Source organism: Chenopodium album, chromosome 22 (assembly GCF_948465745.1).
Source record: "Chenopodium album chromosome 22, dcCheAlbu1.1, whole genome shotgun sequence".
NCBI lineage: Eukaryota > Viridiplantae > Streptophyta > Magnoliopsida > Caryophyllales > Amaranthaceae > Chenopodium > Chenopodium album.
This window is the reverse complement of record NC_137855.1, coordinates 21,251,876-21,323,964: the sequence shown is the minus strand read 5'-3', so window position 1 is coordinate 21,323,964 and position 72,089 is coordinate 21,251,876. Positions and strand designations below refer to the sequence as shown.

The 72,089-nt window shown below is 39.7% G+C and overlaps 3 protein-coding genes and 1 non-coding gene across 4 annotated transcripts; all 4 read left to right on the top strand.

Moving 5' to 3' along the window:
- The first annotated feature begins 50,232 nt into the window (after positions 1-50,232).
- Positions 50,233-50,338, top strand: LOC145606412 (small nucleolar RNA R71). Its single transcript, XR_014105293.1, has one exon. It is a non-coding gene; the product is annotated as a small nucleolar RNA R71 (small nucleolar RNA).
- Positions 50,339-55,798: 5,460 nt separating this feature from the next.
- Positions 55,799-57,304, top strand: LOC145604089 (uncharacterized). The gene has a single exon (XM_081660036.1). It carries the CDS (start codon positions 55,799-55,801, stop codon positions 57,302-57,304), a length of 1,506 nt encoding a protein of 501 aa, XP_081516162.1.
- Positions 57,305-57,394: 90 nt separating this feature from the next.
- On the top strand, positions 57,395-58,291 carry LOC145604087 (uncharacterized). The gene has a single exon (XM_081660035.1). The coding sequence runs from the start codon at positions 57,395-57,397 to the stop codon at positions 58,289-58,291; it is 897 nt and encodes a 298-aa protein (XP_081516161.1).
- A 193-nt stretch (positions 58,292-58,484) lies between these two features.
- LOC145604086 (serine/threonine-protein phosphatase 7 long form homolog) lies at positions 58,485-60,525 on the top strand. Its single transcript, XM_081660034.1, has 4 exons — positions 58,485-59,374; positions 59,452-59,539; positions 59,631-60,062; positions 60,157-60,525. The coding sequence occupies exons 1-4, from the start codon at positions 58,485-58,487 to the stop codon at positions 60,523-60,525; spliced, it is 1,779 nt and encodes a 592-aa protein (XP_081516160.1).
- Positions 60,526-72,089: the final 11,564 nt, after the last annotated feature.

The following is a 72,089-nucleotide window of genomic DNA, read 5'->3' as shown; positions in this document are numbered from 1 at the left end:
CTAATCGTAGATATTAGCAATTATATTATTTGGTCAAGTCTTGAAGACGGGGTTCTTAGAAGACGAAGCCATGAAGTTGCAAATGAAGACCTTTTGAAGACTTGAAGATCTCAAGGGGTCATGCTAGTTGCCAAATGCATCTCTATTTATGTTTTCGATATATATTTATGTTTATATATTTGAATTATATGTTAGATGCATGGTTAGGATTTCGAATGTTGAGATGATTAATTAAGTTCACTTAAATCAACCAACATAGGAACCCTAGGTCCCTTAAAATTGAGTAAAACTTGCCATTCCAAAACACACTTACCAACCGAACGAGGGTAGTGGTGGGCTACGCCAAAGCGAGGCATCACTACTTCTCCAAGGAACGTAATGCATACTGGGTATGCAAGTGGTTTTGGTTATACTCAACGATATGAGTGATGGAGTCCTAACATGTCGTGGCAAAGTGAATAAATTGTTTAGAGAGCATTGGATGCGACGATTTATTCAACCAAGAATGGCTTGGAGCCATTAGCAAAGCGTTGCTTACCTTAGGAGATTGAGTGTTAAGACAAGCCAAAGCATGCTTAACCACTCTTTGTTTCTTTGGATCTTGGAATCGACTTATTCTCACCAAAATTGGGGACAATCTTTAATGTGTGAATAAGACGTTTTAAATAAGTTTGATTAAAATGCATGATTTCAATCTTATTTAAGTATAATGAATGGTTTTTCATTTCAAATTCTTTCAATTGTAGAATCATGTCTTCAAATAACTCAAACAACCAATTCTCATTACGCTCAATTCTCGACAAGGAGAAACTGAGTGGGCCAAATTTTCTTGATTGGCAAAGGAATTTGCGAATTGTTCTCATGCAAGAGCAAAGGGAATATGTCCTTGATGAGGAAATGCCCGAGACTCCCAATGAAGAGGTAACTCAAGCTGCCCTAAATCGATGGCAAAGTGCCAATCGAGATGTCAAATGTATCATGTTGGCCACAATGTCTCCTGAGCTTCAAAAGACTTTCTTTGAAAAGGAGACGACTTTTGAGATCATTTCTGAATTGCAGAATATGTTCCAAGAGCAGGCCCGAACTGAAAGGTTTGAAACCCACAGGCAGATCCTTGAGAGCAAGCTCAAGAAAGGAGAGCCAGTCAGCCCACAGGTACTCAAAATGATTGGATTGTTTGAAAACATGGGAAGGCTTGATGCGGGGTATTCAACCGAGATGGCAATTGACATCATTCTCCACTCGCTGCACAAAGGCTATGATCAGTTCAAGATGAACTATAATATGCATAGCATGGAGAAAACCCTCACCGAGCTTCATGGTATGTTGAAGCAAGCTGAGCAAACGCTCAAGGATGAGGGAAAGCATGATATGCTCATGATTAAAAAGGGCAAGCCGTTCAAATTTTCGGGCAAGAAGAAGAAAGGCTTTAAGGGGAAAGGTAAGAAGAAAACTTTTCCGCCTAAGTCTAAAGCTACCAAGGATAAGAGGGTAGCGTCTTCTAAATCTGATTCCGAATGTTTCTACTGTAAGAAGAAGGGACATTGGAAGAGAGATTGCCTCAAGTTCAAGGAAGATAAGAAGAACAGAACCGTTGCTTCTGAATCAGGTATATTCGTTATAGACTTTCACTTCACTAGCTTAACATCATGGGTATTAGATACCGGATGTGGCTCACACCTTTGTTCCAATTCTCAGGGACTAAGGAACGCTAGAAAGCTAGAGAAGGGAGAGATTGAACTCCGGGTCGGCAATGGAGCCAGAATTGGTGCCGTATCTGTAGGAACTCTCAGTTTGTCTTTGCCCACCGGGCTAGTTTTGGAACTCGATAATGTTTATTATGTTCCTAAAATTACCAAAAACATTATTTCAATTTCGGCGTTGGACGCCAAAGGTTTTGAATTTCGAGTAAAGAACAAAGAATGTTCATTTTATCTCGATAATGTTTTATATGGTATTGCACATTCTGAAAATGGTCTTTATGTGCTTTCATTAGACAAACAAGTTTATAATGTGAATAATGATACCAAAAGAGCTAAGACCATGGAGTCAAATCAGACTTACTTGTGGCATTGTCGTCTTGGCCACATTAACATCAAACGCATCAAGAAACTTCTACAAGAAGGTGTTCTTGACTCTTTCGATTTAGAATCGTTTGAGAATTGCGAAGGATGTCTATTAGGCAAGATGATTAAACAGCCATTCTCCAAGTTGGGAGAAAGGGCAAGTGACTTATTGGGTATTATACATACCGATGTATGTGGACCAATGAGCTCAACCACAAGAAATGGACATCGATATTTCATCACTTTCACAGACGACTATAGTAGATATGGCTATGTCTACCTCATGTCGCACAAATCTGAATCATTTGAAAAGTTCAAAGAATTTCAGAGTGAAGTTGAAAATCAGCTTGGCAAGAAAATCAAAGCCCTTCGATCGGATCGAGGTGGTGAATACTTGAGCCAAGAATTCGATGACCATCTGAAAGAAAAGGGTATACTTTCAGAATTGACACCTCCAGGAACTCCACAATGGAACGGAGTATCCGAAAGGAGAAATCGGACCTTGTTAGACATGGTACGATCAACAATGGGTCTTAGTGATCCTCCTATCTCTTTCTGGGGACACGCACTTCTAACTGCGGCACTAACACTGAACCGTGCTCCATCAAAAGCTGTAGAAAAGACTCCATATGAATTATAGACGAAGAAACCTCCTAGGTTATCTTTTCTAAAGATATGGGGATGCGAAGCATATGTCAAGAAATTGATCTCTGACAAACTTCATCCCAAATCTGACAAGGTTTACTTTGTGGGCTACCCAAAAGAAACCAAAGGGTATTACTTCTACAACAAATCGGAGAACAAAGTGTTTGTTGCTCGCGATGGTGTCTTTTTGGAGAAGGAGCACCTTTCCAAAATGACAAGTGGGAGGAAAATCGAACTCGACGAAGTTCGTAAGGATGAGCAACAAAATCATAATGACAGTCAAAGTGCTCAAACAGCATCTGTTGACGCAGGTCAAAATGATCAAAATGTGCAAAGTCGAACCGACAATGCAAATGCTCAATCCATTACCCTACGTAGGTCTCTGAGGCCGAGATCTCAACCTGATAGATATCTTGGTTTAGTATTAACCGAGAATCAGGACATCCTAATTATGGATGGAGATGAACCAGCAACCTACAAGCAAGCGATGGCAAGCACCGACTCTTCTAAATGGCAAGAGGCCATGAGATCTGAAATGGATTCCATGTTTGAAAATCAAGTCTGGGACTTGGTTGACTTACCCGAAGGTTATACACCGATCGGATGTAAGTGGATTTTCAAGTTGAAAACCGACAAAGATGGAAATGTATTCATTTACAAAGCTAGATTGGTGGCAAAAGGTTACAGACAAGTTCATGGTATTGATTACGATGAAACCTTTTCACCAGTCGCAATGCTTAAATCCGTTCGGATCCTCCTAGCGATTGCTGCATATTACGACTATGAAATATGGCAGATGGACGTCAAAACCGCCTTCCTTAATGGCTATTTGGAAGAAACTGTGTATATGACACAGCCTGAAGGTTTTGTTGACCAAAACAATGCTAGGAAAGTTTGTAAGCTTAAGAAGTCCATTTATGGATTAAAGCAAGCAAGCAGAAGTTGGAATCTGCGTTTCGATGAAGCCATCAGTAAGTTTGGTTTTATCAAGAATCCAGATGAATCTTGTGTTTACAAGAAGGTCAGTGGGAGTGACATCGCCCTCCTAGTCTTATATGTCGATGACATATTGCTCATTGGAAACAGCATTCCGTTGTTAGAGTCTGTAAAGGCCTGGCTCGGAAAGTGCTTCTCAATGAAAGACTTGGGAGAGGCTCAGTACATACTAGGCATCAAGATCTATAGGGATAGATCGAAAAGGATGATTGGATTGAGTCAAAGTACTTATATTGATAAGGTACTTGCTCGATTTGGCATGGAGGAGGCCAAAAGAGGTCACCTGTCAATGTCACATGGCATAACCCTAAGCAAGAAGAAGTGTCCACAGACACCTGATGAGCGGGTAAGAATGAATCAGATTCCATATGCTTCGCTTATTGGATCTATCATGTATGCCATGATATGTACTAGGCCAGATGTGTCGTATGCCTTGAGTGCTACGAGCCGTTACCAATCAGACCCAGGAGAGGCGCATTGGACTGCGGCCAAAAATATCCTAAAGTACCTGAAAAGGAACAAGGATAAATTCCTGGTGTATGGTGGTACAAAGGATTTAGTTGTGGAAGGTTATACCGACGCAAGCTTCCAGACAGACAGAGACGATTTGAAATCGCAATCTGGATATGTGTTCTGTCTAAATGGAGGGGCGTTTAGTTGGAAGAGCGCAAAGCAGAGTACAACTGCAGATTCTACAACTGAAGCCGAATACTTGCAGCTGCTGAAGCAGCTAAGGAGGCTGTTTGGATTCGTAAGTTCGTTGGCGAACTTGATGTTGTACCCTCTATAAAGGGTCCAATAGCCCTCTATTGTGACAACAATGGAGCTATTGCTCAGGCCAGAGAGCCTAGGGAACATCAGAAGGTCAAACATGTCAAGCGGCGATTTCACATGATTCGAGAATGGAAATCAGAGGGTGAAATCAGAATTTGCAAAGTTGGAACGGATGACAATGTAGCCGATCCACTTACTAAACCTTTGCCTCAAGTGAAGCACAACAAGCACGTTGAGGCAATGGGAATCAAGCATGTAGGAGACTGGCTTTGATTTCCTTGTTTAGTGTTTTAGTTAATTTTGAGAAAAGTTAATGTAAGACACTAAGGAAAACCATTCATGTTTTGGAGTAATATAAAATTTCATGCAACATTTTATTACTCCGTTATGCTATTTAATTGTGGTTTAGGATTAAATAATGAGTCCATTCGATTCTGAGAATATTCAAAATAGGGTATCAAGACCAGTCTTGGTAAGGAAACACCTATTAAGTGAACATTAAATATTATAATCGAAAATTATCCCTAATCAAGGTCATTTAAACGATGGACGATTAATGACCAATTGAGATTAGTGTGTAGTCTGATTTATAGCACCGTTTCATGTGCTACGAGGACATGATTGTCATAAATCATTTGCACAGGTATTGGTTTAGAACCATACTGGATCGACCTATGAGAATACTTTAAGAAATTAAAAATTTGTCATAAGTATACTTCTCATTATGGCTATCGGAACCTATTTCCTCGACCATGAGTAGTGTGAGTTCTCTTGTTTGAGTACTAGTTCGCTTTGATGTTGTCAAACGTCTGCCGTAATAGGGGATTATAACGGCAACACTCGGGCGGCTAGGTCCTCTCAGTAAGAGGAGCTACATTACAAGACTGGGAATGTCCCCCTAGTAAAATAGGGAAGATGTCTTTGTTGTATACAAGGCCTCTCGTAGAGCGAGACTGTAAAATGCATGGCCGTGCTCGGATGGATTTTAGAAATCATCTGTTTATTGACAGTCGGACTCGGAATCGGGAAACACTTCTGGACATAATAAGGATGACAAAATAAATCTTACCTTATAGTTCATGAAGAGACATTAAGCAACATAGGAAAAGGCTGTACATAAAATGAGCACTTGTCCGGAAGGACAAGTGGGAGATCGAAAGGAATGGTGTCCTTCGAACAAGTGTACTATTCCGTTAGCGGGTTCAGAATTATTAGAAAGCTAATATATTCAGTAAGGTCAAGTGATCGAAATGCCTGGGTGGAGGCCGTTTCCGATCAGTAATATTAATGGATAATTAATGTTACAGCTTAATCTTGACTGAACCCTTCGGGTCACACCCAAGCATTCAACAAACCGAAACGACGAATTAATTCGAAAGGAATTAATGAGTCGACCGAGTAATATTTATTTAGACGTCGGAAATTCGAGCTTAGAGCGTCGAAACCGAGCGTCGGAAGTCGAGTCGAAAAATAGTGAAAGACGAGACGAGAAATAGTAATAAATCAACAAAAGACCAAAATACCCCTAGCATCGGAATGCCCAAGCAAACCGAGTGCTAAGGGCGTATAGCCTAGCATGGTGGCAAGCATGTGCACCAAGCCGAGCCTAGGCTGGCTGGTGCGTGCTAGCGCACTCATGCTAGCATCGCAAGGCTAGGCGCTGCCTAGTGCGTGCTAGCATGCTAGGCGCAGCCTTGTGCGCGCAATGGCTAGCAAGCCATGCCGCAACAAGCTGCTGGAGCCAGCACGCTAGGCGCGCCAGCTCGCCACAGCTAGCAGCAGCATGGCTAGGCCATTGCTTGCTGCCTAGCAGCGCTGGCCAAGGCACAAGGCCAGCAGCAGCAGCCCGCACAAGCATGCTGGGCGTGCTGGCCAGCAGCGGCTGACAGCCCGCATGCGAGTGCTGGGCTTGCTGGGCGTGGCTGCCACGGACAGCAGCACATGGCAGCCCACCTTGGCTGCCTTGGTGCCCAAGGGTGGGTGCCATGTGGCTTGTGGTCCTTGAGTGTGTGGGGAGTGAGGTGGCCGGTTATGGGAGAGGGAGTGGGGAGCAAATTTGGTCCCCCCCTTCTCCAAGTGGTCCTCACCTAACCACTCACATGAGCTTGCCACTTGTTAATTTATTACTAGCTTGATTATTGATTTTATTTTAGCTTTAAAATAAAATGGAAAAATCATACTATCCCACATTGATGGGAGAGTAAATTATACTCCTATCATTTCCTATAAATACCCAAGTATGGGCATTGGGAAAGATGCTTGAGTAAGAGTTGGAAAAGGCATCACAATTAGTGAAAACCTTTGAACTCAATATAATTACTCGGGTTTTGTTGGTCGGGTCTTGCTAACCCCAAGACATTGGACCTAGTCGGTTTTGTTGGTGCGGGTGGACTTCGTTGGAGGTCTCCGTGCGAGCGGGACTTGAAGCTTTCAAGTAAGAGCTCATTTGGAGCGAAGCACGCATCAAAGGTAATTAGCTTATCTTAATCTTGTGATTAATTTAATTATGTTTATGGTTTTATTTATTGCGAGTGCGGTCTTGGTTTTGGGTTTGTTTCCGCGGTGAGTCGGACTCACCAAACCCCAACAGGAAAGTGCGTCTGTCGCCAAGCGACAAAACTGTCGCGTGGCGACAGACCCTGTCGCGTGGCGACAGGATGAATTACGTGGCGCTAGTTTATTTCTTTGCAGCGACACCTATTACGCATAGGAAACCGTGTTTTTACGTGCTTGATTTCGACTTTGACTTGACTTATTATTATCTTTCTATTCCTATTCATACACCCTTATGATTATTATTATTATTATTATATTATATTATATTATATTATATTAAGCTTAATTAATTTTAGGCTTATTTTTTTGATAATTATACCTTTTTTCCTTCTTTTTTTTTCATTTCTTTTTTTTGGGGGAGAGAGTCGGTACCCTGTACTAATATTAAAAATGACGGAAATTTTGTGCAAAAATTACACTTTCTCACACACTCACATGCACAATACACTTGTTATAAAATAATAAGTCAGGTAAATAAAATATTAATAAATAATAAAGTGCATATATATACAAGTGTCTAGTACATAAGTCATATGAATAAAATAGACAAAGTCCTACAAAAGTCAAAATTAAATAAACACAGGTACAACTATGGCGCCGGAGGTCTGACGTGGGGAAAACTAGGTCGTTGGGCTAATTCTCCCTAAGCCAAACAAAATTTATAAACACTCAACAAACCTAAATACAAGTATAGAGGTAAGTCAAGGGTCGAACCCAAAGAAACGGTAATGCCTAAGTGCTTCCAATTATATGCCTAAGCTAGGTCGAAGACAAGAGATAAAAGGTGACTCTAACAACTAGTAAAACGAAGAAACCAAACAAATATAAGAGCTAGGGATTAGGATTCACTTATGATAGCAATGAACAATGCAAATTGGAATGGAAAGTCGACTAAGTCAAGCAATGTGATGGAAAATCAATCATGCAACCAAAAGAGCATGTCAAGCTATTCTCCTAGAGGTCTAACTAGCGTCAACTACGATAAACTCTAGCTAGGAAACATCACAAGACACCTCAATCGTGTAAATGCAAGCCACAAATCAATGGTCCGTATCAATGTGAACTTACAATGCAATCTAGTGCAATAATCAAAGTTAGCTACTCTCTAATTAATCACACACATGCACATGATCAATCAACCAAGTTTAATCACATCATCAACTCCATCAATTATCCCCAATTTACATCAATTCATTACATCATAAGCTTCACCAAATCCCTAACCAAACAACTACTCAAACATGATCATCAATTCTACCAATACAAACATGAAAATCCAAAATCAATCATCAAATCATAAAATTCCAATCAAATCAATCAATCAAAACAATGAATATTAAACAAAGCAATAAATGAGGTAGAGTTAGAAATGCTCTTTGATAATAGAGTAGATCTCCAATACAATTATCACCATTGGATCTTCAATCTCTCAATCACCATTGAAATTCCTCACTTTCTCTCTCTAAAATCTACTCCTAAAATTAACCCTAAACTAGAGAGAGAAGCTCTCAACTAAGCTTGGAAAAATGATCTAATTCTCTAATTCTACTTGTTTCTCTCTCTACCCAAAAATGGGTATTTATAAATACAAGGGTTAAAAGAAAATAAAATAGAAAATAAAATAAAAGAAAAAGAATAAAAAAAGGAAAAGGAAAAGAAAAGAAAATAAAATAAAACAATAAAAGAAAAAGAAAGAAAATAGAAAACTAAAACTAAAAGGAAAATAAAGTAAAAAGAAAATGAAAAGAGAAGATCATCAGCCACGCATTTGCTGTTCTTCAATTGGGACGAAATCCCATGCTTCGCACAGCCAACCTCTAATCACGAACAATCAAATTGCCGCTCATCATCATCAAACTTCATCAATCAACCTTCAATTCGAACCCAGCTGAGTGCGGCCGCACTAGATGAGTGTGCGCCCGCACCTACTGAGGTTCGAATGAAGGTGGAGCTGCGGAGGAAACGCTGCTGCTCGGAGTTGCTTCGAGGGAGTTGCGCTACTGCAATTGTGGGTGCGAATGGTAGCTGTGATTGCGGGAAGTTAATTGCGGTTGTTGTTAGTGAATTGGGGGAAATAAGGGGCAGCAGGGGAGGCTGCCAATGGTGGCTGCGATTGGTGGTTAAATGCGGGATTACGGTGGAGCTGCTGCTGGTGGAAATTTCGGTGGTGGAGTTGGTGGTGTTGCGTGAAAAACCGACCCTGTCGCCAAACGACAAGTTTGTCGTGTGGCGACAAAGCCTGTCGCTTGGAGACAAGCAGAAATAGCGGCGACAAACAGTTCCGGCTAGCGCTGGAGCGGCGACAGAGTATAGGACTCCATATTATGATTATGTGAACCTCGTGCAGTAGTTTGGGTTCCTTGGGACGTCAGTTAGCCCCTCTAAGAAATGTGACATGATTTAGTAATCGGCTCGATTATAATCACGTTAAGTGATCGACCTGATAAAAGATCGTCTCACTTAGCTTAAAGCACCTAAGTATTTGCTCATTGCAAAGGTACCGAAGTAATGGTTCATTAACGACAAAGACACCAAAATAATGGTTTATAAACAGCAAAAGCGCCGAAGTAATGGTTAACAAACAACGGAAGCCCCGACATATTGGCACGACAGCAATATCAAGGATCAATAAGTAGAATGATCTTCGACGATGTCCCGAGGTATGGAGGAGATTTTCTATAGCGGTAAGGTACTACCGTGGCGAGGTAATGTCACAACTCTTAAGATGGCGAAGTATGGTCATCTTCAACGATGTCCCGAGGTATGAAGGAGATTGTCTATAGCGGCGAGGTATTGCCGTGGCAAAGTATTTCCACAACCCTGAAGATGACAAGGTACAGTCATTTTTGATGATGTTCCCGAGGTACTGTGGAGGATTGTCACCAAAAATATTGAAGATGGCGAAACAATGTTACCTTCAACGATTTCGTTCACGAGGTACCGTGGAGGTTGTCACAATCGCAAAATACAGCAACAAAAACGGTTACTTCCAGAGACGTGTGCCCGACGGTGCAAGATACGCGTTTCTTTACTCTTTTATCTATTTAAACTAATGTTAGTTTACAGGTATCGGCGTTATAAGAATGATTTGGGATCGCAGAACGTTCTGAATCATTCTCCGTCCCTATCGCTACTTTGACTTTTGTTTTTGAAACCTAAGTTTCTCCAAATTCAGTCAAAGTGGGGGCTTCTGTAGACACCCATTTGTGTCTCCCCAAAACCAAACCAAGTGATGAATATCTTTCGCGTCAAATCATAATCGAATGAAGTGAATGTGTGAAGAGTCTAGTGTTGCGGTTATTTTTATTTAAAAATCTCTTATATCTGTTTTCGAAAACCCACTTTATTTTATGAAAACGTCCAATCTAGTGTAGTTTGGTTCATGATAAGGGTCCAATAATAGTGTAGTTGGTTGGGGCTTGAAAAGACCTTTCCAATGATATATTATAAGCCCAATTCCGATGAATAATGAGGAAGTTATGGCCAAAATACTAAACTAGGCCCAAACCGGATATTACCTACGACCCAATGATCATGTGGAGGGTCCAAATGTTTAATTCTATTCCTAAACTAATTAGGATTGATAGAATCTTCTATAAGGTTCTAAAAGATCTTAATTATCCTTTTTTGAAAAGATAAGATCTAGGAATTTAATTTAAATAAAAACTTTCTTTTTTATAAAAACTTTCCTTTTTTAAGTCCCAATTCTATTCGGATTTAAAGATGTTCGAAGCTAGTCAAATTTTATTTTCGTGCCTCATAATCTTTATCTAAATTTTTTATGGTTGGATAGATCTTGAAATTATCTTAATTTCGAGCTATAACGTAAAAGATATGAAAGGAATACGAAACTCTATCTAAAACTAACATCGTCCTACTATTTTGGATATCTTTTTATCAACAAAAGATTTTAATCTGATTCTAATTAGGTTCGAAAGTAGACTTTAAGAGATTTCCAACTACATATTATATGTCTTATTTGGACTTCTAGATCAAAAGAAATGATAAAAACAAAATCCATAAAAACTGTTGTCTACGAGTTTTATTTCGAGTCGAATTCGGATTCTTTTCTTAATTCTTCGACTCTCTTTTTCCCTAAATAAAGGTCATATCTCCCTCTTTTGCTCTCTTTTCCTTCCCTTTGGACGCCACCATACTTAAATGTATGATCACAGTGGGGTTCAAGCTTGGGGTTATGATGCTTGAAATATTCCCTACAGAACCGTTACTTCGGTGCTTGCGATGAGCCAATGTTTAGGAGCTTTAAGCTAAGTGAGACGATCATTTGTCGGGTCGATCACTTATTGCGATTGTAATCAAGCTGACTACTTAATCACATCAATTTCTTATAAGGCCTAACTGGCGTACTAAAGAACCTAAGATTGATGTACGAGGTCCGCATAATCATTTATGGGGGCCACGCATCTTGCCGCCACACGAAAGCTCGCTGGAAAATACTGTCGCCGCAATTCTGTTATGTCGCCGGGTGACAGATGTTCTCGCCAGGCGATAACCTTGTCGTCAGGCGCTGGAGTTGGGTCTTCTGATGAGTGTCATTTATGGCACTCATTTGATCCTCTTTAGGGTGAAATTCATGCTATTTCATAGCTCTTTTCTTGAATTTTCCTTTAGTTTTACTCTTTATTTCTTTAGTTTGCATTTTATTAGTTGATTCTCTATTTTTATGCATTTCTTGGTTTATTTTTCCATTTTCTCTTTTATTTATTTGTTTTTGTTCATTTTTCAGGTTAAGATCATAATCCGAGGGTTCTTGAGTCTCCTTCCCAAGTTTTACATCATTTGAGATGCCTCGTGTCTACCATTTGAAGTTAAAGTTTGAAGGAGTGCAAGGTCTAAGTCTTCTAGCTCGTGCATTCAAGCGGTGGGGGAACCATTCTTGGTGTTGAATCCACCGTGGAGGCTATTTGAAGACTGCCACCTTCCGTGTTCATCAACATCGTCAAGTAGAGCGGACAAGTAAGAGCAAAGTCGAGGGTGAAGGAGGTTACCCTGCTCCAAGGCGCGGGCACGCGCGACCCTGGCGCGGCCACGCAGCCTGGTGGCGCGGGCGTGCCTCTCTGGGTCTCTATTCCGTACCCTTTTATGCGCGGCCACGGATCCACCTTGGAGATGGTCGCGCCTGTGCGGGTATTTTTGGATGATCAAACTAATTTTCCCTTAGTTAGTTTTACAATTTATAGATTTTCCTTCAAATTTAGAGAGAGAATCATTAGATAAGAATTAGAGTAGAATTTTAGATCAATTTGTAGAGAGAGAAACTCTAGTTTGTAGAGAAAGAAATTCATGGTCGATGATTGGAAATTGATGATTTTAAGCATTTTCTCCATTGATTTGAAGCAAGTTTGTAAGGATTTCTTTTACTTTAATGCATTATTTAGCTTTTCATTTCAATTATTTTGTTGATTGTTCAAGTTTGATTGATTTGTGATTGATTTTAGCTTGATTAATATGATGATGATGAATTTGTTGTTTAGCTTAGTTTTGATCTTGATTTCCATGGATTGTGATTAGTTTACTTGCTAGGGTTATGGTGAAGCATATATGAGTGATGGATTGTTGCTAATTGGGGGAAATTGATGGAGATGATGATGTGATTAAATTGGTTGATTGATTATGTGCATGTGTGTGATTGACTATAGAGTAGCTAACTTTGATTGTTACACTAGATTGCATTGTAATTTCACATTGATACGGACAATTGATTTGTGGCTTGTATTTGTCGATTGAGTTGGTTTGTGAAGTTCCTAGCTAGAGTCTCTCGTAGTTGACGCTAGTTTGACCTCTAGGAGAATAGCTTATCATACTCTCTTGATTGCATTATTGCTTTTCTCTCGCAACACTCGACTTAGTCAATTCCAATCCAGATTAGTCGTATCCATTGCAAGTATATGTGGATCCTAAACCCTAGTGTTTGATAAATTTTGTTTAATCGCGTTTTCTTAGTTGTTTTAGAGTACATACACCTTATTTCACCTCTTCAAAGTAGCTTAACTTTAGCATTAGCATTCACCTCCCATTCCTAGTGGCTTGACCCTTCACTTACTCCTATACTAGTTATAAGGGTGTGTTGATGAGTGATTATAAATTTTTTTTGGCCTAGGGAAGATTATTCCAACAACCTAATCTCCACCCCTAGTCATCTTCCCTGTTTTACCCTTGCTGCTGCTGTTCATTGCTCGGTTTCGCTCTGTGTAGGCGGCATTCGAAGCGCGCCTACGTAACAGCATGTTGTGAATATGCTTGGCACTCATAGGAAGTGGGAATTGACATGCGATTAGGAACAATGCATAGGGACAAGGAAAGTAGGGAGCCGCCAACAAGTTTTTAAGGAACTTGTAAACCGTTCACAGATCATTTATGGCAACCACGATTAAGGGATAACGAAGGAAACAACGATTGACCCCGTGAAGGTTACTCCCCATTCATAATCCATGAGATTACTAACTCCATATGGTTTGGAACCACAAAAGGAGGATCAGGGATGATGGTACGAAGTGAGTTATGGAGTCACATTCGGCTGTATTAGCCTCTACTCGTGTAACACCACAATAATTCTCTCTTAAAAACCTGTGAGAAACCTGTATATAACCTGAACAAATTCAAGAGAATTACTGGTGTGCTACCGCCACGTGTTCAAACGTTAAGGCTATCTCAGAAATTAGCAGCGGAAAACCAAAACAGTTATAGATAAACCTCAAAACAAAGGATTTAAATCAAATTAAGTATTACAAGTTTGAACCATTAAGGCCCTTATTCAAAACCCAAAAGAAAGAGTAAGTGATTAAATTCAGTGTTTAAACAAACTTAAACCAATAGAAATTGTGTCAAATAAAATCAAGTTAAAATAAAATCAAACTTGCAAAGGAAATGAAATGCAAGCAACTAACCCTCTACTCAAGATCCAACAACCCTGATGAATGCTACATGTGTAAGAACCTGTGGTTATTCTGCTCCCCAATATTACAAGGGTAAAAATTGGATCGTCACAGGGTCATTGAAAGGCGAAGGCAATGACCAAAGAAGGACACACACAAAAGGCAATCAGCAAAGCTGAGTACATACAAGCTGCGAAGTAAATTAAGAAATACTTAACATGCTACTAATAATCAACCATACGCATCATTATACATAACAAACTCAACACACGTTTCAATTATCCAATTTATTAAGACTTCACTAGTTAATAGTAGCTAACTCATTTCAATTTATTCAATGGATTCAGCAATAGACATGGTTGTCCAACCCATGTCCCATTTGGAACATCAATAAAGAAAAACCCCATGCCTCCTTTCGGAAACATCAATAAACATCCAACGACCACGGGCGCGACTCTGTGACCATAGTTAGTATGAGATCTCACCTAACTCCTAGTTTTAAGAAAAATATTTGAAATAAGAGACTCGTAGATCAGACGGCCTCGAGAAAAGTACACGGCTAATACCCCATGTATTCCAACCCCTGATTGTCATTACTCCAGATGTGCACAAATCCAAAGTTTTATTGCTCATACATCTTGCACTTTACGTGATTTACAGATTTAAACTTGGTGATGACTCATGTGCATAATAATACAAACATTCCAAACACAATTAAATCAAACAAGGCAAGTTTTCGATTTCAATTCTTGATTTATTAGTGACAAAACAACATTTACTATTTATTCCTTTACTACCTCGGTGTATAAACACCTTGAGTGCATAAGGCACCCTAAACTCTTAACCTTGTCTTATAAGACATGAATCATTCCTTTATTCATCCTATTTCATTAACTCATGAATGAGTAATAATTAAGTCATTTCACCAATCACATACCTTTGCCTCCAAGCGCACCTTGCATAATTAGAACATAACCATTAATTGCAATAATGACTAGTGCACGTCAAATGAAATTCACAATGTATAACCAAACAATTTAACCCAGTCATCCCTAGACATGATACTAAGTTCTCGATTCGTCCTTAAACATGCACCTAAAAGCACGGTTTTGTAACTAGTACGTACCTTGAGTAAACAATTCGATTGGCCACTTTAGAAACTAGAAATCACCTTCTACAAAGTCCTCTCCTAAACCAAACAATAAGAAATAAATCAATACCAAAGCAATTAAAATTACAGCAATACTAAAGCATTTTAAAACCTCTCAAACCATTAAAATAAAGCCTTTAAATTACTCCCATTAGCCAAAACTAGTAGTACAACATCCCAACTACAAGTTTATGTGTTAAAATCATGAAAATATAGTGTTTTATATCAAATTACAGCAACTTTAAAGTGGTTAAATAAATCTGAAAATTTGTTTTAAGCATATAAAATAACCCCATAAGCATAATTATTTGAAATAGTCATTATATAGCAAGTTAATGAGTTAAAAACCCAAGAATGTATCAATTCAATGCAAGTAGAGGCTTCAAACTAAACGGTATGAAATCTGAAAATTATTTTTAAAGTTAGAATATAAAGTTCAAAGCTTTTTCAATCACAAAATACCCACAATAATTATTTTATAGGTTTAGAAGCATAAAAACATGAAATTAACACTACTTGTCCATAAAAATTGAAACTTTAATAAATCTTAAAATTAATATACAACCAAAATAATCATACTTTGACATACTTTGAACATAGAATAATTAAGTAACTTGTTTAGTACGCTATTAAGCCTTAAAACATGAAAAATCAACACTTTAAACCCAAAATTCATACATAACCAAATCTGAAAATTAATATAATAATTTAAAGGAAAATTTGTTCAAAAGGACCAAGGAAAGTGTCTCTTTTGTTCAGAAGGACCAATTAAGACAAAAGTTGTTTAAAAGGACCACAAAAGAGATTTTGGGTTGTTCAATGGGACCAAGTTACGTTTTCAGGCGAGTCAACGCCGGAGCCCGGCGTTGACTATCTCGTGCATATCACGTGCTGGTTTAAGTTGGGCCTTTTTTTTCTTTTTCTTTTTTCCTTTTGTTTCACAATTTTCCCCAAAATTCTTTTTTTTCCCCAATTTTTCTAATTGTTCTTCTTTCTCTCTCCTCGAATGACGACTGTTCATGGCATTTAGTATGTTCTGCCATTGTTGGTGAGGTTAGAGCAGCCATGTCCGAAGTTAACCTTGAGCAAATTCATGTCCGAAGTTAATCTTAGTGACATCTTTTTGCCACTCCACCATGTCTTCTTCAACCCATTCAAAAAAATCACAACCCCTCTGCCCAATTTCAAAGTTGTAAAATTTACAACTTCTAAATCGTCTACCTGAGTTGTCGATCATGGGTCCACGATGTCCTTTGCGCCACTGGAATCCCACAATTGCACTTAGTCCTCTTCAATTTTCCCATATTCATGTTCCTGCAATTTCAATTTTGAAGTACAAAAACGAACAACATCAAGCAAAATCCCCTACATTCGACAAATTGCAACCAAATTCACAGTACTAACCTTGTTCCTCGTCTCCTCAATTGTAATCCCGAATAATTTGTCACCAAAAAGAGCCGCAATTGCAGACTTGCTTTGATTCTAGGGTTCGTCACTTCGAGGAAAGAGAAAGAAGAAGATCTAAAAAATTTGGGTGAAATCTGATTTTGGGGGGGAATTAGTTAGGAATAATGGGAAAAAAAGAAAAAAAAATTATCAAGTTAATGACCCACGTGACTAGCACGTGATGGTCAACGCCGAAGTCCGGCGTTGACTTGCCTGAAATTGTGACGTGGTCTCCCTCAACAACCCAAAGTGCGATTTGTGGTCCTTCTGAACAACTTTTGGCTTAATTGGTCCTTTTGAACAAAAGAGTCAGCTTACTTGGTCTTTTTGAACAAATTTTCCTAATTTAAACATACAAAACCCATAAATTTATAATCTTTTGTAATTTATACATACTATTAAAGCCTAATAACAATAATTTTATAATTGAAAACAAATAAAAATTGAAGCTTTAATCACAATAACAAGAGATAAGAGGAAGAGAATTAAGGGGAAGGAGAAGGGAGGCGAACTGCAGGTGGTCGGCTGTGCTGGGCGGCGCGGCGGTCAGGGGCGGCGGTGCTGGTGGCTGGGCAGCGGCAGCAGCTTTGAAGATTTTTTTTTTTTTTTTTTTTTTGTTCGTGAAATCAGAAGGAAGGAGGAGATTAAAAAAAAATGAAAGCTTTCTTTTTTTTTTCTTTACGCGAGAAGGAGGATAAAAGTAAGGGTTTTGAGTATTTTGTTTGGGATTTGGGTTTCCTAATTAGATTAGGAGTAATATTTGGGTATTGGGCTACAATGTCAAAATTGGTTGTAAATTAGTAAAAACACATTATTTTACTTAAATATTTTCATAAAATAATTTATTTAATGAAATTGCCATAAATATAATTGTAAGAATAATATATAAATAAATTATGATCAAGTTAAAAATATGAGGGATTACAACTCGATTCTTATTATGAAAAGTGATTCCTGCGATCTCAAAGGCATACAAACAAATATTCAATTTGCTCCAAACTATTATTATGCTAAATTGGTTGAATATTAATGCAACATATAATTCTAATTATATCGTGACCACTTGATTAAATAACAAGATTAAAAAGGAACCCCCTAAACCGATCGTCCAAATTATCTTATTAGGCGTGATTAACAATTAGATATTCCCTTCAAACATGCAATATAGTGATTTGAAATAACAATAGAATAAATATTAATATTAGAAGCAATTCAAGAATAATAATGTTAGTCAAATAAATAATAATAATAATAATCATGATACGAGCAATATAAAATAAATTAAGTAATTAAATTAATTAATTACTCACATTCTGCGTTTTCCTTTAAATTGCTACATTTGTTAGTAACTTTAATGAAAATAAATCAAATTAATTTAAATAAAATTAAAGTAGATTTGGTCCAAACCCTCAGTTAATTCTTCGATTGGGTGTTGTATGGACTTCTTGGAGTGCTTAAGGAAGAAATTATGTAATTAGAAATATAGGTTTAAGGCTTAGAATATGAGAGAGAGAGAGAAGATAATTATTTTTGGTGTAAAAGAGAGGAAGAGAGAATGATTTGGTGCCCCGAACTGCAGAAATGAGAGTCTTATTTATGGGGAAAACGAGCAGAGGGAACACATGTAACCCTAAAAAGGATAAAAACCCTAAAATGGCTACCGCATCACGACAGATTTTTCCGCGACACGGTAGAAAGTCTCGCGACATGGGGGAATATTATGTGACACTAGAAATAATTAGGCTACGGGAGATAAAACGATTGAAAGGGTTTACACGGAAAGGACACGGAGCTGCCCTGTGTCACGGTAAGTGTATCGTGACTCGGCAAAGTCCACCGTGGCACGGTATAGTATACCGTGTCACGTGAAAAATGACGCAAAAAGCATCGTGTCACGGTACGTGTACCGCGACACGGCAAACAACACCGCGACGCGACAAGGTTGAATGTGGCACGGTATTGTACACTGTGTCACGTTGAAAAAATCACGTGGGGGATGAAGCAGAAAAGCAATGTGTCATGGTATGTGTACTAAAACACGGTACAGACTGTTGTGACATGGTACCTGGCCCCATGCCATGTCACTTCCCCCGCAACGCAGTAGTTTTGTTGATTGTGCGACGATTCCAATTTTTAACGTGTTTTTAAAATTGCAATAACTTTTGATCCCTAACTTGGAATAAGGTATATAATATATCATTGGAAATCTTATCAAGTATACTTTCCAACCAAATTAGAATTAGATCAAAATCATTTGTAGATTTTATGATATGGCCGTTTTGGTAGAACGGTGCCGGATTTCGCCCAAGTTTAGTGTTTGGCTTATATATTCTTTGTTTCAAATCGGAATTGGGCTTATGATATATCATTGGAAATATTATTAAAAGGCATATCCAACCAAATAATAATTAGATCAAAATTATAGGGCCACAAAATTAGTTTCTCTCTGGTATGTGATGTGAATACGAAAAGTGGAAAGTAAGTTATGATTTAGAGAAATGAGCTAGGAATTGGATTGGTTTATGAAATGTATTGGATAGAACATGGATTTAAGAATTCCAAAGATTAAATACTCTACCCGAACAATATTTATGGTGGAATTTTGTTCATCATCGGGTTTGGTTTTGGGGAGACATTTTTAGGTGTCTATAGTAGCCCCCACTTTTACTGAGTTTGTAGAAACGTTAGTTTCAAAAACAATAGTCAAAGTAGTCAATAGGGGCGGAGAATGATTTAAGACGTTCTGCGATCCTAAATCACTCTGTATATGCCGATACCTACAGAATAATGTTATTTCCACAAATAAAAGAGTAAAGGGATAGAATGCGTATCTGACACCAGTGTGTGACAAATGAATTTGGTTGCTTCCTATGCTTGAATGAATCCACCGAATGATACTTTCCATGCTTGAGGAAAGTCGATAGATGATGTTGGCAGTTTTCTATGCTTGAAGAAACCCGCCGATTGAGATACTTTCCATGCTTGAGTAAATCGATAGATGACAATTTTCCATGCTTGAGGAAAAACTTGTCTGATGATGAAATTGCAAATCTCTGTGTATCGAGAACCTTGCGCCGTGAATCGTCTTCGCTTGGGAGATGATCACTAAAATGATGATGGTTTGATTGTCCCAAAACGTGGGCTGTAGTTGGTGCTTGTCCCCGAACGTGGGCTGTAAAAGGTTCGCTAGTCCCCGAACGTGGGATGTAATTGGTTCGCTTGTCCTCGAACGTGGGCTGTAGATGATCCGCTTGTCCCCGGACATGGGCTGTAGTTGGTTCGCTTGTCCCCGGAGGTGGGTTGTAGATGGTCCGCTTGTCCCCGGACGTGGGCTGTGGTTGAACAAGCAAAATAAAATTGCCAAGGGACTCGTATGTACTATGATTGGCTTGACCAACTGACTTAACCAAGTTTGACTTGACAGGACATGGGATGTGTATGACTTGTGAGTGCGTGTGTGTATATGTATGATTTGAGTGTGTGTGCAAACAAAAGCAAACGAAGATGCAAAAGCAAAAATTTTTTATCATTTTTGTCATGAGTGGAGGGTACTGACTTTTTCCCGAATAAGAAAGACGTGAAAAAAAAGTTTTATTTTTGAACTTCCTTCGAAAGAGAAATTTGAAAAAGTTTTTGGACTTCCCCAAAAGAAAAGACATGAAAAAAGGAAGAAGGTTTGAACTTCCTCGTTGAGCAAGACGAAATGAATCGCATGCATGGATCGAATTGCTTTTCTTGAAGATAATGTAAGCATTAGGCCAGGAAGCTAAGGACAATTACATCTTTTGACATGATAGATGAATGACCTTAGGTCATGGAGCTAAGCATCATATATGGTGTAAAGAAATGATCTTGAACGTCGCTTAGGTCTGGAGGCTAAGAACGTATATAGATGAAGTGATTATTGCATAATGAGCGCTGCTTAGGTCAAGGAGCTAAACATGATATGCTATGTATGATTAAAAGTCATTTATATATAAATGTTGCTCAACACATTACGCTATGCGTGAAACAATGAACATTGCTCAGGCTAGGAAGCTAGGCAAGTATACAATGTTTCTTCTAATGAATGTTGTCTTAAAAGATGATGACATATATATATATATATATATATATATATATATATATATATATATATATATATATATAGTTCTAGGTGTGGATCCAAGGGTTCTTGTAATACCCCGTATTTTCATACGTATTTTCCTAATTATTAATTAGGAATTATTTTATAAAAAGGGTATTTTAGTAAATCTATTATTTGGAGCCAAAATAATATTTGAATTTTGACACCAAAAGTACTTTGAAAACTAATCATTATTTTGGATAAGATTTATTATCCATTTATCCTATTTTAAAAACCGGATTATTTATATATTTCGGATATTTTAATTAAGGCAAAATCTATATTTTATTATTATTTTAATAAGTCCGAAAATCCCATTTATTTAGCTAATAATTTCAGATTTTCTTATGTATAAAATCTGATTTTATAAGTTAAATTATTTGGTGAATATTTGGTATTTTATTATATAATAATTTATTATAATATATATTAATTACACAATTATTTTTAATTCCTTAAAACTAGAAAAATATATTCCTAAATACTAAATAGGAAGGCTTAAAATATGAGTTAGGCAAGCTCAATAATTTCGGCCATCCCATAAAGATTTTGGGAAAATATTTTGGTAATTTGTATTTTTAATTATCTCCCTAAAATCTCCTATTTTCCATAATTCTAATTCTCCATCTATTTGATATCCAATTATTATATTTTGTTGCCATTCATTCTTATTAATTATTCCCCAAGAAATTCCAATTTTCTTAATATTTTTCATGACATACATACCTTCCATATTCAATTATACACAATCCCTTCAAATATCAAAACTTTCCTTAAATCTTTGCTGACTTCTCCAAGTAATCTCTTAAGCCCTAATTACCATAATTCTTACTACATTTTCCTACCATAATTCATGCTCATACTAGCATATAAATACCCCTTCATACCTCTCACATTCTTCACACAAATTCTCTTCTTTTCTTCTCCTCAATTTTACACTAATCATCCCGTTCAACTTTGAAGCCAATTTTTGGGCACTTCTTGTCAGTTTTTGGGGTAGTGACGTTTCACAAAAAGTTGTTGCTCTCGAAAAATCCTTGAGGTTTGGCTCAAAAATCACTCAATTCGAAGCAATATTGAAGGAGTTATAGCCTCTGAAAGCTCTGTCTATTATTTCCTGCGCAAATCCAATTCTTTTCTTCTCCTTTCCTTTTATTCAATTATTATTATTATTATTATTATTATTATTATTATTATTATTATTATTATTATTATTATTATTATTATTATTATTATTATTATTATGGGAGATTAATATGAAATTATTATGAGTAGTTTTAATTATATAAAATCATATTTTAATAATATTCATGTTGAATTAATTTAAGAGGTTCATGTACATATAGTTGGGAGGGTTTAATTTAATTATTTGTGATTATTTGTTAACCTTGTATTGATTAAGGTTATATTTATTTGTAGGGTGTTTTTGATCAAGCTACATGAGAGTTTTTTTGAAGTGTTGTTGGCTAAGTGAAGATCAAGGTACGTTAGGTGGCTAGATACCTTGAAAGTGATCGATTTGAATAACATGTTTGAATGATGAATTGAATTAAATTGAATTGAATTATGGTTTATGAATTAAAAGTATGTTTAAAGGATTGGTTTTAATAACTAAATTGGATTATTGATTTTTATAACATGTTTTGATTAATTAATTTATTATTCATGTTTAAAAAGAATTGATTTTAAAAGCATGTTGAATTTATTAAAAGAAGTTTGAATTATTATTATTAAAGGTTGAATCATTGGATTTAAAAGAGGATTTATTGAATCATGGATTTATTATTATTTATGCTTTATAAGCATGTTTGTAATCCCACTATGCGGATTTGGTTTATTGATAAGACTATGGACTTTGTATGACCTAGTCTTTCCTCAAGAATAGCCTTGTAATATAAGGAGACTAGCTTGGGAGGTGTGCACACTTAGGAGAGGAATTGGTTTTAATATAAGGAATTGGTTTTAAATAATTGGAATTGGTTTTATTGATTATTGATATTGGAATTATTGAGGAATTGGTTTTAAACCATGAGTTTGGAATTATTGGATTATTTATTGGAAATTGGTTTTTAAAGCATGTTTGCGAATAAATTGAGTTTAATTATCTTGCACTTATCGTACTTAGCATATTTTGCTAACTCGTACTTCTTATTTTTTTTGGTTCTCCCTGTTTACCGTAATGGTAAGCAGTGTTGCTTATTTTCAGGTTGGAGTCAATAAATGATGCATTGGAGTCCCGAGATTGGTTTTCACTAAATTAGGAATTTGGTCTTTTATCTATTTTAAGTACTCATAACTTTGGTTACTATTTATGGTTATTATTAATAAAGAAGAGTATTGAAGTTTCCACTACAAAGTATTGTTATTTTTAGTAAGTTGAGTAGCCTTGCGTAATCACGCGGCGGTAATACGCCTAAGTCTATCTCTATGGTATAATTATACGTATTATACTAGTATTTCCGTAGAGGGAGATTTGGGGGTGTTACAAAGTGGTATTAGTTTTCAAGGTCCTAAAAAGATTAAAATGGGAATAGTAATAAAAATTGTGGGTAGACTTAAGGGGCATATAGGATAGATAGAGTTTCGCATTTTTGCGTGAGTCAAAAGCTTTATTTTACTTAAAAACTATTTTCCTATTTGTGGAAAGATGAGGGAGAAAAGGAAGCTCGAGTTCTCTACGGAGGCCTATAATGGGTACGTCTCTCTGTCTAGGAAAGGCTCTCCTCAACGTCGTAGGTAACTTTCCTGGGAGACGCGGGCTTGACCGTCCTTTAATCTTGATTCAAGTACATATTTATTATTTTCGAAAATAAAAAGAATTGAAGTTATTTGAAACTTGAGTATGCAATTATGTGTGCATTAAAGTTGGTGTTAAAACACCTTAGGGTTTGGTCAAGAGGTCCAAATTAAAATTTTGAGTTATTACCCATGGTTGGGTAATCTTGAGTTATGCTTGGTTGAGTTGTGAATTTCTTATTGCAAATGGATTTTGAATTGGATTGTTTGTGTGATTTGACACTTAATTAATTGTTTTGCATGTGTGTGTGAAAGAGATGAAAATGATTGATGGAATGAGACACAAATATTTTGACATTCATAACTTGAAAGATAGTGGAGTCACAGTTAGTGATTTCATAACTGGAATTTGTACTTTGGCTTTCACCCTTTATGAGGAGAATGGTAAGGAAGCCTTGACCCAACAACCTTGGATGGTTCTTCTAGCCTTGGCCCATTTGCCTAGAATTGAGAAATACCAACCTCTTTTTGACAAATATGGGGATGTGATCAAGGAAGATGGAACAATATAATGTGGAATGAGAAACACCATCATGAAGGGAAGTGGTTAGCAACCATGTCTAGTTTTAAGAGGGACTTGCACTATGTGGAGCGCGAGTATGAACCTAAGAGGAAAGTTGTGAATATACCCATGATCCCAAAAGACCGCACCTTTGGACCTGATGACCAAATGTACTTCTTAAATGCCCAAGTACCTTTTTCATACCCAAAGAAGCGACATGAGTATGTGGAATCTAGTGATGAGTCTGTACCACCTCTTGGTGGAGCAAGCATTACCGTTCTCTTAGCCAATCTTCGAGCTCTGAATCTTCAAAACATTCTAGCCCAAAAGCCTAATTCCACATTGCTAAAAGGCCAAGAACCCGTACCCAAGTTGCCAAGGAGAAAGCCTCATGCTCAAAAGCCCAAAAACACATTGCTTCTTCAAGCCAACTTCATGTGAGCCGAACTCAAAGTCCAAGCTATAACCCTGGCCCGGACAACAACCAAAGTGAATCTGCGTCAAATTCATCAGGCCGTACCCTAAACTACAGTGATTACAACCCTACCTTTATGACTGAACCAAGTGATAGGCGAGAGGATCCTAATTATGATCCAGTTGAAGATGGCTATGCTGAAAGTGCTATTTGAATAATTAGATTATGACTATGTTATTGCTTTGAATAATTGCCTAGATGGCAAAAGATGTACTTCTCATTAATTATTAATGATATGAAAGTTATTTTATTAAATTTTTCTCTATGTTATTTAGTGAATTAAATGCTTGTATGAGTATAATTTGTTTTGATTTCCAAGTGTAATAATCATACCCAGGAATTATGTCTCCAAGAATGACGGAACACTTAAGGAGTAAGCGCACTGGTTCCAAAGCTGGTAAGGTCCTTAAGCAGTTGACCCAAATTACTGAGAACATCACGAAGGTGGTGAACAGTGAACACCGAAATCCTGAGCTTGATGCCTATAGTGAAGTCTTTAAGAGGGTAGCTGCAGCTAAACCACCTGTTTACTTGGGAAAAGAGGACCCAGCCAGCCTTGAAAACTGGATTAGGGAGTTTAACAAGCTGTTTGATGCTATCAATTGCCCAAGCGAGCTGAGGGTGAACAATGGGGTTTACTACTTGAGGGAGAAAGCTAACTTATGGTGGGCCCAAAGAAAGGATGAGTTGCTGAAAAGACCAAACTTTGGGTGGGATGAGTTCAAGGAAGCCTTGAGAGAGAAGTTTTACCCTTCCTACCTTAGAAAGCAGAAGTGTATGGAGTTTACCAACCTAAGAATGGGAAACATGTCAATCAGTGAATACTACAACAAGTTCATTGAGTTGATGAGGTTTGCCCCGGAAGTAGTCCCTACTGAAACTATTAAGGCTCAAAGATTTGAGCAAGGCCTAACCTTGACCCTCCAAGGGAAGCTAGGGGGAGTGACTTTTGAGACCCTAGATGAAGTCTATGGCCATGCAGCCCTTCTGTACGGAATTAAGGGGAGGGAGATGGAGTAGGTGGGAGAGAAAAGGAAGATCCCAGACTCTTTTCATGGGGGTGAAAAGAGGTACAAGCCCAATGAAAATTACCAAGGGAATTCTAAAGATAGGAGGGACAATCATCCAACCATAAAGGGAATGAGAACCAAAGGGGTGAGAAACCCAAGAGGAAGTATTTCTGCAAGAGGTGTGAGAAAGACCACCCAGGGAAGGACTGTGAGGGAAACCCGGTAACTTGTCGTTACTGTCAGAAGTTGGGACACCATGAGTATGAGTGTTTCAAGAAGGAAGCTGATGTTAAGTCTAGGAAGGTGAAAGAGTCTAGTGCACCTAGTAAACCACCTCAGTCTAGTGGACCTACAACCAAGGCTGGAACCAGTAGCGGTACGGGAGGTGCCCCAAAGGGTCGTGTGTTCGTGATGAATAGTCGGCAGGCTGAGTCTGCTAATGATATGGTAATTAGTGTTTTCTTTATAAGTTCTTCTCTTGTGAAAGTCTTGTTTGATTTAGGGGCGTCGCATTCTTTTATTTCTAAGAAAGTAGTTGGGAGTCTCGGGTTAGAGAGTCCTCAGTCAGTTTCTCTAGATGTGTCTATTCCGTCTGGGGAGGTCAGGAGTTGTTCGAGATTATTTTTGAGTGTGCATATTTCCATCTCTGGGGTAGAGTTTCTGGCTGATTTGATCGAGTTTGACCTAAATGACTTTGATGTGATTCTGGGTATGGATTAGTTGGGAAGGTATGAAGCAAAAATTGATTGTGCGGCTGAAAAGGTCACCTTGACTAGCCCAAGTAAGACCAAAGTGGTGTATGAAAAGGAAGGGAAAAGCTCAGGGTTCAGAATTGTGTCGGCAATGCAACTACAAAAGCTGGTTAAGAAGGGTTGTCCTTTGTTTTTGTGTAATGTTCAAGAGGTTGAAAGTGAGGAAAAGAAAGGTGAAGAGGGTATTCTTGTTGTGGAAGAGTTTCCAGATGTGTTTCCGGATGAGATTCCTGGTATGCCACCAGTGAGGGATGTTGAGTTCACTATCGATCTAGTGCCTGGAACTGGACCTATTTCTAAGGCTCCATATAGGATGGCTCCAGCCGAGTTGAGGGAATTGAAGACCCAGTTGGATGATTTGTTGGAGAAAGGTTATATTAGGCCTAGTTCATCACCTTGGGGAGCCCCAGTATTGTTTGTAAAGAATAAGGATGGGAGTATGAGGTTGTGTATTGATTACCGAGAGTTGAACAAGGTGACGGTGAAGAATAAGTATCCATTACCAAGGATCGATGATTTGTTTGACCAGTTGAAAGGAGAAGGGGTGCTCTCAAAGATAGATTTGAGATCGGGTTATCACCAATTGAGAATTGCGGAGCAAGATATTGCAAAGAGTGCTTTCAGGACCCGATATGGTCATTATGATTTCACAGTTATGCCATTTGGTTTGACCAATGCACCTGCAGTGTTCATGGACTTGATGCATAGGATTTTCAGGCCATACTTAGACAAGTTTGTAGTGGTGTTTATTGATGATATTTGATATATTCAAAGGATGAAGAAGAGCATAAGGAGCATTTGAGACAAGTGTTGTCATGTTTAAGAGAGCATCAGTTCTATGCCAAGTTATCTAAGTGTGAGTTTTGGTTGGAGAAAGTAGCATTTTTGGGTCATGTGATTTCAAAGGACGGAGTTTCGGTGGACCTAAGCAAGATTCGAGCTGTGAGTGATTGGCCAACCCCAAAGAATGTGTCGGATGTAAGGAGTTTCTTGGGTTTAGCAGGCTATTACAGAAGGTTTGTGAAGGATTTTTCAAGGATCACGAAGCCCATGACAAGTTTGATGAAAAAGGACCATAAGTTCTCATGGACCTAAGAGTGTGAGGAGGCATTTAAGATCTTGAAAGAAAGGTTAACCACAGAACCTGTGTTGGCTTTGCCGGATGGGAGTGATCTATATGACGTGTATAGTGATGCATCGAGGTTGGGATTGGGATGTGTGTTGATGCAGAATCGAAGGGTGATTGCGTATGCCTCGAGACAGTTGAAGATTCACGAAGGGAATTACCCAACCCATGATTTGGAGTTAGCTGCAATAGTGTTTGCCTTGAAGATTTGGAGACATTACTTGTATGGGGTGACTTGTATGATTTTCACGGATCATAAGAGTTTGAAGTACATTTTTACCCAGACGCACTTGAATGGGAGACAGAGATGATGGTTGGAGTACATGAGTGATTATACATTGGATATTCAGTATCATGAGGGAAAGGCTAATGTGGTGGCAGATGCTTTTAGTAGAAAGTCAGAACATACGGTGAATGTGATAGTAGTTCCAGATCAGTTGTGTATGGAATTTCAGAAGTTGAACTTGGAGGTGATGGAATATGGTGAAGTGGCTAGGATGTTGAATGCCTTGGTGGTTCAACCATCCATTTATGATGAGATAAGGGATAGTCAATTAAAAGATGAGAAATTAAAAGCAATTAAGAAGAAGATTGATGAAGGGCAAGTGTTGGATTTCACTATTGGTGATGAAGGAAGTATTCGTTTTAAGGGAAGATGGTGTGTGCCTCAGAATCGTAGTGATTTGAAGCAAAGATTGATGGAAGAAGCCCATAATTCTCCTTGTTCAATGCATCATGGAGGGGATAAGTTGTATAAGGACATGAAGAAGACTTTTTGGTGGCCCAATATGAAGAAAGAAGTGGCTGAATTTGTGGCTAAGTGTTTAACATGTCAGAAGGTGAAGATTGAGCATCGTAGGCCTCAAGGAAAGGTCCAATTCTTGGAGGTGCCCAAGTGGAAATGGGATTCGATTTCTATGGATTTTGTGGGAGCTTTGCCAAAGACCAAGGCAGGGAATGACACTATTTGGGTAATAGTGGACAGGTTGACGAAGTCATTAGCGTTCATACCCTTGAGAAATACTTGGACCATGGATCAGTTGGGAAGAGCTTATGTGAAGTTTGTGGTGAAGTACCATGGGGTACCCACGGATATCATTTCGGATAGAGATTCAAGATTTTTGTCTAACTTTTGGCAAAGTTTACAAAAGGCGATAGGAACTAAGTTGTTAATGAGCACAACATTTCATCCTGCGACAGGTGGTCAGACAGAAAGAACGTTTCAGACATTGGAGGACATGTTAAGAGCTTGTGTGATGGAGTATCAAGGGTCTTGGGAAGACCACTTGGATTTGATAGAGTTCTCATACAACAACAATTACCATGCAAGCATTAGGATGGCACCGTTTGAAGCTTTGTATGGTCGAAAGTGTAGAAGCCCAGTATGTTGGAATGATATAAGTGAAACTATGGTACTTGGACCAGAAATGACTGAGGATATGATGAAGCAGGTCAAGTTGATCCCAGAAAAGATTAAATCAGCCCAAGATCGATAGAAAAGTTATGCTGATTTGAAAAGGAGGGAAGTGGAATGTGAAGTAGGAGAGAAGGTTTTGTTAAAGATTTCACTCACGAAAGGTGTGATGAGGTTCGGGAAGAAAGGAAAATTAAGCCCAAAGTACATAGGGCCTTATGAGATCATTCAGAAAGTGGGAAAAGTGGCTTATAAGTTGGATTTGCCTAACGAGCTTGAAAGGGTTCACAATGTTCCATGTGAGCCAAATCCGAAAGTATATTCCTGATGTGACACATGTAAAGAATCTTGACTCTAAGGTCAGGAGCACAAGGAACAAGGATGTGAGCATTGTGAAAGTATTGTGGTCAAATCAGAAAACTAAAGAGGCTACATGGGAAGCTGAGGCTGATATGAGGAACCGTTACCTAAGACTGTTTGCCTAAGGTTAATGGTCGAGTTACGGGGACGTAACTCCTTTTAAGGGGGGTTGAGGGCGATAGAGTTTCGCGCATCTACTTTTCGAGTCATTATTGAGTGATTTTGAGTCTTATTTGAGTTAAGTTGGAGTCTTGAGTCAAGTTAGGATGTGCATAAACCAATAATTTCAAAATGATCTTTATTTCTTTTGACCAAGTTTCGGGTCGAAACTTATTTTAAGGGGGGTAGACTGTAATACCCCGTATTTTCATACGTATTTTCCTAATTATTAATTAGGAATGATTTTATAAAAAGGGTATTTTAGTAAATCTATTATTTGGAGCCAAAATAATATTTGAATTTTGGCACCAAAAGTATTTTGAAAACTAATCATTATTTTGGATAAGATTTATTATCCATTTATCCTATTTTAAAAACCAGATTATTTATATATTTCGGATATTTTAATTAAGGCAAAAGCTATATTTTTATTATTATTTTAATAAGTCCAAAAATCCCATTTATTTAGCTAATCATTTCAGATTTTCTTATGTATAAAATCTGATTTTATAAGTTAAATTATTTGGTGATTAATTGGTATTTTATTATTTAATAATTTCTTACAATATATACTATTTACACAATTATTTTTAATTCCTTAAAACTAGAAAAATATATTCCTAAATACTAAATAGGAAGGCTGAAAATATGAGCTTAGGAAAGCTCAATAATTTTAGCCATCCCATAAAGATTTTGGGAAAATATTTTGGTAATTTGTATATTTAATTATCTCCCTAAAATCTCCTATTTTCCATAATTCTAATTCTCCATCTTTTTGATATCCAATTATTATATTTTGTTGCCATTCATTCTTCTTAACTATTCCCCAAGCAATTCCAATTTCCTTAATATTTTTTATGACATACATACCTTCCATATTCAATTATACACAATCCCTTCAATTATTAAAACTTTCCTTAAATCTTTGCTTACTTCACCAAGTAATCTCTTAAACCCTAATTACCATAATTCTTCCTACATTTTCCTTCCATAATTCATGCTCATACTAGCCTATAAATACCCCTTCATACCTCTCACATTCTTCACACAAATTCTCTTCTTTTCTTCTCCTCAATTTTACACAAATCATCCCATTCAACTTTGAAGCAAATTTTTGGGCACTTCTGGTCTGTTTTTGGGGTAGTGACGTTTCACAAGAAGTTGTTCCTCTCAAACAATCCTTCACGTTAGGCTCAAGAATCACTCAATTCGAAGCTATATTGAAGGAGTTATAGCCTCTGAAAGTTCTGCCTATTATTTCCTGTGCAAATCCTATTATTTTCTTCTCCTTTCCTTTTATTCAATTATTATTATTATTATTATGAGTAGTTTTAATTATATAAAATCATATTTTAATAATATTCATGTTGAATTAATTTAAGAGGTTCATGTACATATAGTTGGGAGGGTTTAATTTAATCATTTGTGATTATTTGTTAACCTTATATTGATTAAGGTTATATTTATTTGTAGGGTGTTTTTGATCAAGCTACTTGAGAGTTCTTTTGAAGTGTTGTTGGCTAAGTGAAGATCAAGGTACGTTAGGTGGCTAGATACCTTGAAAGTGATCGATTTGAATAACATGTTTAAATGATGAATTGAATTAAATTGAATTGAATTATGGTTTATGAATTAAAAGTATGTTTAAAGGATTGGTTTTGATAACTAAATTGGATTATTGATTTTTATAACATGTTTTGATTAATTAATTTATTATTCATGTTTAAAAAGGATTGATTTTAAAAACATGTTGAATTTATTAAAAGAAGTTTGAATTATTATTATTAAAGGTTGAATTATTGGATTTAAAAGAGGATTTATTGAATCATGGATTTATTATTATTTATGCTTTATAAGCATGTTTGTAATCCCATTATGCGGATTTGGTTTATTGATAAGACTATGGACTTTGTATGACCTAGTCTTTCCTCAAGAATAGCCTTGTAATATAAGAAGACTAGCTTGGGGGGTGTTGATGTGTTTCATAAATTGCACACATTTGATGAGTATTTAGGTCCTTTTTGTCCTCTTTTCTTAGCTTTCTTGCTCAATAAATGTTCGATTTTATGCTTTCTCTCTCTTTTCTACCTTTCTATGGTTTTCTAGTATTTTCTCCTTTATTTCTTTTATTTTCATTATTTTAGTTGTTTTCTCTTTATTTTAGATTTTATAGATTTAGTTTTATTTTATTTTAGTTTATTTGATTTTATTTTCATTCCATTTTCTTTACTTTATTTTATTTTCATTTTATTATATTTTCTTCCTTTATTATTTTCATTTTCATTTTATTTCTTTTACTTTTATTTGTCGGTTTTAGTTTTATTTTACTTTATTTTATTTCTCGGTTTTATGTGTGTTTTGTAGGTGTTGGTTCAAGTCCAAATTGGTTCTAGCTACTGCATAGTTGAACCTTCATCACCATCATGGTGATGATGGTGATGGTGATTGAAGCAACCAGGAACTCCTCCTTTATCTCCCCTGTTCCCGCACTCTTTGCTTCGCACAACAACTCCCCAAGCTGCTGCTCCACACTCCCTTCCTCGCATCAACACAAATCCCGCAACAACAACAACAGCTCAACCACAGTTGCTGTCCTCCACCAACAACAACTCCACCATCACGCAACACCACCGCACCACCCTCCAGCAGCAGCAGCAAGCACCAGCCACTCCTCCGCACGCGCAACCGCAACAGCCACCAATGGCAGCCTCCCCTGCTACCCCTTTTAATTCCACCAACACTCACTCCCTCACAATCGCATCAACCACCTGCTGCCTCAAACCACACACAATCGCCACCAATCGAACCCCCAAATCAGCCACCAACTCCAGCCACCAATCACCCCGCAACTGCTGCCCCTTTTACCTCCTCAACCGCAGCCAACAACCGAAATTAACTCCAGCAACCGCAACAACCACCAGCGCAACTCCCCCTAGCAACAAATCGCCGCTACAGCACCGCCTTCAATTCGAACCTCAGCAGGTGCGGCCGCACTCGCAGCCCTTGCGGCCGCACGTAGCTGGGTCTGTTTTGTGCGTGGCTTGGAAGCTTTAATCTTGGGCTGTTGATTGATCTTGATGAATGGCTGTGATCTGATGCGTGAGAGGAGAAGCATGGGATCACTTCCCAATTGGAGGAGCAGCAACTCATGCTCTCCGTTTTCCTTTTCATTTCTTTTATTTTAATTTTCTTTTTAATTTAGTTTTCATTTATTTTTCCTTTTCTTTCATTATTTTATTTTATTTTATTTTCTTTTCTTTTCCTTTTCCTTTTTATTTTCTTTTCTCTTTTATTTTCTTTAATCCTTGTATTTTATAAATACCCATTTTTGGGTAGAGAGAATTGGAGAATTAGAATTAGAATTTAGATCATTTTCCTAGCTTAGTTGAGAGCTTCTCTCTCTAGTTTTTAGGGTTAATTTTAAGAGTAGATTTTAGAGAGAGAAAGTGAAGAATTTCAATGGTGATTGAGAGATTGAAGATTCAAATGTGACAATTGTATTGGAGATCTACTCTATTATCAAAGAGCATTTCTAACTCTATCTCATTTATTGCTTTGTTTAATATTCATTGTTTGGATTGTTGATTTTGATTAGAATTTGATGATTTGATGATTGATTTTGGATATTCATGTTTGTATTGGTAGAATTGATGATAATGCTTGAGTAGTTGTTTGGTTAGGGATTTGGTGAAGCTTATGATGTAATGAATTGATGTAAATTGGGGATAATTGATGGAGTTGATGATGTGATTTAACTTGGTTGATTGATTATGTGCATGTGTGTGATTAATTAAAGAGTAGCTAACTTTGATTATTGCACTAGATTGCATTGTAAGTTCACATTGATACGGACCATTGATTTGTGGCTTGCATTTACACGATTGAGGTGTCTTGTGATGTTTCCTAGCTAGAGTTTATCGTAGTTGACGCTAGTTAGACCTCTAGGAGAATAGCTTGATATTCTCTTTTGGTTGCATGTTTGATCTTCCCTCACATTGCTTGACTTAGTCGACTTTCCATTCCAATTTGCATTGTTCATTGCTACTATGAGTGAATCCTAATCCCTAGCTCTTATATTTGTTTGGTTTCTTCGTTTTAGTAGTTGTTAGAGTCATCTTTTACCCCTTGTCTTCGACCTAGCTTAGGCACATAATTGAAAGCATTTAGACATTACCGTTCCTTTGGGTTCGACCCTTGACTTACCTCTATACTTGTATTTAGGTTTGTTGAGTGTTTATAAATTTTGTTTGGCTTAGGGAGAATTAGCCCAACGACCTAGTTTTCCCCACGTCAGGTGTGCACACTTGGGAGAGGAATTGGTTTTAATATAAGGAATTGGTTTTAAATAATTGGAATTGGTTTTATTGATTATTGATATTGAAATTATTGAGAATTGGTTTTAAACCATGAGTTTGAAATTATTGGATTGTTTATTGGAAATTGGTTTTTAAAGCATGTTTGCGAATAAATTGAGTTTAATTATCTTGCACTTATCGTACTTAGCATATTTTGCTAACTCGTACTTCTTATTTGTTTTGGTTCGCCCTGTTTACCGTAATGGTAAGCAGTGTTGCTTATTTTCAGGTTGGAGTCAATAAATGATGCATTGGAGTCCCGAGATTGGTTTTCACTAAATTAGGAATTTGGTCTTGTATCTATTTTTAGTACTCATAACTTTGGTTACTATTTATGGTTATTATTAATAAAGAAGAGTATTGAAGTTTCCGCTGCAGAGTATTGTTATTTTTATTAATAAGTTGAGTAGCCTTGCGTAATCACGCGGCGGTAATACACCTAAGTCTATCTCTACGGTATAATTATACGTATTATACTAGTATTTCCGTAGAGGGAGATTTAGAGGTGTTACAGTTCTGCTGGGTGACCTGGGTCCCGTCAACTACCTACATAAGGCAGCACACGTATACTGCCCTCGGGGGTGGCTCGAGGAACCCCCCTCCGAAGCTTAAGTTAGAGAGTGTTTAGAGAGAGAAAGTGTACTTAGAAAGATGTAAAGAGTGTAATAACTTTAGTGTCTAATCTCCTTTCCGTTGTACTTTACCATCTATTTATAGGCGTACTATCTCCTTCGTGGAGAGTTTAGCCTAGTCAGCCCTGTAGGCTGACTCTGCCGGGCTGATGAGCCCTCCTTTAGTTGCTTATTCGGCGGTGAGTGTGCACCCTGGGGGCTGGGTGATAGTTCAGCGGGAGCTATCCTATACAACTAGCCCCTCAAGAGGTGGTATGAGGTCACTCATGTCGACTCTTTGCCTATAAGAACATTCTTCTCAACTGAGCCCAGCTGGAAGGAATAGCTCAGCTGGAGCTACCCCTTACAACTAGCCCCTCAAGAGATGGCGTGAGATTCTTTCATGCCAGCCTTATCGACCCTGACTCAACGGGTCGTCTGACTAAAATAACCTGCACACTCCTAGCCCCTCAAGTCTCTAGGGTGTAGAGGCGCCCTGTAGACTTGGGAGGTCAGGTAATGCTATTGCTGAGTCCGTTGCCCTATTGCTTGTATGGTGACATTGGTTCCAGACTTAAGAAGTGACGAGCTCGCAGAGAGGAATTTCGATCACTCCCGCTAAAGTGTGAGAAATGACGAGCTTGCAGAGAGGATTTTCGATCACTCCCGCTGAAGTCTGAGAAATACCGAGCTTGCAGAGAGGATTTTCGAACACTCCTGCTGAAGTCTGAGAAATGATGAGCTTGTAGAGAGGATTTTCGATCACTCCCGCTAAACTCTGAGAAATGACGAGCTTACGGAGAGGATTTTTTATCACTGCTGCTGAAGTCTGAGAAATGACGAGCTTGCAGAGAGGATTTTCGATCACTTCTGCTGAAGTGCTCTCTTCTAAAATTGAGGCAGGAATCGCATTTGCATGAGTGGGACACGTGTTGGCAATCCGGGCTGTCAGTTTGATTTTACTGAAGTGACATGGCGGTTTGCCTTTGCCTTGTGTCTAACTGCCCATTTACTCCATATTATTTTCATTGTCCCCCTCTTTCATTTATTTCTTTTACGCCTCCAATTTTTCATCTTCCCTCTTCGTTACTTTGGCTTTTTGAAATTTTCGCTCTTTGCTCTTCCTCTGTCAAGCGTCACTGGTCCTCCATTGTTGTGGTAAGTTCTTGCTTCTTCGTCTTTATTTTTGTCCTAATTTTCGCTTTACTTGCGTTTTCTCCTTAAATTCTTGCCTTTTTGTTAACTTTCTCCTTCTTTATTCTTCTTAATTACAGATTTGAACTTTTGTCTTGCTTGGGCTTTTATCTCTGCCATTGTTGTTGTACTCTATTGCTTGTGCAACTTTTTTCCTTAAAGGTACTTACATTGTACCTTTTGTTGTTTGTATTTTCACAATTTTGCTTCTATTTACTTTTTCCTTGCAAGATTGTGCCTTTTGATTCTTCCTAATTGTCGCTATTCCCATTTCTTCTATTTTGTTGTTGTATTTGCATTCTTGGCTTTTTTTCCCTACATATTCCTTCATTATTTCTAAACTGATTCTTTGATTTTCTCGTGCCCCATTGCTTTTCCTTCCTTTGCGGGCCTGAATTCCTTTGTAGATTTTATAATGTCTGGCGCCTCTAATAGTCAGAATATGAGTGAGCCTCAAACGGCCACATGATCAGATTCCTCTTCTTCCCGATCTTCTCTTTTAGGTGAGCGCCCTGCGCACACTTCTTCTATTTCTCAATAAACAGTTATGCCTCCTGACCTTTCCCCCGCTGCGAGCGGGATGGGTACTGCTACGACTCCTGCTGCTGCGTCTGGGTCAGGCAGTAGTCGTCCCGCTGAGGGTAGTGCATTTCGCCCTTTCCAGCGTAGACCCCGTCCTGATTTCTTTGATCCTTACTGTGAGCGAGTGCTTACGCTGGATGGGATTCCCTTATCCCATCTTAATCGCTTGAGGTTGCGCGCAATGCGCCATAAAGTGTTGGCTAATGTTGTTAAGGCCAATTCCCCTGATGTATCTCTTGTTAGCCCCATTCCCCATGTTCAGCCTTTAAATAGTTTTGCTTGGCTTGATGACATGGCTGACATGAATCGGTTCGATCATTACGTAGTACGCGGTGGGAATACTAGGACTCCATCACCTTCTCCTTCCCCAGCAGTTTAATCAAGTAGAATGGCTGAGTCTCCTTGTGACCGCTCATACTTCGACTGCCAGCCCACTATGTTGTTGAGCCCGTAGAGGAGGGCAAGACTGAATTCTTCCTTGATGACAAGTGTTATGGGCCTAAGAACAGTGTGCTAGATTCCAGTTGGCGTAAGGACGCTAAGAGACTTGACCTGGCTGCTGTTGGGCAGAAGTTTTACGGCTTTGGGGAGGGCTACGAGCTGGTTCTGCCTGCTAATGGTGCGAAGTTATCAGCCCCTCCAGCAAGTCATATTGCTGTATTTACCTCGCAGCTAGACTTGGGCTTGAGGTTCCCTTTAGACCCTACCTTAGAGAAGCTGTTGCGTGCTTTTAACATCTTACATATATGTGGTGCATCTTGCCTCCCTTCATACCGTGATTTGTCTACTGTGGTTTTTAAGGTTTCAAAGGTACCTTGAGTCTCTGCATTTGTTCAAGTCTCTCATGAGCCTGAAAAGATCAGCCTCTGGGACTGAGTCAGGGTGGTACTATGTTGCTCCTAAAGAGAGTAGAGTCTTGTCCTACCCAAAACTTGGGCGCTTCAGGGACTGGACTGGCAAGTTCTTCTGGGTGAGGGTGCCTTCCAATTTTGCTGCTCCGCGCAACTTCAAAGAGATTCGCACCAATATAGCTGGGGTCACAGTTTCTCCCTCTGAACCTGCTCGTGAGACAAAAGCTTTTGAGGCTCTGCAGGGAGCGGGGAAAGATGACTCTAAGTTTCCCAAGGTCTGGCTACCCAACTCTATTTACATCGTGGGCAATGAGCAGCTTTCTGTCATGCCTTTGTGCCGTACACATGAGTCTGGTAAGCTCTTTCCGCCCTCTGCCTTTTTTCTGTTTTCTGTCTTTTCTTCTTCTTCTTTTTTTTTTTTGTTCTTGTCTCCCTGCCTTATTTGACTTTTGTCATTTTGTGTTTTTAGGCTATGACAAGTTGGACAAACGCATGCTCGGGCTAGCCGATAATTGGAAGGACCCTTTGACAGCCACTCCTGAGAACCCTCCTCAGCTCTTTGATACGCTGGAGGTGTATGCGGGTTCCCTGAAGGGCGAGGTGCGTTTGGCTCCCGCTGAGTTGCGGGCTGTTGTTGGCACCGTGGCTACTGGTGAGCGTGCTGGGTCCAGCTGTGCTGAGCCTGAGCCTTCGTCTTCTACTGTTGGGAGTAGGCGTGAGACTCGCCCTGCTCCTCGAAAGGTGGCTTCAGAATCCGAGGTGTTAGTGGCGCCTACTGCCTCCCCGAGAAGCAGTCTGTCGCGGCTTCCGGCCGGGTGGCACCTCAGACTTCTGCTGCTAAAAGGCAACGTGAATAAGCTTCTGAAGAACCAAAGGCTACTACCGATGATTTTGCTGACAGTGTTTTCCAGTTTCCCTCTGAGAGGATTGAGACCACTGCTGCGGGTGAAAAACCTGTTTCCTCTACTGAGCATGTTCTGCTCTTTCCTACTTCTACTGATGATACTGCTGCTGCGAAGGACACTACAGTTCAATCTGTTGCAGCCACTGATTATCAGCTCCTTGATGAATCTGTCATGGAGCTTCCAAGATTTCCGCCGCGTCCCTACGGGCTGAGGGGGCGACTCCGAAGCGCTACCCGGGGTGGGCTCTCTCGAGCTGCGGGCTCTCTCCAGCAGGATCGTCCAGTTATTGACTTAGAGGACGATCATATGTCTTTTGCCTCTACTGGGGATGAGCCAGAGACAAAAAAGGTTCGCACTTCTCCTGGCCCAAACCCTTTTGCTTCCACGTCTGCCAACAGTGGACATCCAGGTGGGAATGTTGGTGGGGGGGATACTCAGAACTCCAGTGAGCTTAACCGCTATGTTCACCAGTTCTTGGGTGATGCCTTTGAGAATCCTCTTTCTACGTCCTCACTCTCTGTTGGAGGGACTTTTCGCCCTACTGGGGCCATTGAGTTTGCTGAGGTCCCTATTGACATTCATCTTCGCCCAATACTCTGTCCTTCTGGAGCTGAGAACGCTCCCTTTCTGCCTTTGATGAATGTGAGGGCTGATGGGTCTTTATTTGTAGACATCCCTCAGAAGGGTGGTACTCTAGGATTCTATGCGCAGCTCAATCAACCTTCCAGCAGCTACTGCTTGCGATGATTTACAGAAGGTTAGTCTCTGCTTTTAGCTTTTCTTTTTCTCGTTTTAGCTTGTCTCTGCTTGTATTGTAGCTGCTGTCTTGCTTTACTTATTATTATACTTTGCTTTTTATTGTTAACTTCTTTTGTTAACTCCCAGTTTGGCTTACTCTTCTTTTCTGCTTTTATTGCAGCTTGTTATGTCAGTGGGGGATTTGTCTAATGCCTTGCTGTCAATGGAGAAGGAATATCAGAGCCAGGGCATAACTCTTTCCCAGAAGACTCTGGAGGTTCAGCAGGCTCAAGCTGAGAGGGATGCTATGGCCAATGATGTGACTCCGCTGAGAGAGAAGGTGGATGCCTTGCCGCTCCAATTGGGAGAATTTCAGCTCACTCAAACCAAGCTGAAGTACTGCGAGGAGAAGTTGGGGACTTCACAGGCCAGGGTGAAGACGTTAGAGGCGGAGGTGGCAGATTTACAGGTTGCGCATGCTGCTGCGCTGGAGGCTGCTAGGAGAGAGGCTCTCAAGTCTTTTGCGCTCTCTCCTGCTTTTGCTAGGCTCCCGGCGGATCGCCATGATGGAGGATGGGAAGCTGCGGCTCGATGCGTTAACAGCTTGTATGGCGAGGGTGAAGAGCAGCAGGCTCGCTTTAATGCCTTCTGAGCTAAGGTTGAAGCTGCAGGTGAGGTTGGTTTGTTCGACCTCCCTGCTGATCACTCTCGCGCTGCTGGCTGCAAGATTCCTAATCAGGTTGTGCTGAACTTGGAGGTGCCTCTCTGCCCAGACGTTGCTGCAGCTATTGGAGTGGAGTTCTTGACTGGTGATCAATAAAGGTTATGGCAGCTGTCACCCTCCTACTCCAATGGTTCCTCTGAGTTTCCTTCACCCAGATCTGTTGTAACTAGGTAGTTTTGTTACTGTCTTTGGGGTGTATAGCTGCCAAAGATTATATTTCTTTGTGTATTTTCATAATACTTTTTCTTTTGTTGCTGGGTCTGCCCAGCTTAACTTGAATTTGTGATCTCCCAACTTTACTTGCTGAGTGTTTCCTTGTCTTGGTGGACGAAGGCTCAGCTTTATTTGCTCTATAACTAACCTGCTGAATGTTTACTCTCCCTTGGTGGGCAGGGGTTCAGCTTTATAATGTATGCTCTTTATGATCTTCTCCTGCTGCTTTGCCTGCTGTTTATTTCATTGTTTGCATGTTTGCCTGGAAGTAAACATTTCTTAGCAGTATCCTGATTTTTTAGCATTGCATCATCTTTGTTATATTTGGTGGGGCCTTGTAGGTTGGGCCTCCCTGTCTTCTTGATCTAGTTGCTTAGCGCTTTCCTGCTTCTTTTGCGCTCTGCTGTGCTTCAGCAGGGACTTTGTTACATTTTGTCTTTCCTGCTTTATTTGCGTCAAGTGTTTGTCCGTTGTGTACTTCACTTGGCTTAGACCAAAGGTTTCGTCTGCGTGCTGGTTGATATATTTAATTGAGCGTTATTTGGCTTATCCTTGCTGAGACTTGTTTGTGTCGATCAGCTTTTTGCCTATTTTGTTTGTGTTATCGGCTTGCCTTGCTGTGAGTTATTTGTGTCGTTCAGCTTATCTATGTTGCGACTTGTCATCTTGCGAATTGTCATTTAGCTTGTTTATGCTGAGACTTATTTATGTCATTCAGCTTGTTTATGCTGCAACTTATTTATGTCATTCAGCTTATTTATGCTGCGACTTATTTATATCATCCGGCTTGTTTATGCTGCGACTTAGTTATGTCGTTCAGCTTATTTATTGCCTGCTTACTTCTTTTTGTAAGGGCTTATTGCTTGACTGTCTTCTCCTTTCCTCTCCCCCTCGAAGAGATGGGCTGAATGGGACTAATAGGACCTTAGTGGTGCCCATGTAGCACATCTTCTTCTTTTCCTCTCTTCTCCCCTGCTCAAGCTGAACGTGTTAGGCTCCCCCTCAGGCGTCCTCGAGGTGGTGCCCTATTTTGCTTTTTGCAAGTGAGGTTAGGTTTCAAGGAGGGATGCTTTCACTTTGTCATTTTGTGCTAGGGTGCTTCTTGCCTCTAACACTTTATTATTATTCTTGTTTGATTTCTGCATGTTAGTATATGATGCTTGGGCATACTATATTAAACAAATTTATGCAACATACTCCTCACGCAGAGGCTTGTATTTCATTGAATAAAAATGGCTCAAACGCCTTAGTTAAAATAACATGGACTGAATAAAGGTTTATCGAACTTGAAACAGCTATATTTCAGGCCATTTAAACAAAATATATCTTTAACACATCAACATTGAAACTGTTTCTTAAGACCTGACCTTCTTGATCTACAAGGAGGAACGCTCCTGGTCTAACCTGCTCGTGGATGATGAAAGGGCCTTCCCAGTTTGCTGACAGCTTTCCTTGCTGATTTCCTCTTCCAACTGCTGATGACGTCCTGAGGACTAAGTCTCCTGGCAGGAGCTCCCTACGCTAGACCCTTTTATTGAAAGCTTTTGAGATCCTGCTCTTTCCGGTTGCCAGCTTAAGGGCTGCTTTTAGCCTTACTTCTCGCAGGAAGTCTAGCTCTTCCAGCATGCGCTTTTCATTTCCTTGCTGCGCAGAGTGCTGTATCCTCAAGCTGGGGATTTGCACTTCCACAGGGACAACTGCATCAACCCCGTAGGCCAGGGTGTAAGGGCTTTTACCAGTTGACTCCTTCTCAATGGTCCTATTTGCCCACAAGACCTTTGGGACTAAGTCTGCCCACAGGCCCTTGTACTCCTCCAGCTTCTTCTGTAGGGCTGTTAGGATCAACTTGTTTGCTGCTTCTGCTTGGCCATTGCTCTGTGGGTGGCAGACTGAGGCACTTACATACTTGTTGCCCATATCCCCAGGTAATCCATTATGGTGTCGCAGTCAAATTGACACCCATGATCAAAGACTATGCACTGTGGCGCCCCGAATCTAGTGATGATGCTTTTCCATATAAATGTTCTGACCTGGGTTGCCTTTATGTACTTGGTGGGCTCAGCTTTTATCCACTTTGTAAAGTAACCTACTGCCACAATGAGATACTTCCTACCCGCCGACCTAGTGGTGAAAGGTCCCAATATGTCAATTCCCCACTGAGCGAACGGGATCGGGCTGAGGATTGGAGTCAGATCGTTTGCTGGCTGATTTATGACTGGTGAATATTTTTGACACTTGTCGCATTTTTTAACATATGCTAGTGCGTCTTGCGTGAGAGTTGGCCAATATGCCCCTCTTCTAAGGACCTCTACTCCCAATGCTTTCCCGCCAATATGGTTAGCACATATTCCGGAGTGGGCTTCTTCCATGATGCCTTTCCTGCTCCCATTCTGGAATACACCTTAATAGTGGCTTTGAGAAGCCTTTCTTATTGAGCTCTCCATTCATCACTACATACCAATTTGCGTCTTTCTTCACCTTTTTAGCCTGTACTTAATCATCGGGCAGCGAGCCATGAAGTTTGTATGCTAAGATGTCTGAGAACCAGGCTCTCTGACTCCCAATGCAGTTTACTTGCTCCTTTTCAACAATGCTTCTTTCCTCTAACACTTCGACCATCACTGTTCTTGTGAGGCTTTGCAAGGTGGAGCTGGCCAACTTAGATAAGGCGTCAGCCTAAGAGTTTCGTGCTCTGGGTACTAAGTCTATCTGGAAATGGACTAGCGGGGCTGTTAGTTCTTTCACTTTGGTTTCATATTTCATCATAGTGGCTTCCCTTATCTCATATGCCCCCTGTAGCTGGCTGGCAACGAGCTGAGAATCAGTCTGCAGGTGTACTTTGCGGGCTTTGGCTACGAGGCTCATAAGCAAGCCTGCTAGCGTCGCCTCATACTTTGCTTCATTGTTAGACGCTTTGAACTTGAACTTGATGGCATACTCAAATACGTTTCCTTCAGGAGACGTCATTATGACTCCTGCCCTACTCCCTGTTTGGGCTGAGGATCCATCCACTTCCACCTTCCAGACCCCAATGTCGTCTTTTCTCCTCATAGGAGGCTTCCACTATGAAGTCTCTGCTAAAGCTTGTGCCTTGATGGCTGCTCTAGGCTTGACCTCGAATTCATACTCAGAAAGCTCGATTTCCCACTTTAAGAGTCTACCCGATGCATCCGTCTTTTGTAATGCTTTCTCCAGCGGGTGGTTTGTGAGGACCTCTATTATATGCGCGTCAAAATATGGTTTTAGCTTTCTTGCTGTTGTGACCACTACGAAGGCTAGCTTCTCTACCAGGGGGTACCTTTGCTCTGCCTCGGTCAGCACGTGGCTCACAAAATATATCGGCCTTTGTTGCTTCTGTCTTTCTACCAGCCGAACGGCTGTGATTGTTTGTATAGACGTTGAGATGTACAACTGCAGTTTTTCCCTCAGCTCCGGGCTGATCATTATTGGGAGCCTAGTCAGATGCTCCTTAATACCCTCAAAGGCTTCTTTTTCCTTAGTCCCCCACTTCAATTCTCTATTTCCTTTCAATAGCTGATAGAATGGCAAGGCTTTGTTTGCTGACTTGCTGATGAATCTGGTCAGTGCGGCCATTCTGCCTGTCAACCGCATGATATCTTTGATGCTCTTAGGCTCGGGCAGACTGAGGACTGCTTCGACCTTTTCTGGGTTGGCATCTATTCCTCTCTCGCTGATCAGAAAACCCAAGAACTTTCCCGAGCTCACTCCAAGGACACATTTCTTCGTGTTGAGCTTGATTTTATACTTCTTCAAGGTGGCAAATGTTTCCTCCAAATCCATGATATGTCAAGCCTGCGTGACGCTTTTAACAATTGAGTCCAGCCTGCGTGCCCACTAGTTGAGTCTACCAGTTGATCTATCCGTGGCAGTCGGTAACAGTCCTTCGGGAAGGCCTTGTTAAGATCCGTGAAATCAACACACATTCTCCATTGGTCATTTGCCTTCTTCACCATGACCACGTTGGCTAACCATTCTGGATAGTCACAGGGTTGGATAAGTCCTGCTTCCAAGAGATTTTCCACCTCTTCCTGGATTGCCTAGTTTTTCTCCGTGGAGAAGCTTCGCTTTTCTGCCTGACTGGCCTAATATCCTCCTTTACATTCAGCCTATGCACCATGACTGCTAGGTCAATTCCGGGCATTTCATCTGTGGAAAATGCAAAAATGTCTTTATTCTTTCTCAGCAGCTCAATGAGGTGCACCCCTACTCCTGGATCAATGTCTTTCCCAATTTTTACCGTCCTCGAGGGATCACCTTCAGTGAGCTCGACTGTGACATGCTCCCCGCTGGGAAGTGGTCTGGCCATTTCTTTTTTTGCAGGCTCGAAGTTTTCCATTGCCAACTTCTGTTTATCTTTTTCCCTGTGATACTCTTCATGCTTCTTTTTCCTCGACTTCCTCTCAAGTTGCTCAGGGAGCCTTCTCTCGGAACCTGACTGATGTCTAGTTTTGGCAGGCTGCTTCAAGGCAGCTATGTAACATTGTTGGGCTGTCTTCTGACTTGCCCTGAACTTTGCTAACCGTCCCTCATTAGCTGTGTAAGCCATGGCCAGGTGGTAAGTGGATACCACCCCGCCTATCTTGTGGATGAGTAGTCTTCCCATGATTACATTGTAGGGTGAAAGGTCTCACCTGGCTATCCATGCTTAGCAAAATAAATGGAGCAATATAGAAACCACCTTTGTTGCATTCCAAGACCGAAAGCATCTTCAAAAAGCCAAGTGAGAAAAGGAAAAATAAAAGAAGCTATAAACAAAGAAAAAGGTTAGTAACTTTAAAACAAACAAAAGAAAATACCAAATAAAGGGAAACTAAGCTAATCAAAAACTATAAACAACTAATCAAAACAAGAACTAAACTAACAAAGAATAAAAGAAAGAAAAGAAAGAAAAGCTAAGAAAACAATAAAGCAACTATCTAACTAGAAAACTAAACTAAACTACAAGATTTGAATTCAAGGGATTTAGATTAAAGGGTTTTGGATCAAAGGGATTTGGATTAAGGGAGCGAAAACACAACAACATCATCATAGTCAAATAATCACAACAACAACATCAAACCAAGCACACCAGGCAAGCAATCATGCATCAAGAGGACAAAAGATCAAGAAAATAAAGCTAACCAAACAAGAAGAGCATAAAGAACAAACAAGCAAACAAAGTATGTACACAACAACAAGTATTTGTTACCGAGTCATGAAATTAGTTTCCCCAAGCTAAACAATGATACATCTCAGCATCCCAACAATACAAAGCAAGCACATAAACATAAGGGATGGAGGCAAAAAGCACAAAAAACTAGGGAACTAATGACCACTACCACCACTACCACTACGCCCGGCCCCATTGGGGTCATTATTGCCCATGTGGTCAATGAAGGTTCGGGGTGGATAAGGCTCCCAACCTTTGGTGAAACCATCGGGCCACTCATAATGCCCCTTGAAGTTATCTTGTTGCCAAAGGGCAAGAGGAGTGAAGTTCTTGGGAAAAGCAGGCTCGAGTGGTGGTTAGGGTCTACATAGGGGTAGTTAGGATCATCCCTATAGTCACACCCTCCGGGAGCCTTGTAATCGTAATTACCTTGCTCATCCGGGTAGAAACGACGCTCGGTACCGGGCTCGGAAGGTCCCGGACAATACGGGTGCCCAGATGAAGGTATAGGACCTTGCTAGGGAGGAAAGTAAGGATAGTTAACCGGGGGAACAATGTTCCCGCTGTTAACTTCCGCATCATATAATTGTTGTTGTTGTATGAACATACCTTGTTGCATCACAGAAATACCTCTCATTTGGTTGTAGATTGCTTCAAAGTCTTGATCATATATCCCCTCTAAGCGGATTTGCAAACCGCTCATTGGGTCGCTAAGTGCCTCCAAATCGGTACTAGCAAAAGCATGTTGCCCTTGTTGTTGTTGTTGTTGTGGAACTTGTTGTTGTTGTTGACGTTATTGATGTTGCTGTTGTTGATTTTGTTCTTCTTCTTCTTCTTCTTCTTCTTCTTCCTCCTCCTCTTCTTCATCATCGGAGTCAAAGTTAGGGCGCCGGTAGGACTTAGGAACGTGCCACACGTTCTCGGTGTTGATCCGATGCAAAGAAGTCAATGCGGGGTTAGGCAAGAAGCACCAATGCTTGTTGTCCCTCAACCATTCATACTTCCCTTCCTCATAGTGCTTGGAGATGAATTGCACTTGCCCCAATTGTTTCAAGTCAAGAAAGATAGTAGTACCATCCCCAATTTCCTTGCAATAAGGCAAGTAATGATCAAGGTGAAGGTGAGTCAAGAGCCTCGTCACCATACCCCTACAAGGAATCTCACCGGTGCTCCGGTTCCTCAATGAAATGCAATAGGTGGCAAACACGTAACCAAAGTTTAACCGGGCACGATACTCTCCACGGGTGGCCAACCATAAGATCTTGAGCTCTAGCTTGCTCATCTTCCCCAACTCTTGCTTGGGGAACACCACATAGCCCAAAAGCCAGTGTACCACCCGAAGACAAGTTTGGTACACAATAGAAATCTTGGCATCCTTAGTGATGAACTCACCAACCCCGAGATATCTTCCCACCAAGAATTTTGATCATACTCCGGAATGATGTACGGCTCAAGATCCAAAATATCTCCATGTGGATCAAAATCCAAATCCGCATTGAATTCTTCTAAGGAGCAGTCAAAGAATTCATTGAAGAGTTGAAATTGCACCCGGTATTGCCCCTCCATGGGCACAAGCTCAAGAGTAGCCAAAAACTCCAATGTTGGCTCCTTGTAGGTGCGGTAGGAATTTGCAATAAAGGAACCCATTCTCAAGTTCAAAAGCAACTCCCTAACATCTTCATCTATCCCCAAAGTAGTCATGTCACGTTTGAGATAGTGGCGAGTGGGTTTGAGGGTTCTTTCATCCTTGAGCTTTTGGTATCGGGCTTTTTGTTTAGGGTCAAGGATTTGTCGTCTTGGAAGTGGAGTAGGAGTTCGTTTTTGAGGGGTGGAGGTACTAGGAGTGGGTTCATCAATGGAGACATTGGTTTTGCGCGTTTTGGTAAACTTTTTGAAAAGGTTAGACATGTTTGAAGCTAGTTTGGTTCACCAAAAACAATCAACACAATACCAACACCAAAACTCCAAGAATCACCAATTCAAGAAACAACACTTCCACCAATATTCAAGCTCAATCCAAACAACCAAATATCACCAATCAACTAAGAAAATCCTTCACAACAATCTAATACACAAGCAATCCAACCAATACCAAAATGAGCTCTTTACTACCAATACTACCAAAATTCAACTTCAACAAATTCCAACCAAGATGTTCACAAATGCTACAAAATCAACAAACAACACAATGTTATGCAAAATCAATCAACAAAGAACTCAAATTATCATCCAAAATCAATATCAATCATCAAAATCAATAAAACCCATACTACTACTATTCATGCTCATAGAAAAATTCAATACATGCATATATATGACATAATTAAGCAAATTGAAGCTAGAGAAGATGATTATACCATATATGGAGCAAGACTGAACAACTCTGAGCCACCAATTTTGACCACACACAAAACCCCCCAAATTATACCCAACCTTGGAGGAGAAAGATTAGGGGTGTATTTTGGTGAATTTGTATGGTTTTTGATGAGTAGAATGGAAATGTAGTTGATTTTAATGATTTTGGTGAATATTTGAAGAAATTTGATGAGAATTGATGGAGCAAGGAAGCTATTGAGGTGCGGTTTTGGAGTTGATGGTGATGGGGTTTCGATGAGTGAGAAAGAAGATAGGAGAAAATGAGGGAAAAAGAAAAGAAAGAAGAAGAAGTAGGGGATGCCCCGGGTGGATGCACTGCCGTGCGCCCCCGCCCCAGGTGAGCAACCCTTCTTCTTCTTTTTTTTTTATTTTTCTTTTATGCTCAATGTGCTCTTCGGTGCGTACATGAATCACGATGGTGATAAACACCAACATAGGCAGTAGCAAAATACAATTTTAGTGAGCTCAAAGCTAGAGATTCATGAACTCGCCACAAGAACTCACCAAGCATCAATTTCCTTCAACATTCAAAGCATGATTTTCTAACTTACCTCACTAAATTTCTTACCCCATTACCTCAATTTTCGATTAGAATCGAACATAAAAATGACAAATACCACAAAACACCTCCTCATTTTTCATTCTCGCTTGGTGAAATCCAATCCCAAAAAATTCATCCTACAAATCCAAACAAGTAGAAAAGTGAAAGAAAAAAAAGGAAGTAAAAGAGGGAAAATTAAGAAAAATTCAAAAATCAAAAGGAAAGGTTAGAAACTCTGGGTTGCCTCCCGGGAAGCGCTTGCTTAAGGTCCTAAGCTCGACCCTTCCTCTAAATCATAGAGGGTTAAAGAACACCACCGTTTTCAAGGTAGTAGATAGAGCGAAATCTTCTTCATTCTTTGGCAACCTTCCTTCGTTGCTTGATGTAACTTCCACAAAACACTTCTCAAATTCAAATTTTTCTTTTCTCAACTTCTTCCTTTTTCCTGCTGAGCCGCTCCTTACTCGGAGCCACCTTTCAAAAAACTACAATGGATTCTCAACTTCTTGGAATCACGAGCCTTCTTCTTTGGCTTGTTGTTCAATGTAGATGGAACTTCAACATCCACAATCATAGAGACCTCCTCTTCATCTTGAGGATTAAGCTTAACCCAACTAGGAATCTCAACTTCCTCCCCGTCTACGAGCTTGGGAATCATCATTTTCTCTTCACTAACCTTCATGCTATCAATATTTGAAAGAACATCATCAAAATTCTCAAGAGCATCATTAGTAGAAGAGTCAATCATACAAACATTGTCAATAGAACGAGAGGAACTTGCACACATCATTTCTTGCACAAGAGACTAAGACTCATGCATTGGTTTCAACCTAAAACTTTCCTCCTTCTTACCACATCTCAAAGTAATTCGGCCCCCTTTCACATATATCAAAGCTCCCGAGGTGGCTAAGAAAGGTCTCCCTAAGATGATAGGAATGTGTTCATCTTCCTCAATTTCTAACACCACAAAATCAACGAGAAAAACAAACTCTCCTATTTTGAGTGGGACATCCTCAACTCTCTCCCCTTAGGAATCTTGATAGATCGATCGGCCAATTGAAGGGTTATATTGGATGGTAGAAGCTCACCTAGATTGAGTCTTTTGAAAACCGAGTAAGGCATGATGCTCACACTAGCACCTAAGTCACAAAAAGCATTATCAAACATCAACTTCTTGATTTCGCAAGGGATAGAAAAATTCCCCGGATCTTCCAACTTTTCCGGTAACTCCCTATGGATTAGAGCACTAAAGAACTTTCCCACTTCCACCGAATTAACTTCATTGCAATCTCTCTTCCCATCTAGAATTTATTTGAGGAATTTCGAATATCTAGGCATTTGTGGGACAGCTTTGGTGAAAGGGATAGAAACATGAACCTCCTTAAGCATCTCAAGTAATTTGCCAAATTGCTCATCCATCTTGTGCCTCAAAAACTTTTGAGGATAGGGTATATTGGGTTTCTTATCTCCTCACACTTCTTCTCATCATCCTTCTTTTTCTCTTGCTCTTCCTCACAACTAACACCTTTGGACACAACCCTCTCATCTTCCTCCCTCAAAACACTCCTCTCCTCATCTTCCTCAATGGACCTAGAAACTCCCTCATTATGAACTCTTTCACTCCTAGTGGTGACGGAATAAACGGTTTTCTTAGGTTCCACTCCTTGAGAAGGAAAAGAGGAAGGATTAGCATAATCCTTGAGAGTGTTTGCAAGTTGGGTTATTTGTGTCTCAAGCATTTTGTTATGAGTCATCATCTCATTAAACTTCTTATCACTAACCGCCATATAGGTGTTAATGATCTTGGTTTGATTATCAATCAACTCTTCCAAATTTGACTTAAATGATGATGGTTGGGAATAAGAATTTTCACCATTGGCTTGGGGCTTTGGAGCAAAATCGGTAGGGGGTCCCCTTTGATTGTTGTTTTGAAAATTTCCCCTATTTTGGTTATTGTTCTAATTCCCTCGGCCTTGACTATTGCCACCATTATGGTAATGGTTAACAAAGCCTTGAGATTGGCCTTGATTACCATACCCATGGTTTGAGTTTTGATTATAATAACCTTGGTTGTTATAGTTACCTCGAAAACCTTGGTTTCCTTGGTTCCTATATCCTCCATTGTTATAATTATCGAAACCACCTCCTTGAGGGTGAGAATCCTATTACCAAAGTTTTTAGGTCCTTCTAACCTTTGACCACCATTAGCATTAGACACAAAGTTCACATGTTCACATTCATTATTTTCAACATCATCACATCCATCAACAAAAGCATGTGAACACATGGAAGAATCATGATCATAAGAACCACATGAATCACAAAATAGACAACCACTTGGCATGTTATTAGAAGTAGAAGGAGAAGAGTTAGAGATTGTACCTCTCCCTTTGGGTTGGGAGGGAAGACTCAAAGAATACGTGGACACACTCTCAAGCTTCGCTTTGATTGATGTCATCTCTTTCCCTAGATTTGAAATTTGGGATGACAAGTTGTTGATCGCATTGATATGATCAACGGAATAGACCGTTGAGCCACTCTTGCTAGTAGACTCTCTCTCTCCTACTTGCCAATCTCTATAGTATCTCACAACATCCTCAATTATGTCAACTACTTCTTCTTCCGTCCTATTCATTATAGGACCACCGGCTCCTCCATCTAGGCATGACTTGCCTTGAGCACTCAAACCTCCATAGAAAATTTGGATCACTTGATAAGTAGGTATCCCATGATGTGGACATTCTCTTTGGTACTCCTTGTACCTCTCCCATGCTTCATAGAGATTCTCATTGGGTCTTTGCTTGAATCCTTGGATTAATGCCCTAGCCTCTGCCGTCTTCTTTTGTGGGTAAAAGCGAGACTAGAAAGCTCTAGTAACATCATCCCATGTTCTAAGCGAATTGGGCTTAACCTCTTTATCCAACCACTCTAAGGCACGACCAATGAGAGAAAAGAGAAACAACTTTAGCCGAATGAACTCTTGAGAAATGTCGTTCACCTTAATGGTATTGCAATACTTCTCAAATTTCTTTAGGTGATTCAACGGACTCTCACTCTTGGCTCCACTAAATTGCCTCTGTTCTATCAAAGTAATCATGGCCGGTCTTATCTCGAAATCGTTCGCCGGTGTTGTAGGTGGAGCAATGCCACTCTCAAACCTATAAGCACCGGAAGTGCCCAACTCCTTCAAAGCTACCCTTGGATTATCTCCCATTCCTCCTTCTTGCATTTCTTCCTCAAACTCCTCTTCACTTGAAGAACTATACTCCAAACATTGATTGGCTATTCTTCTCCTTGAGAGTGTCCCCTCGATTTCCGGGTCAAAAGGCACAATAGATCGATCACGAGCGCTATGCATGCAAAATCTCAAAAGAAATTGTTAGAAACATGGCTACAAGTGTAGCCTAAAAGAAAGAAATAAAATCTTTTTGTGTTTTTCAATAAGATGGAATAGACTCAACAACAATACACAATCACGACACCATTCCCTGGCAACGGCGCCATTTTTTATCGATGGTGAAATGGTAGGTCGTTGGACTACCCTCCCCAACCGGTCAAACAAAATTTATAACACTCAACCAACCCCTATACAAGTATAGTAGTAAGCCAAGGGTCGAACCCAAAGGAATAGTGACTGATGGTCTATTGTCTTTCGCTAAGCTATCCTGAAATCGAAGGTGGGGTTATAATGCTAAAACTAGCGCTAACACAACAATTAAACTTGTAGAAATTAAAGATGACAAAAACTAGGGCTAGGATCCACATGTATTCATAATGGAAATGGCTAATTGGGAGGTTAAATTGGTAAGTCAAACAATGTGAGGGAAAATCTATCATGCAACCAAAAAAGCATATCAAGCTATTCTCTTAGAGGTCTAACTAGCGTCAACTACGATAAACTCTAGCTAGGAAACATCACAAGACACCTCAATCGTGTAAATGCAAGCCACAAATCAATGGTCCATATCAATGTGAACTTACAATGCAATCTAGTGCAACAATCAAAGTTTGCCAATCTTCAATTAATCACACACATGCACATGATTCATCAACCAAGTTTAATTACATCATCAACTCCATCAATTATCCACAATTAGCACTAATCCATTACTCATACATGTTTCACCATTGCCCTAGCACGTAAACTACTCACTAATCATAGTAATTAAGATCAAAACACAACTAATCAACAATCTCATCATGATCATATTAAGAAATCTAAAATCAATACAAAAATCAATGAATCTTGAATCAAACTTCAATCAAACATCAAACAATCAACAATCATATGAAAAACAAATGAAATCAACTCAAATAAAACTTATATTGAATCATAGATGAGTAAACCTTACAAAACTTGATCAAAGGTCAATTGGAATGAAGAAATCTTGAATCGTCAACAATACACCATGAATTTCTCTCTCTACAAACTAGAGTTTCTCTCTCTATAATATATGATCAAAAGTTCCAATTCTCTCTCTAATTACTTCTCTAATTATCCTCAAATGATTCTCTCTCTAAAAATAGAAAGAAACTACTATATATACAAGGAAAAGTCGGTTAGATCGTCCAAAAATAGACCCACAGAGATGCGGCCGCACAAGGGGGAGAAGAGGGCGCACGGAGCATGGTACGGGCACAAACCCAAGTAGGTGCGCCCGCACGCGCCTCTAGTATTCCCACACGCGCCATTGGTGCGCCCGCACCTAAAAGGGTCTTCCTCCTCCCTTCTTCGATCTTAATCAACCTTGTGCGCATGACTTGGTGATGGTGATGAACATCAAAGTATGCAGTCTTCAAACGAGTATTTTGGTGGGTTTGTGGCATAGATGATGCCCCCACCGCATATGTGCACCGGTCTCTAGACTTGCCCCTTGAGTTCCTCCAAGCTTGAAGCTCCAAATGCTAGCACAAGGCATCTAAAATGATGAGAAATGTAGAAGGGAAGCTCAGAAATCTTTGAAAACTCGATCATAACCTAAAAACAAATGAAAACAAACAAATAATAAAGAAAAACAACGAATAAACAAAGAAATGCACAAAATAAAGAAACTAACTACGAAAAGCACAAAGTAACGAAACAAAGAGCAAAACTAAGAAAAAGACACTACTACAAAAACATGAATATAGAACGCCTAAAACATGCAATATAGAGCACCTCAGAGGCGTTCTTCTGAGGGGGTGCCCTATAAAGTCTACAAAGAGGCGTTCTATATCTAACACAATACAGATCGCCTATCTTAGATAGGCGCTTTGTATTCTAGGTACAAAGTAAATAAAAAACATGGAAAATGAAATGAAAATCATCCTAAATGAGATCAAATTAGTGCCATAAATGTCACTCATCACTATTAGGATTGATTAATGTCTTCTAAAATTATCAAGAAGGTTCTTTTCATATCCTTGTGGAATTAGGATTGATAACTATACATACAAGTTTTATTTGGAATAAATAACGTTTCATATGAAAATACGTTTTTAGCCTTCATACGGACTTTATGACTCAATTTTATTGACAAAGGGACTCCGTACTGAAAGCGCGTTGAAAAAGGTCACTTTGTCGCAAAACGGCAGACCTTGCTTGTCGCCTCGCGACAATCTTGTCGTCTGGCGACAAGGTGGATTTCTAGCGACAGAGTGTAGTTTTATTCCTCTTCAAATTCTAACCATTTTTAATCGATTTTTGGACTATTTTCCTATAAATAGAGTCCTCGGATCCATGTTTTCAATCATCTACAATTCCCAATCATCAACTTTCATCTACATGCTTTCTCTCTCTCTTTCTAGCTAGCTTTTACAAACACAATACCGCATTCACAAGGTTTAGAAACACCTAGCCAAGCTCAAAGTTGCCTTCGCCCTAGATGTGAAAGGTTTATACTTTTCTGAGGGTTTGGTCCCAAATCCAGTGTAAACGTTTTAACTCTTTCCTTTCAATTATTTGATTTATTGTTTGATTTATTATTTCATTGAAGTTTACTAACGCATGTGTTTTGTTATTAGAAAGTGGTACGAGGCTTCAAAATAAGTAATTAGCTTACTCCCTATTTTATTTTAATGTAGAAAGCATGTTTAGATTTGTTTAATTACTAGTATCATGTTAGGATGTTATTTATTGCTTTCTAGAATCATGTTTAGGTTGCCTTTTACTCTTTCTAATACCATGTTAGTATCATGTTAGGTTTAAAGCTTTGATCTTTAATGCTTAGTGACATGCTAGGATTTGTAATTAATCTTGTTAGTATCATGCCTAGCATCTTGCTATTATTATTAAGCTTTATTATGCCTTATTATGATTATTGTTATAATTATCGTTATTATTATGTTGCTTGATATTTATATTATTATTATTGCTCGATCACGCCTTTTATGCATGTTTAAAGGGAATTTGTACTTGAAGTCACGTTTAATCAAATAATTAATAATTTGGTTTATGCTAATATGATTTTAATTCAAGTGATCGCCAATAATTGCTTTATTTGTGCATTAATATTCAACCAACATAGATAGACAAGATTAGGGTTAACCTATTGATTGCATCTTAGTCAAAAAGCGCACATGAATACGAGTAGAATAAAGTAGAGGCCTATTTTATAGGGCGGGTTCTCTCTCTTTTAGATTGGATTCGTACCCTAATCCCCGAACTCCTATTTGGTTCCAGACCATTTGGAGTTGACGATCTCATGGATCATTAAGTGGTGTAACCTTCACCTCGTGAACGATGTACAAGTTCCTAAAACTTGTTGGCGAGTCTTTTGCTCTATTTTCTTTCCCTTTGGAGGCCACCATACTTAAGTGTATGATCACAGTAGAGTTCAACTTTGGGGTAATGCTTGAAATATTCCCTACAGTTTTTGGCTACTCCGCTGGGGAAGATTTCTATTTTAATTCCTAAAATTTATTTTGGCAATGATTTAGAATGAGCGGATGAGACTCGAAAAGTTCTAATTATTCCATGTGCGTAATTTTGATTAACATTATGTCATATGCATAAAAAAAAGGTCCTCATTGGATAGACCATCCGAAATGAGTCAAAATCATAGGATTTTTTTTACTTCAGTGGGAATTTTTTTTTAATCGGGTTTATTAAGAAACCGCTACTTCAAGTAGCAGTGTACTAACTTAAACCGCTACTTGAAGTAGCGGTGTACTAACTAAAAACCGCTACTTCAAATAGCGGTTTACTTATTAGAAACTGCTACTTGAAGTAACGGTATGCATTTACTAAGTATTTTTTTAACAAATTCACTTTTCCCTTTTCCTTTGTAAAATAATTAAACTGATCATCCCTAAATTTTTTTTACAAAAAAACAATCCGACACTTCTCTCAAAGCAGCCTGCCAATATCACTCACACTCCCCGTCGCCGGAAGCCACAATCACCGTCGTCGCCGGAATCACTGGCTTCCTCACGATTATTTGCGGACGCCGATGGGATGTCAGAGAATTAGTGGGTTTGTTTTTGTTTTCTGAATTAGTGGTAAGTTGATTGTGCCCTAATTTTTATTTTTTTATTCAATCATCAAATCAGTTTGTTATTATAGTGTAGTTCTATGCTAAATTGATACTACATGTTTGACATTTTCTTAATTCTTATGTTTCGGCTGGTTGTTTCGGCTGGTTTATTAGTTAAGAGCTTGCTATGGGTTTTTGTGTATTTGGTTGTTTGCATTAATCCCACTGTAAGCATACTTTGTCTGCTTCTTTGGGTGAAACTGTGTATTAGGATCATAAGTTAATATAATTTATGCCTTTTCCCCCTTAAAAAAAAAGAAGAAGAATAGCTTTTGATTTTACAAAAATGAAGAATAGCTCTTTGTGTCAGTGTTGGTGTTGATATTAGATTAGTGATGTTAGAGTATACAACCAATATTAAGCAATTACATGGGACCATATGCAGACATGAAATATAAAATTCTTAGTTGTCTTTTTTTTAATGTCATTTCATTTTGCTGGGACCATTGGCTTTGATTATATCATATTTTTTTGCTAGGACCCATTAACAGTTTATTTGTTTGAATTATATAATGGTGTTTGCATGATTCATATAGTATAAAATATGGAATACCAATGGCTGCATAGTGGAACTTTAGGATTGTGCATTTCTAAACTGTGAATAACTTATTATAAGTATAATATAGTACTTACAGATGTTGCAAATCTATATTAGTTGGATCAATATATTGAAGAAACCTGAAATATGTGTACAGGGGGGTTTATAAATAAATTTATATTTCATGTATGCAAAACTAATGTCATAAATTAATCATGGTGTTTTCTAGAATAAAACATGGAGGTACCAATCTACCCTCTATATTGCTATTGGGGTGGGGAAATTATCCACAAAGATGGTGATGTAACGTATAGAGGTGGAAATCAAAAATTTGTTTTTGTAAATCTTGGGATGACATATTCACACGTTCTGAACAAGCTATATGAAGAATGGAGTATTGATCCTAGATTTGTGGAGTTGAAGGTGGTTATGCGGTATCCTATAACCGGGGCATATGTCGCACTTCCGTTGAATGACGACAATGCTCTTAGGGCTATATGGATTGCTGTGACTCAGTCTTCTTCTATCGCAATGCAATTGTACATTGAACAGGTTCTAAAGGAGCCAGTTGTGCAAACTAATACTGGTTCCTTTCCGGAAACGAATTATTTTTGTAGTATGGAGCAACCAATTCCCCTTACTAATCAAAGTGTAGGGATAGGCTCATTCACAAGAATGCTTGTTGATCCCGAATATGTCAATGAACATCTTTTAGAGATTAGGTCTCCGACCTCATTGCCTAATGTTGAAACCTCAACAAGCACACAACCACAAGCCATTCTCGATTCTCTTGACCCAAACAATGTTGATGTTTTTGGGGATGTCGAGATGAATGATACTGATGAAGATGATGATGAAGATGTAATTGAAGCTCGTGATAAGGCAATTAAAGATAGCGCTCGTACTACAGACTTCAATGAAGTGCCGCAAGTTGATCCACGTTTGAATAAGTCATGGATGACTTGGTTAGGAAATGAGACATTTAACACGGGTGGGGACTTTGAGGTTGGACAACAGTTTGATTCATTGCAACAACTGAAAGATGTTGTGAAGTCTTACTCCATAGTTAGAAATCAAACCATTCGAGTTGTGGAGGCAGAGCCAGAGAAATATGTTGTTGAGTGCAAGAGGAAAGAACAATGTAGTTGTTCGTGGAGGCTTAGAGGAGTGAAAGATCCAACACTATCTACTTTTAAAATTGTTCGGTACAACGGCCCTCATGCAAGTAATTGTGTTGGTGACATCGACTCCGTGGATCATAAGCTACTCACTTTTGAGTTTGTTTGCAATGCTCTTTTAGATGTCCTTTGCGTTGACCCTTCATTGAAAATCAAGACAATAGTGCAACTTGTGAAAGAGAAGTTTGTGTTCTCAATAACCTACAAGAGAGCATGGTTAGCAAAACAAAAGGCAATAAAACTCATTTATGGGGATTGGGAGGGTTCATTTCAAGAGTTGCCTAAGTACATGCAAGAGTTGAAGGAATCAAATGCTGGAAATGTTGTTGAGTGGAGGTTGTTACAGAGTACGGTACCTGGAACTTATGTTTTCCAACGAGTTTTTTGGGCATTCAAGCCATGTATTGATGGATTCCGTCATTGTAGGCCCCTTATCACTATTGATGGAACTCATTTATATGTAAAATACAAAGGGACTCTACTTATTGCTATGGGAACCGATGCTAATTTTCAATTATTCCCCCTTGCGTTTGCGGTTGTTGAAGGAGAAAACAATGATAGTTAGTCTTGGTTCGTGGCTTGTATTAGAGCTCGGGTAACAGATAGAAAAGGTCTATGTGTGATATCTGATAGACATGCTGGCATTTTAGCAGCAATGGATGAGGTTGGAAGTGGTTGGGAGCAGCCCAATGCCTATCACAAGTATTGCACACGTCACTTGGCTTCTAATGTGAATTCAAAATTTAAAAGTGTCGTCATAAAGAACCTTTTTGGCAAAGCAGCTAATGCAAGGCAGAAGAAGAAGTTTGATCACTACATGAACAAGATTGGTCACTTGAATGTAGAGGCTCGTCGGTACTTGATGGAGATTCCATACTATAAGTGGTCCATCCACCATGATGGTGGTTTAAGGTTTGGTGTGAAGACTACAAATATGTCAGAAGTTTTCAATGGAGTAAAAGGGGCTCGTTGTCTCCCGATAACTGCCTTAGTGCAAATGACCTTTTTTCGAGTTAACTCCTATTTTGCAACTAGACGAAGTTGGAGTAAAAGAAGACTTGAAGAGGGCCATGAGTTATCAGAAAAGGCTACAAATACAATAGAGGCCAACATGGAAAAAGCCATGCACCATGAGGTTGTAACTTTTGACTATGATGTTATAGGGTTGTATCAAGTTAGGACAAGTCGTGGAAGGAGAAAAGCTGGTAAAGGTCGTAACTCCCACACTGTGAATTTGATGAGAAAGAAATGTACTTGTGAGAATTTGAAAATATACAAGTTACCATGCTCTCATGTCCTAGCAGTTTGTCGGCATCAAAGCCTATCACACTCAGATTTTGTGGATTCTTTTTTTAGGACCGCCGAATACGGACATTCTTACTCGAAGTGTTTCACACCAGTTCCTGATCCTTGCCATTGGTCCACTTACAATTGGCTTAATGTTGTAGCCAACCCAGATCTAAAAAGAGGCTCAGGCCGACGATCTACTAGAATCAGAAATGAAATGGAGGAGCGTCCATATCGTGTCAAGAAGGCATGCAGTGTTTGTTGACGACATGGGCATAACAAGAAGACATGTCCTATAATTAGTAGTGGTGTTGGATCATCCGGATAACGACCATTAGATATTACTAAACTACTTAATTTGTGTTGTAAAATTTTGAAATCTTTTTTTACTTTAATTTTTTTTATCTTACTTACACATGCTTAAAATTAATTAAATTTCCTCTTACCATGAAGGTCCCATGGATCCGGTGATTCGACCAGGCCCTATTGATTCATCTGTTCTACGGTTGCAAACTTCTCATAGGAGTCATGATGTTTGGAGTGGTGTGGCTGATAGAGTTTTGTCAGTTAGGGAGCATGTGGTCAGCTTGAGACGTGAGTGGAGGGTAGAGGGTGGAGTACTAGACTATGTGAAGCGTGTTGGGTTTTACGGTGTGCATAGAATAGCGGGTGGAGGATTTTTGCTTGACCGTTCTCTTCTCACTGCATTGGTTGAGAGGTGGAGGCAGGAGACACACACTTTCCATCTTGTGGTAGGAGAGGCCACCATTACTTTACAGGATGTCTCCGTTTTGTTGGGTTTGAGAGTTCACGGCCCACCTGTCATTGATCCTCCGCTTGAGGGATGGCATGACCTTGTTGAGGAGTTTCCTGGAGTTCGACCTGGCGTTGATGATAAGGGTAAGCTGTTTCTGGAGGGATCTTCTTTGAAGTTGACATGGCTCAGACGCTCACAGATTCCAGAGGGAGCCGATGACGTTACTATTCAGCAACATAGTCACGCTTACATTCTGACTCTCATGGGATCTATTCTCTTTGCTGACAAGAGTGGCGATGCAATGTCACTCTACTACTTGCCTTTACTTAGAGATTGGGAGACAGCTTCGACCTATAGTTGGGGGAGTGCGACTCTTGGTTTTTTGTACCGTCTGCTCTATCGAGCATGTCAGAGAGGAGCGTATCAGATTGGAGGCCCACTTATCCTAGTGCAATTGTGGTCGTGGGAGCACATTTGTATTGGTAGACCCTTTGTAAAGAATCCTCGAGATCCGCCGCAGGAGGACCATCAGGAGGAGGATGACATTTTGGGGACTCAGCATCAGCGAGGTGTGGACTCCTTAGCGTGCAGGTATTGTATTGCTTACAGTTTTAGTTCTTACATTGTTGTCCCTTATAACTAAGAATTATTATTAAATATTTTTATAGTTGGCTATGTGTACATCTTTCAAGTGCGCATACTGCTTCTGGACTCGCATACTATCGAGACGCGTTTGACCATCAGCATGAGAACCAGGTATAATTAGTGTTTTTTTTATGCTTTGGTATTCGTTAATTATAATAGTTATATTAACTTATACAAAAAATACACCTATTTTGGGAATTAGATGCTTTGGCAGCCATATACCGAGGCGGTGATGGAGCAACTTCCAGAGATTTGTCGCTTTGACATTCACATTTGGCGTACACGCGCCCCTCTTATTTGCTTTGACGTCGTTGAGTTCCGCCTCCCAGACCGAGTCATACGTCAGTTTGGGTTAGAGCAGCCGATCCCAGAGGCAGTTTACACGGATGTTGCTCTACACAAGAAGGATCGAAGGGGACAGCGTAATTGGGAGATTCGACATTCAGATCATGTACATGAGTGGGGTCGACGAGAGGCATTAGTTGTCCAGGGTAACCCATTCACCGGGACTTCTTTACTAGTCATGACAGAGTACATGGCTTGGTACCACCGTATCACGAGGTTGATCATTACTCCACCTTCGCAGCCACGCCCCCCGAGCCATTACCATCCATCTAGCTCTGACTTAGTACTTGTATGAACTTCATTTGATCATTTCATTTCAATTATAATGTAGTTATTTCGTTTTTGAATTCATTGTACTAACATTAAAACTAACTTCAATGTAGGCACATGCTGTTGTTGATTTGCACGCGAAGCTATCAGGAGTTACTGAGACCATCTCTGATTTGCCACCAGACAAGGCTCTACCATTTTCCATACAGATGATACAGAGTCTTACATTATTTTGTGGGCAGACCTTGTCTAGGGTTGGGCATTCACACCTTATTCAACAGCCTCGAGTGTCCACTTCGCTACCTTCTTCTGCTTCTATTGTGCACACTCGGCCAATTAGACCACAACCTCATCGTGGTGGTCTTTCATCACGTGCCTTTCGTCCACCGACTCCCATTCGCTCTCCTTTACATGCTCCCACTCGCTCTCCCTTGCATGCTCCTTCTCCCTTACATGCCCCTTCTCCCTCTCCTACAGTTTAACATCCAGTTGTTACTTCTGCTCCACATTTTCCACCTTCCCCACCTCCTCCTCCTCGTCCTCCTTAAACTCTACTTGTTACTCCTCAACATATCGTGACATCTCCTCCACTAGTGCAACGCCAGTATCATAGAGTTCGACGGCGTGACAATAGTGAGTCTCAGCTTGGAGTTGGCCTACATGACATTCCAAAAGACGATACTATAGACACGGAAATTTTATAAGTGTCATACATTGAATTAAATAAATTAATTTAGGATAAATCATATTATTGACCCATTTTCATTATTTTTTGGCCCACCCAAACAAATAATTTGAATTAATCAAATACAATTCGGGTTATAAAATAAATCAAATTGGACCAGGTTAAAAGACTTTTAAGTCATAAAATGGGCCAGGCCTAAACCTACTAAGTCCACTTAAGGGGTTTTCATCTCCTATAAATACTCCATTCCTCCATCAGTTGAAGGGATCCAAAAATCATTATTCCAAGAGCTCATAAAACTCAAAAGGAATTCTCTCTGAAGTGAGTCAATAAGCACATCAAATTCGTGCCGACTTGTTCAGATACACTCAAACACATCTGAACGGGATTAAGCTTCATAAGCCCTCGTTCAGGTGTATTCAAACAAAACCTCTTGAATACAGGTTGACATCATCAAACGTCACCCTGCATTCAAACTCAAGTCGACGTCATCAAACGTCACCCTACAGGTGTCACACACGTGTCATCGTCAAGCTGCGGAACAGAATCAGAGGACTTAGTTTATTTTAATATAAACTATTATACAGAGATTTACCCAAAATTCATATATTAATATAAATTCATTTGTTACTTTATTTCCCGTCTTTATTTATTTAGACTCGAAATTTGTGTAAACAAATTTTGGCACGCTCGGTGGGACCATCTCTGCCTCTCATCTCTGTTTCCGTACGTTCAAAAAAAATTGAAATGGCCTCAAAGAACACTGTCGCCGAAAGGACCTTTGCTACAGCTCAACAAAGGGCTGCTGAGTTGGCTGAAATGCTCAACAGCCAAATTGATGAGGGCATCGTTACTAGAGGGATAAAGCAAGCTGTTGTTGACTCTGCCGCAAAAAGCTTGCATGCCGCATCAGTCCCTACCAAGGCACGAAAAAGTCGCGCTCGTCGTGCTGCTTCTGTGAAGTCTGTCACGTCCTCCACTCACGAACCACATGAGAGTCTTGTGTTTGGTTCGTTCGGGCTTGTCACCTACACAAACTCATCCTTTGATCACTCTGACGAAGGACATGACAATGAGTTTAGAGTGAGCTCACCTGAGCCTACTTTTGTTGCTGTTATGGTGACGAATACTAAGACGGTCGAACAACAACTGGCTGAAATGAGCAGTATCCTTGAACAGCTGAAGAAGGATGGGGAGGAAAAAGATGCTCAAATCAAACAACAAAATGAACAGATTGCTGCTTTGACAAAAAAGCTTGAAAAACGATCGATGGAGACTGAAAGCGATGACAGTTCGGATAGTAGTATTAAATCAAAGGAATTAAAGCCAAATGGATCAAACAATTTAATCACTGCCGAACAAGTTCAAGCTATGATAGCCAATGCTGTCAAGAGCCAACTTGGAGGGGGAGGTTCGTACAACAGCCGACGTTATGTGAAGCCTTACACTAGGAGAATAGATGAGCTGAAAATGCCGTTCGGATACCAACCTCCAAAATTTCAACTCTTTGATGGAAAGGGTAATGATGAGTGTCATTTATGGCACTCATAGGGTAGTCTTTTAGGTTATTTCTTTCCCTTTTTGTTGCTTTCTTCTCTTAGTTTTGGTCCTTTTTCCTTTAGTTTCTCCTTTTTCCTCTTTTCTTTATGATTCTCGTGTTTTTATCGTGTTTTTGTTTATTTTGCTCTTTTTCCCTTTTATTTCCTTCCTTTGTTTACTTGTGTAGGTATTGTGAGATTCACCTTGGCAAAGGATACAATTCGGGACCTCAATGATCAAGCAAGGAAGAAGCATTTGGCTAGAGAGGGCTTAGAGAGGCCTTGGAGAGGCCTCGGAGAGGTCTCCAAGGCATTCCACCAGGCCGCGGGGTTGGGTCATCAAGCCGTGGGCGCGGGCCTATGATGCTCAAAACTGCCAAAAGTTGGTAGGAACTAGCCACGGTTGCCCCGAGGGCTTCCCGCGGGCGCGGGCAAAATGGAGAGGCCTCTCCACTCAGAGAGAGCGCGGCCCCCTGATCAGCCTTTGGGAGTAGGGGATCTTGCCACGGGCGCGGGTCATCTCCCCGCGGGCGCGGGCCCCTGATGCCGCGGGCGCGGGTGCTTCCCAGACAACCCGCGGAGGGTTCCGTACCCATTTTTCCGCGGGCGCGGGTCTATCGAGAGAGGGCGCGGGAGCTGCCGATTTCTTCTTAACTTATAAATATAATTGTATTTCCTTTTTGAATCCAACTTTTTTTGATAATATTTCATTAGCTTAGTTTTAGAGAGAGAAGTTAGAGAGGAATTCTTGGTTTTGGATTTGTAACTCAACATTTGATCAATCAAGTTTGGATTTCTTCATTTTCAATCATCAATATTAGTGAGAATCTCTTCCTTCTTTCATCTCTTACTTACTTGCTATTTGATTCTTTTTGCTTGATGCTTGTTTTTCTTGGATTTGAGTTTGATAATATTGAATACTTTGATTTCTATTAGATTTTGATATAGAATGATGCTCAATACAATATCTAGTTATTTGCTTTTGAATCTCACCATGATTAGTGAGTAGATTAGTTTCTAGGGAAAGGGGGAAGCATGTTTGATTAATGGAAATGCTAGTTGATGCTCTTTGATTGGTTGATTTGTTGCAATTAAATTGGTTGACATAGTTTTGCATGAGATTGATTAGATTAGGATTGATCACCCTATAAGATTAATCTAGATTGCATTGCAACTCTTAATGACATGACCAATTGATTTAAAGGTTGCTCTAATTGATTGAGTTTGCTTGTGATTCTTCTTGGTTTGCCTTTCATAGTGACCACTAGATTGGCCTATAGGAGATAGCATTTGAACTCTCTTGATTGCTAGTATTGTTTGTCCATTGCAATACTTGAATTAATTGATTGAGCTTTAATCTAGCATTATCATTGATCTTGCATGTGGAAACCATATCCCTAGTGTTTAGACCCTTGATTACTTGTTGAATTTGATCTAGTTCATTTTAGCACCAACCATAATCTCATTTTCGACTCCGAGGTAGCTTGACTTAGACTTTAGTTTTCATCATTGCATTCCCTTGGGATCGACCCTTAACTTGCCCTATACTCATATAAGGTTGGTTAGGTGTTTACAAATTTAGTTTGGCTTGGGGAAAGGGTAGATAACGACATGCATTTTCCTCTTGTCAGGTAATCCAAAACAACATGTTGCACACTTCATAGAGACGTGCAGCAATGGTGGTACCAGGGGTGACTTGCTTGTTAAGCAATTCGTTCGTTCTCTTAAGGGAACCGCTTTTGACTGGTACACCAACTTAGAGGCTGAGTCCATTGACAGTTGGGATCAAATGGAAATGGAATTTTTGGGGCGATTCTTCAGCACTGAGCGTGTTGTTAGCATGACTGAGCTAACTCAAACTGCACAATGGGATGAAGAGCCAGTCATTGATTACATCAACCGCTGGCGCGCTATAAGTTTGGAATGTAAAGATCGGCTGACTGAAACCTCTGCCATAGAGATGTGCATCAACGGGATGAGTTGGGAACTACATTACATCCTAAAGGGGATCAAACCAGGATCTTTTCAAGAGTTGGCGACGAGAGCTCATGACATGGAACTCTCAATTGCCTACAACAAGAAGAAGAAGGGGCTTTCTTTGGAAGCCAAGAAAGAAAAGAAGGAGTATTACAAAAACGACAGGTCCTCCAAAAGTTCAGCTAAGGAGACGTTGTCTGTGACTACTTCTTCTGCACCCATCAAAATTTCGGGTAAGAAGAAAGAAGAAAGTAAGGGTTTATCTTCGAGATTTGTCAAGAAAGATAAACCCACTTTGAAAGAGCTTCAAGCTAAGAAGTACCCTTTCCCAGACTCTGACTTGTCTGGCATGCTAGACAAATTGCTTGAAAACAAAATCATTGAGTTACCTGAGTCAAAGCGACCTGAGCAAATGAACAAGACATCCGATCCCAATTATTGTCCGTATCATAGGTTGATCAGTCATCCTATTGAAAAGTGTATAACACTTAAGGAGAAAATTATTCAATTGGCGAAGGATGGAACAATTGAGCTAGATGTCGACGAGCCAGTGACATCAAATCATGCCTCAGTAGCTACTGAACCATCATTTCAGGCTCAAACTTTGCAATTTGGAAGTTTGGAGCCAGTGATCATACTTGTGGAGAGTCAACCCATTCGACATGAAGTCTCGTCCCAAGTTGAACACCAAACACATGTTGACGCCCAAGATGAAGATGATGACGAAGGGTGGACATTGGTGACAAGGAGAAGGCCAAGAAAACATGTGCATGCTCCAAAACCACAACCTTCATATCGTAGAAAAAAGCAGCCAAAGAAGAGAAAGCCCAAGCATTCAAAGGGTAAAAAGAAAGAAAAAGGGGCCAGTAAGCAAAAGGTCCTCCCTATAGATTTTCTTGAGCAAGAGCCGTTGTCTCCCATAACTTTGGAGGAATATTTCCCGGAAGACTACTTTACTGCGGTTACGACGAATATGGTTTCCTTTGTGAAAAGTGACGAGGAACAAGTTGATAATGAAACATCAACAAAATCAGCTGTACAACAATCTGAGGTGGTAGTAAACCCAAAAATATCTACTGTCTTGGATGCTCTTCCTTCACGTATGGGATGGAGGCAAATTTTTCATTTGCCTAAAGAGATGTGTCAACAGTTATCGCTTGCACTTCAACAGCCAGAGTTGTATGCCGATAAGGTGAAAAATGCTGGAGAACCTGCGGAGGACGCCACAAAATGTATGTCATGCAATGCAGCCTTAGCTTTCACAGATGTTGACTTGTTGATGGGGTAAAACCCCACAATAGACCTTTGTTTGTGTCAGGGTACATCCGCGAACAAAAAGTGAGTCGCATTTTAGTTGATGGTGGATCCGCTACCAACATCATGCCAAAATCCACTATGACAGAGTTAGGAATCAAGATGGATGAACTATCTAACAGTCGCATAGTGATCCAAGGATTTAACCTTGACAGTCAGCGTGCAATAGGCATAATACGCCTAGAACTCACAACGGGAGAGTTAACTTCATCAACTCTCTTTCATGTGATTGACACCAAGACATGATACAAGATGTTTCTAGGACGCCCTTGGTTGCATGAGAATGGTGTTGTTGCATCGACCCTCCATCAATGTCTCAAGTACTATCGTGGGGGCGAAAAGAAGATAAATGGGGATGTCAAACCCTTTAGCAAAGCAGATTCTTACTTAGCTGACGCCAAATTTTTTGAGGAAGAGGAGGCGTCAAGTGAGATACTACCTTCGCAAGTCCTTTCAACCGGAAAAAGAGAAGTTAAGGAGAGCATTGCTTTAGCTACAAATGCCGAAAAGACATCTCAAGTTGAAGAGAAGCCTCAACAAAAGGTAGAAGTGGAGGAAAAGAGTGACTCTCAGCTTGTCATAAAAGAACAGCCAAAGTTGACAACTCCTATTTTGCGATACATCCCAAAATCACGTCGCAAGGAGGGAGAATCACCCTTTGAGTGTCGCGAGGTTAACCTTGATGCTAAGGTAGCAAAGCCATTGATGACACCACTCTACAAAGTTTGAAGAGTAAAACAACTGTACCATTGGGTAAAGGCACACAAAGACAAATTTCTAAGTTGCCAACAGAGTCATCCAAGGCAAAAGAGCTGAATAAAGCAAAGTTCGGCCAAAATGAATACAAGCTATTGGCAAAGTCGGGATATGACTTTGAAAACCCAACACCTATGGGTAAAGTCATTGACATTAAACCCAATGGACTCAATGATACTCAGGAGAAATTGCTTGACTATGGCTCTAGTTATCAAGAATCCAAGGCAGGTCTAGGGTTTCAGCGCCCCAAGCCAATCAAAATTGGTGTATGGCGTAAAGTAGACACCTCTTCTTCACAGTACATTACTGTTGAGGAACTCAAGGAAAATGAGGGTGAGAATGATGTTCCCTCTCCCAGAACTTCTGTATTTGATCGACTTCAACCATCTACCACGAGGAATCATACCTCAGTGTTCGATAGGCTTGGAGAATGTGACCGTAGGGTGGAAGAAACTTCAAGCTCTCAACCCTTAAGGCGAAAAGTATCTGTCTTTAACCGTGTAGGCATGACAAATGCCTCTAGCAAAGAACAAAGACAGTCGGCTTTTAGTCGCATAAAGAAAAGGGAAGACAATATCATGAAGAATGACAAGCCAAAAAGTGCTGTTCCCTCTCGTATGAAGAGAACGCAAGACATAGACATCACTGAGCAACAACCTTTAAAGGCAAGAGTTCGCACTGTGGTTTTCACCAACCAAAATGAGTCTTCAAACCATGCTATAGAGGAACACAAGGAGATTGTTTCCACGAACCATGTAACGGCTGAAGAGGTGTCAAATCTCGATGAGGAGATAGAAGCTGATGAAGCTCCCAAGACACTTGAAGACGGGCCGGGGCAAGCAACAGTAGATGAGTTAAAAGAATTAAACCTTGGTACTCTTGAAGACCCGCGCCCTGTATACATCAGTGATCTTCTCACCCAAGTGGAAGAACAAGAGTACTTCAAATTACTCTCTGAGTATAAGGATGTCTTCGCATGGAGTTACAAAGAAATGCCAGGTCTTAACCCAAAAGTCGTCGTCCATCGATTGGCAATAAAAAAGGGTGTGAGTCCAAAGAAGCAATCACAAAGGCGATTCAGGCCAGAGTTGATCCCAGAAATTGAATCGGAGGTGAACAAACTCATTGATGCAGGTTTCATTCGTGAAGTCAAATACCCAACATGGATAGCAAACATTGTCCCTGTGAGGAAGAAAAATGGACAGCTGCGAGTTTGTGTGGATTTTCGCGATTTGAATGAAGCATGTCCCAAGGATGACTTCCCACTTCCAGTCACGGAAATCATGATCGACGCCACTATTGGACATGAGGCATTGTCATTCATGGATTGTACAGCCGGATACAATCAAATTCACATGGCGCCTGAAGATCAAGAAGCCACGGCATTTCGCACCCCAAAAGGGATATTTTGCTACAAAGTTATGCCATTCGGTTTGAAAAATGCTGGAGCTACGTATCAACGTGCAATGCAAAAGATCTTCGAAGACATGATACACAAAATTGTGGAGTGTTATGTGGACGATTTAGTGGTTAAGTCTAAAAAGAGGGAGGATCACCTAGGTGACCTTCGCAAAATCTTTGAAAGACTACGCAAATGTCAATTGAAAATGAATCCTCTCAAATGTGCATTCGGTGTTGTAGGCGTCGCTCGAAGTGCGCCTACGTTAAAAGCATGTGGTGAATATGCTTGGCACTCATAGGAAGTGGGAATTGACATTACGATTAGGGACAAGGAAAGTAGGGAGCCGCCAACAAGTTTTTAAGAAACTTGTAAACCGTTCACGGATCATAAAAGGCAACCACGATTAAGGGACAACGAAAGGCAACAACGATTGACCCGTGAAGGTTACACCCCATTCATAATCCATGATATTACTAACTCCATATGGTTCGGAACCACGAAAGGAGGATCGGGGATGGTGGTACGAAGTGAGTCATGGAGTCACATTCGCCCGTATTGGCCTCTACTCGATTCTTATTATGAAACGTATTCCTGTGATCTCAAAGGCATACAAACAAATATTCAATTTGCTCCAAACTATTATTAAGCTAAATTGGTTGAATATTAATGCACACATAATTCTACAATATCGTGATCACTTGATTTAATAACAAGATTAAAGGAACCTAAACCGGTTGTCCAAATTATCTTATTAGGCGTGATTTTCAATTACATATTCTCTTTAAACATGCAATATGGTGATCATAATAACAATAGAACAAACATTAATATTGGAAGCAATTCAACAATAATAGCGTTAGTCCAAATCAAATAAAAATCCTCATCATGATATTAGCAATAAGAAAATAATAATGAGAGTAATTAAGTGATTAACTACTCACTTTCCGCCTTTCCTTGAATTGCTACATCATGAATAAATTGTTAGTAACTTCAATAAAAATATTAATCAAATTGAAATTAAATTAAATAAAAAGTAGAGTTGATTTGGTCCAAACCCTTAGTTAATTCTACCTTTCACGCCTTGGTTTAAGTATAGAACTTCGGGTATTGTATGGACTCCTTGGAGTGCTTAAGGGATATAAAATGAGAGAGTAGGGTGGCTAGGGTTTAGGCTAGAGCAAGAGAATGATTTTTGGTGTAGGGAGAGAGAATGATTTTTGGTGTAGAAGAGAGGAAGAGAGGAAGAGAGAATGATCAAGCTTGTTGATGATTGAAAAAGGGGAGATATGACATCTATTTATAAGGAAAAAAGAGGGGTCGAATCAAGAAAAGATAAGAATTCGAATCGGATAAAACTCTTGCGATAGACAGCAGTTTTTGCGGTTTTCATTTTTATCATATCTTTTGATCCAGAAATCGGAATAATATGAATAAGATATCGTTGGAAAGCTCTTGAAGTCTAATTTCTAACCCAATTAGAATCAGATTAAAATATTTTGTAGAATAAAAGATATAGCCGAAATAGTGGGACGGTGTCAGTTTTGGATAGAGTTTCGTATTTCTTTTATATCTTTTTCGTTATAGCTCGGAATTAATATTATAATATATCATTGGAAAGATAATTTCAAGAGCTATCCAACCATTTAAGAATCATATAAAAACAGTGAGGAACGAAAATAATATCTGTCAATCTTTGAACGTCTTTCAATTCGAATAGAATTACTAGAGGAGTTTTATTCTATTTCAAACTCTTTAATCTTATCTTTTCAAAAAGGATAATTAAGATCTTTTAGAAGCTTATAGAAGCTTCCAATTAATCCTAATTAGATTAGGAGTGGGATTAAATCCTTTGGACCCTCCACATGATCATTGGGTCGTAGGTAAGGTGGGCTTAGGTTCGGTTTAGATCCAGTTTAGTATTTTAGCCATTACTTATTCGTTATAACTCGGATTTGGGCTTATAATATATCGTTGGAAAGCTCTTTTCAAGCCCTATACAAAAATTTAATCATTAGACCCAGATTATGGACTAAAATAAACTGCTCAAAACGTTTTTATAAAAAGGACACGAAATGAATGAGTTTAATGGACACGAAATGAATTATTTTGGGTTTAAAGGCACGAAATGAGGAAAATAAATTATGGTTTGGTGAAATGGGTTAGAAATTGGGTTGGTTTATGAAATGTATTGGGAATGAACATGGATTTAAGCACTCTAAAGATTACATACTCAACCCGACCAATAATGGCGGTAAAAGGTTGTTTATCATCGGGTTTGGTTTTGGGGAGACATTTTTAGGTGTCTACAGGTGTTACCTCAGGAAAATTTTTAGGTTTCATCGTAAAACATTGGGGAATTGAAATTGACCAAACCAAAATCAAGGCAATTCAAGAAATGCTTGTACCACGAAATCTCAAGGAACTTCGCGGTCTCCAAGGGCGCCTTGCATATATTCGGAGATTCATTTCCAATCTTGCAGGCAGATGTCAACCATTTAGCCATCTCATGAAGAAGGATGAGTCATGTCAAAAAGCATTCAAAAAGCATTTGACAATATAAAGAAGTATTTGTCCTCTCCGCCGGTTTTGGGGGCACCAGTTAAAGGAAAACCTCTAATCCTTTACATTGCTGCTCAAGAAAGATCACTGGGGGCAATGTGTGCTCAAGAAATTGAAGAACGTAAGGAGACAACTCTTTATTACTTGAGTCGAACATTGGTGGGTGCCGAGCTGAACAATTCACCAATTGAAAAAATTTGTCTTGCGTTAATTTTTGCCGTCCAAAAGTTAAAGCATTACATGCAAGCTCATACTGTCCATGCGTCTTAAAAGCCGACCCAATCAAGTACATCCTCTCAAGACCAATGTTGTCAGGAAGACTAGCTAAATGGGATGTACTCATCAAGCAGTACGATATAGTTTTCGTACCACAAAAGTCTGTCAAAGGACAAGCCATCGCTGACTTCTTTGCCGACCACCCGGTGCCACCTGAATGGGAGATTTCCGTTGACTTGCCTGGCGAAGATGGATTTAACATTGAAATACCCCCACCATGGGAAATATATTTTGATGGGGCTGCTCGTCACGACGGCGCAGGAGCAGGGGTATTCTTTGTATCGCCAGAAAAGCATGTCTTACCTTACTCATTTGTGCTAACTCAGTTGTGCTCAAACAATATGGCTGAGTACCAAGCCCTCATTTTGGGCCTTCAAATGGCGGTTGAAATGGGAATTCAAGATCTTGATGTTTATGGAGATTCGCAACTCGTTATAAGTCAACTTTTAGGCGAATATGAAGTCAAGAAAGAGGATTTAATTCCTTATCACAAACACGCATCAAGATTGCTTGACAAATTTGACATCGTCAAGCTAAGCCATGTTCCAAGGAGTGCCAATAAGATGGCTGACGCGGTTGATGGCCTTGCAGCCACTTTGGCACTGGGGGCAGAGGAAACCATGTCTGTGCCCGTTTGCAATCGATGGGTAAATGCTCCTGAAGAATATGAAATTGAAGATGAAGAGGTTGAGGAAGTTGACATGATCACTGTCTGCCAAATTGACAAAGAAGACTGGCGTCAACCAATCATCGATTATTTGGATCACCAAAAGATGCATAATGATCCACGACATCGAATAGAAATTCGCCGCCGAGCCCCTCGTTTTATTCTCTTTAAAGGGACTCTTTATAGACGATCTTTTGACAAGCTATGGTCGAGATGTCTAGAAGATGAGGAGGCAGCCAAAACAATAGAGGAATTTCATTCAGGGATTTGTGGAGCTCATCAATCCGGTCCTAAGCTTCATGATCGTATCAAAAGGGCGGGGTACTACTGGCCTTCAATGGTTCAAGATTGCATGGAGTTTGTTAAAAAATGTGAAGCATGTCAGTTTCATGCAAACTTCATTCACCAACCTCCAGAACCACTACATCCAACTGTGACATCATGGCCATTCGAAGGATGGGGTCTTGACGTTGTCGGTCCAATCACACCAAAGTCATCTGGTGGTCACGCTTACATACTGGCTGCCACTGATTACTTCTCTATGTGGGCTGAAGCTATTCCCCTTCGTGAGGTAAAAAAAGAAAATGTTGTCGATTTCATGCATTCGCACCCATATCATTTACAGGTATGGAATACCTCAAAGAATCGTCACTGACAATGGAAAGCCATTCGTCAACAACTTGATGGATAGCCTTTGCCAAAAGTTCAAGTTCACGCAACATAAGTCATCCATGTACAATGCCCCTGCAAACGGTCTAGCTGAAGCATTTAACAAAACACTTTGTAATTTGCTAAGCAAGGTCGTTGCAAAGTCTAAGCGTGACTGGCATGAAAAGATAGGGGAAGCACTTTGGGCATATAGGACGACATAC

Bases quoted from the DNA above. Each gene is read 5' to 3' on its own strand.
- LOC145604089 (XM_081660036.1), top strand. From the start codon at position 55,799: ATGGAGGTACCAATCTACCCTCTATATTGCTATTGGGGTGGGGAAATT.
- LOC145604087 (XM_081660035.1), top strand. From the start codon at position 57,395: ATGGATGAGGTTGGAAGTGGTTGGGAGCAGCCCAATGCCTATCACAAG.
- LOC145604086 (XM_081660034.1), top strand. From the start codon at position 58,485: ATGGATCCGGTGATTCGACCAGGCCCTATTGATTCATCTGTTCTACGG. The intron at 59,540-59,630 runs GTATAATTAGTG...TTTGGGAATTAG, and splicing joins ACCATCAGCATGAGAACCAG to ATGCTTTGGCAGCCATATAC. The intron at 60,063-60,156 runs GTATGAACTTCA...ACTTCAATGTAG, and splicing joins CTAGCTCTGACTTAGTACTT to GCACATGCTGTTGTTGATTT.